The sequence below is a fragment of the Anarrhichthys ocellatus genome, unplaced genomic scaffold, assembly GCF_004355925.1.
Source record: "Anarrhichthys ocellatus isolate YVR2014 unplaced genomic scaffold, GSC_Weel_1.0 scaffold4, whole genome shotgun sequence".
In the NCBI taxonomy this organism is placed as follows: Eukaryota; Metazoa; Chordata; class Actinopteri; order Perciformes; family Anarhichadidae; genus Anarrhichthys; species Anarrhichthys ocellatus.
The window spans coordinates 8,886,588-8,958,211 of NW_022280034.1; the positions used below are offsets into that span (position 1 = coordinate 8,886,588).

A 71,624-nucleotide genomic window follows, 5' to 3' on the forward strand; every position below is an offset into this window, starting at 1 on the left:
ACAGCAGTTGTCTTGACATTTGTAAAAAATGGTTTAATGGAATTTCCTCTGCTGGTTAAAAATGATTGAAATGCCACTGCAGGCATGATCACAAATCAATAAACCATTCTCAAAGCTGCCATTTTATTTAGACATGTGTGTGCATTTTTTTCAGGCCACAACTGGTGAAATTTTCTTCTGCCATCTGCAGTTCCATTTTGTTTTTCATTTAATTTTGATCCCTTAAATGGCCCTAAACCGTGCTAATGAGATAAGATGCACTTTATTGATCTTCAGGGAAAAACTGCAGCGGCAAAGAAAAAAGCTCTAAAATCAAATGCATCGAGGTGTCTTCACTGGGTCTCTATAGTGGGTTTAGGGTATTCTTTGATGTGCCCTTTCTGTAAAGTTGGCTTTTTACAGATTTGCAAATGTACATACATAGTAGGACGATGCCATTCATATATTAAAGTAAGATATGTATTGACTTCCAAAGAAGCCTGAAAGCTCTAGCCTATAAAAACACCTGAATGTGCTCGCTTTAGCTACATTTCCACCAGAGTGCCAGCCATCATCTTGCCCAATTTTGTTGTTATCCATGTATTATTTTTAAAAGTAGTGGGCCCTGGTGTTATCATCGTCTAGAGACAAGATTAAATAAGTGTGAATTTGGGGATTTCAGAAAGATCTGTAATGATATGGTAGAAATGTGCTGAAGGATTAAGGTGTAATCTGATTCATTTAAGATAAATCCACACTGCCTAACTGCCTTTGCAATGGCTTTCTGGCTTAAATATTTGATCCTCTTAAGTTTCCACATGCTTAGTCCACTTTGCGGACTAAGTATTTCATTTTGGATTCTCCTCATTGTTATTCTCTGGCACAGAGAAAATCTAGTCCATGTCGATGTGCCCTCGGTCAAGACACTTCAACCCCAAATTGTTCCTGTGAACTGTGCCTACAGTGAGTGAATGTTATAGTCCCGCTGAGCAGGTGGCACCTTGCATGGTAGCCCCTGCATTTGTATGAATGGGTGCAATTGGGCGACTGACATGTAGTGTGAAAGCGCTTTGAGTGGTCGAGAGACTCAAAAAGCGCTATACAACAAGTCCATTTACCATTCAACTTCCTACTGGGAGAGTTCAGTGTGTCCCTGATCTCCAACAATCAACACCCTCATTTCCCAGAGAGAGAACTTTGTGTGCTCTCCTTTCTCTTTTTTGAGGCTCAGCTCATTTGATGTGCATGGTTTTGGAAAAAGGCTTGGGAGGGAATATGTGCCACATATCCAAACATTTTCTAGTTCCAGCTTTTTTTGACTGAAAGTTTTTAGGATTGGGACTGTTGGCTTGGGGAATATCAAAAACTAGATGGCTCAAGGGTCCATTTCAATAATTAATTCATTTATTGACGCATCTCATTGTCTATTTAAGGAATAGAATTATGTCCAATCTAGTATTCGATAGGGAAACAGCTTGCTAGCAATTTGATAGCATCCCCCGGGGAACTTCTGATGGGCATTTTCTGAAGTTTTTAGACCTCATCATTAATTGATTGAATGATTTTGTGTTTACTAGAGATGTGCTTATCACTTTCTTTTAAATAAGTCATTTAGCATGAAAAAAAAAAAAAAAGCATAAAAAGCAACAAAGAGGGGGCAGCCCTAGATAAAAACAAAAGCAAACTATTTATTGCGAGTAAAATGAGTTGAGCAGCAGTTTTCAGTACAAAATAGGAGAGTATAGCATATAAAGAGTGCAAATTTAAAATATCAGTAAAAAGGTTAAAGATAAAAGATTAATAGATAGTGTCAATAATTGCTAAAAAATATAGTTTCGGCTTTTTATATTACTTATTGTATGGCCTCAAATCAGAAATATTCTGGGTGGGTTTAGAAAAAAAACAAGTCGGACCAGCCTGTCCCTAAACTAGGTACTAAAGTGCTATTTTGCTTAATTCAGGAAATTATAACTCTACTTTCCAATCATTTAACATTAAGGGCACCAACATCAACAAACTGGAAAAAAATAATGATGCTCTTTACACCAGGTAGAGGGCACGGTAGCATACTGCATTATTTGGCACTGGGTAACACACTTCGCATACAGCAGCTACACAGCTGGCAGACACACCATGCAGAAAGACAATAAGCAGGCACTAAAAGGCACAACGCTTACTTGAAACAACAGCGTGGCACGGCGGCCAAATAACAACGCGCGCAACACATCCTTTCACCTGTCGCGTTAGGCTCATCCAACAAACAAAAGCCAAACTAATTTACACCATAAATTCAGCCTCATCCAAACCAAAGACGCCCAATAAACGAGCTTAAATTGCTTACCTTATTTCTTTCGTGGAAATATGTCCCGATAGTCCCATTATTGAGCCAGCTCTCTCTCAGGTGAATATTGACATGGTTCAGTCCAGACGTCAGGTAGTACACGTCCTCCACAGCCGGAGAAAGCTAGCGGCAGCAGCAGGTTGCTTTGCGGGTAATTAAGCAGCTGACGCTCCTGCGCGTGTTTCTACTTACTGGATGAAGGTGAAGTATTTGAGAATGGCGACTAAATTGACTGACGTTTTCTCTTTCTCCCATAGTTGTTTTGTGAAAACTTTGCAACGTTTTTTCCGTATTACAGCTAAACGTCAGCATCATTAGTTTACTCATCCGGGCACCATCACTGAGTGGCAGAAAAGGATCATCAGCACACCTGCTGACGGTAAGTATGGCCACTCTGAGTGAACCATCAGGTGATAAACAGGAAGGAAACCTTCTTAGGTACAGTCTATGGACGAAACACTACACATTTTTATTTAGTTGTCTCATTATTTTTGAGAAATTATAAGGGTGATTCATTTATGGCATTAATTCATCCATAAATTGGTCTGGTCTATAAAATGTCATGTGACAAAAAAAGAGCTAAATATTTGCAAAGTGTGGCTTTTTTTCTGGATAAATTACTGAAACTGTTAGTTTATTATTAACTGTTAACAATTACTGTTCTTTCAGTCAGACTAATCCATTTAGCTCTAATGTTTTTGTTTGTTAAAATGATTGACCATCTGTGACTCAAGATTCTCCAACATCTTTTTCAAATTGGTGCAGAATGGATAGTCTAGCTGTTTGTCAGGCTTTTTGATACTAAGAAACTGTTTTTTGTGAGAAATATGCATATTCTTTCTGAATGTGTTTTGCTAAACAGCTTTTGCTCCTTTTATCATTCAATTTAAATTCTTATTTTCTCTCTCTTTCCATTTTTCTTTCAGCCATTCCTCTCTGGACTCGGGGACAAATCTTCCCACATGCTTTGCAGCCAGGACCGGCTTTTCCTGTTCAGTTCATTTGTCATTACAGAGGGTCTGTTTCTTGGCATTTAATTAGACCTTTCATAGTCGGCATCCCCCCACTACATGTAACTCTGACACACGTTGCATATGGAGCTATCATCTGTGGAGCTGCAATTGCATCATTATACTGCGACTAGTTTTCTTCCTGCTAAAGAATAAATGTTGGTTGAATGTCAAAACTGCCACATCCATGCAGAATGGCTTGGGTGCACAGGTGATGTAACAGTAATGGGTTTTGGAACCTCTGCCAGCTAAATTAGGGAGAAATTAAGCCTTGGTTCCTTTGAGTCACTTCCGGAGTGTGGGGGATGTAATGTGTGAATCCAAAATATAACAACAGAATGGTCAAAATGTACTTTTTAAATGTGTGTATGTGTGGAAGTGGCTCTGTGAGTAAGATCTCTAGCGCAAGAGGGTCGAGGAGGAGAGGAAAGAGAATCAAACACTTGATGGAAAAAGGAGAGAAAGAATCAGCTCTGCCTGACCCCCTTTTCTGCATCAACAACTGAGTGATTCATGTATTCTACTGACACTTTCCCCACAGCAGTGCACGCTTTAACACACACACACAGCTCACCAACCCTATTTTACCCAGTGGTGGGAAAACCAATCATGTCCAACAACTATTCAAACTCGCCCTTTCGCCAGTACCACAAACGTTGCCCTGCTCCTCTCTTATGTTCAGCCATCTGTTGGAGGTCCCAGAGTCACCTCACTTCAGCGTCTTTTCAAAATACAGTTACATTTTCACAAGAAGTTAGGTTTAGTCAACAAAACCACTTAGTTATAGGTTGAGGAGAAGAGCATGTTTGATCTTAACCTGACTACGTACATGAATACCGCACGTGAGTCACGTGACTAACGACTCACGTGACTTATGACTGTGGTCCAATGTTTACTTATAGTTTTGCACGGGAAACGAACATCGGTCTCCTGGATGAAAGTCCTTTGCGTTACTTGACACCTTGGCATTAAGAACAGGTTGGTTTAAGATTACACTCAATCCATCATCAATAGTTTACATCATTTTGCTGCGTTAAAGCCAAAGGTGTTTCTTTATTCCCTTTTTGGCATCATCCTCACCTCTCTAAACACAAACATCTCAAACCTCATCAAGAGATTAACCTGCCTAATATCGAGTAATGTCCTCTCTGGCACAATGCGTGTAGATGTCTAAAGTGTTTTTTTGACTGCTACATCTGGTTAACGTTATTAGTGCAACATGCCTTGTTGAACCATCTGTCAATCAAACTCTTGTCTCAGCCTGTCGGGAGAAGAGCGAAAATGTCTTTTCCAGCGAGGAAAGCCTTCGGTGCCGTTCTTTGCTCTTCTTTCAATGAAGAAATATTCTCCAGTTTTGATATAACTGATGCTATTGCACGATCTACGCTAACCTCGTTAGGCGTCGCCACAGAACAAACAGTCTCGCACACCTAAGCCACACCTGTAGCCTGATAAGATGTATTTTGGTGTGACATTCCAGCCCACTCTCGCACAATCTCATGACATAGCGAGAATCCAGCTGCGAGAATCCAGCTGCAAGATACAGGGAGGCCAGTCTTCTAAGAGAATAGATTTCAGGTAGGAAACATTTGGTCGGAGCCAAACTCATCACCTCCACAGACCAGTGGAGAGGTTTAAAGAACCAGACACCGGAGATCCAACCATCTTTGCTGCAGGGCTTTGAATGCATGCAGACTAGCCCACTGGGAGCCCTCTGTGTCTCTGACCTGTCAGATCTCTGTCTGTGTGCTTGATGTGCCTTTCTCGGCCCTTGACATCCTTTGAGGTGTTTCCTGCGAATGTGCAACTTTTTCAACTGCATGCCCGACATAAGAAATCAAAAATGACGCTACACTTTTCCCCGATTGTGTTTATTGAATGAGCCAATGCACCAATAGCACGATAGTTTACTCAGTGTATGGTTGAGTTGCAAGTCATACAGTATGGGAAAAGCATTTTTCACTCAATAAATGCATTTAACTCTTGCAGATGCTTCATGACTCAGTTTGTGCTGACTGGGGCAAACTGCAACTTTCCTTTGACTTTATATGCAAAAGCTTTCCCCTAAAATTCATCTTGCATTCACTATGAAGAAACCTTCAGGCCTTAAGAAATCTTTCTGTGGCAATTCTTCCGAGTCTGGTCTGCATCTCCTGAGTCATGAGTGAAGCGGATTTAATGGGCAAAGCCAATTGGGGATTGTAGCTTTGGCCTGGATTAACAATTGTGAGTCTACTTCAACGGTGAGGAGGATGTACGACTTTGAAGAAGAAATAACTCTTGGTTTGAAGTCCCTGTACTGTGGTCTCAAGAGAGGATACTCTCAAAAATCCACATGCTGTAAACACATTTCTCTCTAACACGCTCTCTCATGCACAAGCACTGCACTGCCTCAATTAGCTGTGTGTGTGGTTGTTTGTGTGTTTTCCGCTTGCTAGTTGGACAGACGTGATACTGATTGAACAGTCGCTGACAAATTGCACTGTCAACCATTTCCATCTGTGGCTGTGCTTTCTGAAAACGCGAGTGCGTTTGTGAGCCTATTACGTGTTTAATATTGTCTGCCCACATATATTTGTGTATTCTCTATGTTCCAGTGGATGTCTCTGCATAGGTGTATGTGTGTATGGCTTACCGCATTGCATCCTGTTGTCCCTCTCCTCCTTGTAATGTTTGTGCTGAATGAATCTGCTGGTAATCTAAGAAGGAGCAAACCAAGAAATTCAAGGACCCTCTCTATTTTCAGTAAGAGGAAACTTTTATTACAGCACAATATCTATGCTCTGATAAACCCCTCTGAACCACCATTGTTCATGCTACTATACTTCAAGGTCTGTTAACCAGGTTATCCATGTCCCTAGAAACCATAAATCCAATTTAGCCTTTATCTGAATTTTTATTTTCGGCCGACTGTGGCTAAGTGGAGAGCAGGGCTTTCCTTCAATCAGAGGATCGGTGGTTCAAACCCCGGCTCCGCTAGTCGCATGTCGATGTCCTTGAGCAAGACACTTCACCCCAAAATTGCTCCCGTAACTGTGCCTATACGGTGTATAAAGTGATAGAATCTGAATTGTCGCTTTGGATAAAAGCGTCTGCTAAATGACTGTAATGTAATGTATTTTCACCAACTGCTACCTTAAAGAGGCAAATGCCAACAGTTAATTAATCCAGCCCGCAAATATTTTCACTATGAAATCATAGTGCAAATTATGATATTGCTTTCATTTTGTCAACGCAACATGGCGCATTACGTTTGCCTAATATTTCCACATTTTCACACACACACGTATGTATGTTTATAAATGGTAATGGAGAAAGGCCTTTCAGTAATGTACAGCATATTCATTTTATAGATAATTGATTCACAGCAGGTGGTCCTTCACTGTGCTGCAGAGGACTTCACAAATACTCAGCAGGAAATCTCTGGCGTTGAAACAGTTCAACCTGAATCACAGTAGGATGCGATTTTCCTCTCCCCCCTAAAATAATGGCCGGAAAACCACACTCCTATTGTTGCACCGACGGATTCGTTCAATCACCTTACTCCAATCCCATTGTCTCTGCCAGCCAGCCAACCAAGCGTTGCCAGTCTCTCTGTGGCAGTGTTGGCTCAGCATACAAGATGTACATGTGCATGTGCATGTACAGTCTGTGTGTGTATGTGTGTGTCCTGTATCTGTTCACATCCATATGTGTGCACGAGTGTAAGTGCGTGCCATCTCCTCCTGTTATTCTGAGCTTTCCCACCGAAGAGTACGACACTATGCCTGCTTTTCCTCCTCTTTTTAAAAGGGGTGGCAATATTGCTTGGTCAGTCAGCTAGTCTGTTTTACAGTCATTTTGTTCCAGAGGGAAATATCTCAACAACTGGATTGTCATAAAATGTGGCACAGAAACGAACGGGGGCAAATTTTGGATCCTAATGACCATTAGTGAAGTTTCATCTTCAGCTACCAGCAAGTCAAAATTCCCACTTGATCAACGCTTCGGGTCATAACAAGACACCCAAAACACAAATTCCCATTAAATTGTCTGGATATACCACGTTGAAGGTGGATGAGACTGCAGAACACCCCTTGACTTTCCATTAGCATGATATCAGGTTAAATTCCCAACTGTATATTCCCACCTCATAATATGTTAAGTATAAAGATGCATCCTTTTGTTTTTTAAACATGGACTCACTGTTGGAATTACGTCGATTGCGCAAATGGTTGAGGAGTTACGGTAATTTGAATTTTGCATGCCCCTTTCTGTCGCCGGCGACAGGGTTCGGTTTTAAAGAGTTTTAACGTTAGCTCGCTGATGGCTAACTTGCTCCATCATCATTTTAGTTATTAACTGCACCCCTGGTACACATAGGGTGCTAAAATAACCCCTTGACGTGCTGAAATCTAACGTTTTTAGCTAACTAAAGGCATTTTGTTTGTGGTTTTCAGAGTATGACACGTTGCCCTCTGTCTCTATGTGGTGGTTTGTGCCGCCCCTACACTGTAGCTCCAGCCCTCTCAGAACTCAAAAACCGGCTTCCTGCCAGTACCCCCGAGGTGCTTGAAGGTGCGAGGGCCCGATCATCGCTGCTTGCAGTTTTAATATATATCAGTTTTTTTCTGCCTCTTTCTCTTCTCTCCCCTCTCCCCCCCCCCCACTCTCTCTCTCTCTCCATTTCTATCCAAGGAGGGAACCTGAGCTGATGTCTCCTCACTCTTCGTCCGTCTGTCTGTCTTTGTGTGTGTTGCTACACATCTTTTACCAATGTCAAAAATAGACCCGTTCACTCCTCTTCCCTCCTCTCTTTTTTTTCATTTTTTTTGCCCCCTCTCGCCTCTTTCTACCTCTCTGTCTTTCATAGATGTCAGACAAACATTTGTGTGCTCTGAATATGAAGTAGAGGGGATGTTTGGATGTTTTGAAGCAGAACTGTCTGTCTAACCGTCTGAATGCAGACTGAGACCTATTGATTTCTGGTTTACGAAGGGATCAGAAGCTAATCTGTATGGCACGCACACACAGAAATGCACACACACACACGCACACACACACAAAAACCACACGCTCACACTCAGTAACAAATGTTTCCCCCCATTACAGTAAATACGTTTTCATGCGCAAATGAACAATAAAAACAGACTTTCATGGAGAATCATGAGTTCTACATTGAAGGAGAAGAATTTGGGCACACACACACATAACAGTGGTAAAAAGTGTAAGACTAAGGACATCTGTTAGAAACATCTCTTGAAACATCTATTGCTCAATGCAATTCATGACTTTACATTTAGGCATTCATACCCACACACACAATAAAAATGTCAAAACATGCGCCTTGTCCGTGCTTTACACACACACACACACACACACAAAACCAAGTGGATCCTATTAATTGTCTTGTCATTTTCCAAGCAAAGTAATTTGGGAAGCTCCCATGCTGAGTCCCTCGCAGACTGACACCCTCCATAACAACAGCTCCTCTGTTATTAATTTCTCCACTCAACTCCTCCTTTTCTTTGTTCAGTTCATCCGTCTATTCTGCCTTCTGTCATGTCAACTTGTGGTGAAATTCAGATGTACGAACGGAGTAATCTAAACTGGATCCAACCCACATCGTTATCTTGAACAAACTTGTACTGTATGTCTGACCTCAAGTTTTTCCAGAACACTGAGATCATGCCAAGTTGTTCAACTGAAATTAAAGGTTGATGTAATAACAGATTTTGGCAAGTAACGGATTGATGGGATTACAGTCAACTTTTGAAAGAAGAGGATTAATTGTGGTGATCTGTGGGATGATTTCTGAAACTAACACACAGAACATGGTAATAATAGAGAATAAGAGGAATTTCTTAAGCGTTGCATCTCCTGATTTGTGATGAAATAGTGTCCCAAATGGAGCCAAACTGTTTCCTGAACTAACAGATTGATCTGTCTGACGCTAAGGCTGCTGTCAGAGTGAAAATCGTTTTCCTTCAAGCCTCAACTTTTCTTCTTTAGCATTCCTCAAAAACTGGCTCAGCATCCTGAGTTAGGTCACTAGCTCATTTAAATGGGTTACAAAATTATTCTGGAGATATTGGTGTCAGACAAATTTATTTATAACATCCTTTTCATAAACAGGCTTGTCACAAATTTTTTTGTTTTCAGAGAACAAAGCATTATAAACGCAGGTTTGCATGAGCAGACAAGAAATAGAACAAAACCCATACAAACAAAGGGATGGCAGGATATTGTTGGCAGGTTTTAGTTTGCATAGTGATTGTATGAAGTAAGTGTTTGTTTTCGTATTCTTTCCAATTCCATCCCACATAAAGTACATCGCACACAATCAGCTTGGGAAAGTAATTATAGCCGACAGCCAATAAATGCTAGTAAATTTGACTGCGGTTGTTATGCTTTGTCTACTTCTTCTATACCTACATCAGCATATGGAGGTTGACTTAACGCACAAAATTAGTTTGGCTGCTGAAATAATGGAAGTGACTGATGAAGTTTGGGATGCACAAACCGCCATGGAAATAATCCAACAGAGGATTTGGTGTCTGCCTGGAAAACAATCGAGTAGGAGTTAATACCGTCGCATAAATAGACACAGCATATACATGCTAGTACAGTAACTTAGTCTCAACTCGCAGTTGACAAATGAAACACAATGAAAAAGGTTCAATGGAGTTTTTAACCCTGAAAACTAAGTGGTGACCCACACAAACTAATGGAAAGGTAAATCACTATCCATACTTCCAAAAAATGTGACAAGAATACTTCGACACTTGGGGAAATATTTAATTTCTTGTCAAGAGTCACATGAGAAGATCGATACCACTCTCATATCTGTTTTGTTGAATATGAAGCTATAGCTAGCAGCCGGTTAGCTTAGCTTAGCATCAAGACTGGAAACAATGGGGAAACAGCTAGCATTGCTCTGTCTAAAGGTAACACAATCTACATACCAGCACTTCATTAACACATTATGTCTTGTTTGTTTAATCCGCACACAACAACAAACTGGTTTTATAGCGGGTTATGTTCCGCGCTATCTCTTCCGGAGTCTCAACTGGTTTCCTGACAACCTCGCAGTGACAACAAGACCACAAGACAACGGTTCATAATCTGCTCAAATCGACTGGTAAGAGGATGAATATGTTTCACCTCTGGACAGAGCCAGACTGTCTCCCCTGTTTCCAGTCTTTATGCTAAGCTAAGCTAACCGGCTTCTGGCTGCGTCTTCATATTTACTTGACAGATATGAGATTGGTATCAATCTTCTCATCCAACTCTTCGCAAGAAAGCAAATAAGTGTATTTCCCCAAATACCAAACTATTCTAAAAGTAAAAATTAAAAAATTATGTTGAAATGAGATACACTCAAGAGTGACCTTGCAATAAGGAGACGAAAACAGCTTTGTGTTGATCTGCTGGAAGGATTATGAAAAATAAAATATGTCCAGCTTCTTAATTTTCAGACCCATCCCTGAGTGAGTGCTTTGAATTGTGCACTGCTTGCTTTTTTTTACTGAGGTCTGAAACTGACTGACTGAGCTGATATAAGGATTAACAGGAAAACAGCTGAAAATACATTTCAAACGGTGATTTGTAAATGTGTTTCAAGTGAAATGTGTACTTTGAATCGCAGCCAAATGTATATGTATGTACTGTACTTGTAAGTGATCAAATATTTAGGATGTTGCTAAGCTCAAAGGAATCTAGTTCCTGAGGTCTTCTTTTGTACTTGACAGGAGTTTGAATGCAAAAAAAAGTAAGCCACACATCACAGTAATCTACTGTAAAAACACAGTGGTGCACTCTTATTTTACTATGATTTATTGTGGCCTCATTCTTGGCAGCGGGTTTTTTTTTTACGAAAACGATACATGATTGTGTTTTGTAGCTGTCAGAGAGGCAGTACCAGAGGGTTTGAAGTTACGGGCCACGTACCCTGTAAGAGAATATGAACACTGAGCTCTTACATCAAGGCTCTGATTCAATGTGCCACAAGTTCCCCAGATGGATTCGATGAAATCCCCTGATGCCAAACAACTGGCCTGTCCCAGTTAAGTCCTCCTTATTTAGGCAGAAATCAGTCTTTGTTGTTCAGTGCCCATAGTTTATGCTTTACATTTGTATCATTGTGTTAAGCATACTTGTATCCTGTCGTGCGCCTTCTTCCCACAGGGTTGCCAGCTTTCTGACCTTGGTGTTTGTTTTGAATTGGCACTCTCATCAGGCAGTCGTCTTTCATCTCAATCATTTGATCACTCTATAGGTGAAATGTTACTTAGATCAAATAGGCATTAAAGCTCTGCCGTGTTTCCAATTATAATTTCCAAATCGGCTTATTTCCTGAATGTCATCATTGGCCCCTAACTGGATAATCTTTATTTTTATTTTATTCTATTTCATGTCAAATGCTAAAATGTGGAATTTACTTGATGCGCAAGAGGTTGACTATATTGAATACCCTGATATTCCATGAAATTGATGCCTTGAATACAAACAAGCCACTCATACTTAGAAAGGCAATGCATTCACTTATATCATCAATACATACTCAACCCAGACCCCAGCACAGTTAAGCCTAATCCTAAACAGTTGTTTATGATAATACTGTATGTGTTTATACCGCAACCTATTTTGGGGCCAAAACAACCCCTAAACTTTAAAAAAGAAGAAAAAGAAAACACTTTCACAACAAATTGTATACATTTAAATATGAAGCAAAACATTGTGTGTGTGTGTGTGTGTGTGTGTGTGTGTGTGTGTGTGTGTGTGTGCGTGTCGTTTTGGTTGGAAGAATCAGTTTTTAGAAGATGATTTGAGTGCATTTTTGAGTTTCATTTTGCAAGAGATTTCTGGAGTTTTGACTAAAAACAGTTTTAGTTTTGTGTTAGGAGTATTGAGAAATTGAGGTACGGTCTCAGGAAACAAGTTTAAACGATTGGAAGAAACTGTAAACGTGAACTTTGTCCATCTTTGTATACAGTCTATGGTTTAACGTTAAAAACGTGAAAATGCTCTATAGAGCCAGTGAGAGTTGAGGATTTTTTTATATTTTCAGCTGAGGTGAAATAAATTGTAAAAAGATGCAGCGCAGGCAGGTAAAGTGTGTCTGTGTCTTATTTTCGGTGTCATTCCTCTGCAGGAATAGATTAAGCAAGAGGATGAGAAGGAGGGGGATGTAGAAAAGAAAGGAAAGGTGAGATGGAGGTTATCCATGGTTGTAGATGTAATGGTCATTATTATAAAGTCAATGTTTCGATCTCCCACAACAGCAATTTTCTCCTGGAGTTATCCCCTGTGTCCTTGAATAAGACACTGAATCCTGCTCGCTCGCTGTTACTGTCACCGTAATGCCAGCTACATGCCTTAAATGTAAGATGGACAAAGATAGACGATAGACAGAAATGACAAGTTGCCAATAACACAGCTGGCCAGCTTCAATATTAAAAGCTAGACCTCTTCAACAACACAATCTGGCACGGAGAGAAAGTATTTAGCATGGAGCTCAAGGGGAATGCAAATACTGTCCTGTCCACTCATCATGGCCCGGCAACATGGCCAAGTAATATCAGAAAACAAGGTCCTGCAGTTGCATGATTTAGGAGGGAGGATCCGCCAATCAGGACAAAACCAAGCTTTTAATTTTCGGAGTTGTTGGCAACATCAAAGTAGCATCTTGGACTCTTTGATGAAAGGATTTTGATTAGGACCCAGAAAGCCAGGCCTGCAGTAATCCCACAGTCAGGAAAGAGATTGGTGCTGCCTTCTCCAATTTAACCAGACAGTTAGACTCTCAGCTCCGGTTTTATGGCTTATTTTGAAAAAGTTTTTCAACTTTCCAGGAGTTGATCCCAAAGGTTTGTTTCCTCGTAATGTTGCAACATGAAATTTGTTGGTGTCGAAACAACAAAAAGTAAAATGGTTGTATTATTTATCAATTTACATCTGTGTGTTCCCAGTCTGTTTGTTTTATCCTCACCCTTGGGGGGGAGGCAGTTAGCTCAGCCTTAGGCCAGACACCATTTTTATGGTAGACAGCCCATCAGGGTGAGTGACAGGTGTGTGAGGGGGAAGTGCGGGATGGGTTGTATAGTTCCTGCCCTGAGACAAGACTGTTTCCACAACCTATTCGACAAACAAGAACACCGATATTGGAGGATGCCAAATTACATTGAGTTATGGTACTCTTGAACATTCAATGCTAACATTTTTTATGGTTGGGGAATAAAAACAATTGATTAAAGACACTCCACCAAGTAGAATTTAACTGACAAAGAATCACTACCAATAATTAACTAAGAATTGATTGCTGAGTTCAATCAATTACTTGGAAAAACACCCAATGCCATCTGATTCTGTTTTAAAAGATGTTAGAATCACGTACCTAAACACAAAGTAGCTTTAAGGATAAAAAAGGTCATCGCTATAGTTTTTTTCAAAAGTCTGACACAGAAAAATACTCCCTATTTTTGACATCACCTGAAAGGAGATAAGGAGAGAGAGTAGTTGATTAATTTCCTGAACCTTTGGAGGAGCATGTTTACCTTCAATCTGAAAACCATATAAGTGGTTTTGCCCTTTATCTTTATGCTGTTAAAGTGGCAGTAAAAGAAACAACCAGAGGAAGAAAGAGATGAAACAAACAAACAAGACAACAGATCTTTAATGGCCTAATCATTCCTATGCACTGATTAGAAATATTTACTATATATATGGAGACCATGACATATTTTGACATTCACGGCTGTCAAGAAGAATCGAGTTGAGTTTAATGCACAAGTAAAAGAGAATGAGACAAGGACGCGACAACAGGCTGAAAGAGAAATCTGAGACACAGCGAGTCAGAGAAACTGAAAGACAAGAGTCAGCAGAGAGAAAGAGAGATGCAGAGATTGTTTCCCATTCATCCAATCTCGCAGACAACAGAGTTACAGACACCGCGACAGACGAGGGAGACGGGGAAAGAAGAAGAGAAAGCGAGGCAAAGCGAGGAGGATCTTGTTCGGCAGAGAGATCACAGCAATACAGATCTATTTACAGATTAGTAATGGTTCTGACTGTGTGTGTGTCTGTGTGTGTGTGTGTGTGTGTGTGTAATTGTGAGTGTGACTGTGTTCTGCTAGTTTCTCCCCCCCCCCCCACCACACACACACACACACACAGACACACACCTTTGCCTGGTTATCCTTACATCCCCTGAGCAGAAAGCAACATATTGCCACTTTGCAGTTTGTCACGGATTGGCTTTAATAGTGGTGTGTGTCATTATTGCAGGTGTTTTTGCACCATCTATAGGCCTGGGTATGAATATCTGGCATTCATTTTTATTGTAAGCATTTTAGGGATTAAGGCACACACAGTCATTGGAATCACAGAATAATCTGAAACAAGTAAATCTACAAAATGACATGCATGAATATGTTGCGGTAGTAAATAAAATGAAGCAATGAGTAACATTCTGTCTGTATGCCTCCTCTGCCTCTTCAATCTCAATCTGCTCCTCACACCGGGCAATTTAAAGTCCTTTTTTTCCCCTCAAGAATAAGGGAATCTCTGTGCATCAGCCAGCTTGGAGCACAAAAACAAAATCCCAAATAGCAATACAGGATCTTGAGGGATTAGTTCTGGAGAACACAACAAGGTACAGCTATAGAAAACGTCAGAGAAAACCATTAGAAAAAGCATAGAACACTTGATGGCTCCTTCATGTAATGTATACAGCCAGGAGCTTGTTCATAATGTCCTCTCTTCTTGGGGATGCGGATGTTTTCAATACCCGAAAAATTGCTGTAGTTTGAGCCATGATTTGCATAAAATAATGGTTTCGTGGTCTAAATAACTGTTGTATGTGCTGCTATTCTTGCAAACAAACACATGTCACCAAGCACGTGCTGATTTTGAACACTTCCATATATTATGATGTTTGATTAAGAAGTTCATTCACTCAGCCATATGTGTTTCCAGCTTGTATTTGTCTCCGACAAAGGACTCCAAGCTCTATGCTGGCGGTCATATGAAATGATGAAAAAAGTTCAAATAGACACACATAATAATAAGTATCAAATATCGAGAGTGATCACATTATGTTGACATATGTGTATTCCTGCATGTTTATGCTGCAAATCACAGTATTAATCAGTTTCTCTCGACATGACCAGATAGTAAATCTGCTGTCAGCGTGTGGAGCATGACAGTAATCGCCTCGGGTGGACTCAAATTATTAATACATTCAAAATGAATTCCTTACTCTCACGACAAAATTGATAAATAATTTCTCCACATGCAACAATAAAACTGAGTGACTCCTTCAGTGACTCGAGAGGGCTCAGCTATAAGAGGACATTTTGACGACCCTTGTGGGGGGGGGACATTGAGTCTTTTTCAGAAGGAAAGAGACACAGTAAAACAAAACAGAAATTAATGCTAAATATAGAGTTAGACACAAACACACAGGGTATCTGAGGCTGCATCATCTCACCAGAGACGTGTTGTGTGTTGTTCAGTTGGGGCTTTCATTAGCCTTCATCCTCTGCCTTGCTGGCTCCAGGGTGTGCCGCTGAGCCGGCTGCGTCCCCAGTTTGGTCGTCCTGCCTGCATGCGTCTCAAGGCGCGGCGCTTCCTCTCTATCGCAGTCAAGAAGAGCTGAAACACCTCAAGGGGGAACGAGCTCCTCAGCCCTTTTATTTCTTGTCAATCAGCACGCTATGAGCTTTCCTAGGTACTTATACCGCACAACTTCCACTCCTTCACCCTAAATGGTGACAGGTGTTTTTAGCATACTTCCCTATATTTGCATTTCAGTGGTAAGATAAGTGGAACCAGGAAGCAGAGACAGAAATAGCTCCAGGCTGCACTTTATAAATGAAAGAAAAATCTATTCTACATGTATATTACAGTTTAAAACACTTAGATCAAAGGAGATTGGAGCATTTATAGCACAATTGGTTGTACAGATTTATAATACATAAAGGGCTGAGCACTCGTGAGGATGCTGTAAAGATTGTAAAGCCCCTCAGGACAAATTTGTGATTTCTTATATTGGGCTTTGTAAATGACATGCTCCCCAGATGAATCCAAGCAGCATGCAATAGACTCAACAGGGACTGCAGTAAACCTCACCTGGGGTATATTTAGGAGAACGTACGTGATGCACAATACAAGGGATGAAGAAAGAGCTGCTTAATAAACAATTAATACAGCAGGCAAAAGCTCCGTGGCTGCTGATGGATCACAAAACTATTTGATATCTTTATTCATTTCTACAATAAATGTAATGTAGGAGTGATATAAAATCTGAATCTAGGATGAAAAGAAGTTAAAAGACAATGTCCTGCCTTCCCCAGAAAAAACATAACACTGAAAAAGTACAGTCTCTTTTAAATTCGACTTTGCTTCACTGGCATAACCACAAGTTAATATGTGATCCTGATTCCATTCAAATCTTCTTATCCTGCCTCAGTAATGAATAGAGCCTGGATATCTAGATATGTAAAGGATGTAACTACTTTTAGCCATATTGCATCTACAAAAGGAGCCAGTATGACCAGAAAGCTTGTTGAGTGAGATTTTCTCTGAGAATGAATTAAATGTGACCATTTATATGATTTCTACTTGATTGTATAGCTTTGTCACTGCAATGTATTTAACATTGAACAACAATTTGACAATACGCCTGTGGTCAAAGTCAGTGTAAACATACTGAGCATTATACTGAACACAGGCAAAGATTATCAAGTATATAAGAGATACAAAGTTCAGGACAAAGTGCTGACTTTTAAGTGGAAGACTGTATGGGAACTCTGCAATTAGACAATTTCAACCAATTAAATCTGCAGCCGGGATCAAGCTGCTAGAAGCTTTAATCTGCTGCAGTGCTCTATCCAGCAGCTGTCTGACATATGAAGACCGTGAGAAGTTTATTTAATTGTTAGTATTGTTATCTATCAACTGGGTGGGAGTGGGGTTGGGTGACTGAGGCGGTCGCTCTCCTCCCATCGCTGCTCGCCAAGATAAGAGCTGAAAAACCACAAATGTGTTAGAAAACACCCCGAATTCACCCTCAGCGTCAAGGACTCGCACTTGTTCACAATGACGGATTCAAACTTGCTGTAAGTACGACAGCGTTTTCAACTCTCTGTTTCTTCAGTTAGTAAAAATCCCCTTTACAATATACAAGAACATCAGCGTGTGAAAATGTCTTTTAGTGATAAGATGCTGACAGTGGAGGAGGGTCTAAAAGGGAGCAAAATGAAGCAGAAGAAGGAAGAGGCCTGGAAACCACAGGGACCCAGGGATCCATTTGCTATGGTTTGTGTCTTCCTGAGCGTGTGAGTGCATACATGCAGTGATGTATGTGTGCTGGTCTGTGTTTGTTGCAATGTGAATACTCATAAACTCGCCCGTGGATGTCCTGTATGCCCATCACACATGAAACAGGAAAATGTGTCTTTTGAAATCACCGATTTTGGCTGTAGGAATCAATTTGAGTTATGCTGCTGTGTGACGGTCAAACGTCAATCTTCTTGGGAGAGATGATAGTAACTTGTCCTTGCTGGTCTTGTTCTGCCCTAGCTGGACTCTCTTCCAGAAGCCAAGCAGCAGGAGATCCAGAGAGCCCTCCACCTCTTCTCCTTAGGCCCAAGTCTGCCGAAGACCCTGCAGCAGGCCAAATCACACACTTACCGTTTCTGGGACACACAGCCTGTCCCCAGACTGGGTAGGACGTGATATTCCTGTTCCAGCGAATATTTGTTGAAAAACAAAAGCATTTGCTCAAACTTATACTGAAGCAAAAGTTTGACATTTTTAGGATATACCCTTTTTGCTTTCTACAGGAGATTAGATGAGAAGACAGATACCATTCGTCCGTTAAATATAAGGCCATAGCCAGCAGACGGTTAGCTTAGCTTAGCATAAAGACTGGAAACGGGATAAACAGCTAGCCTGGCTCAGTCCAACGGTAAAAAACCCATCTACCAGCACCTCTAAAGCTCATTAATTAACACATTATGTCTTATTTGTTTAATCAGTACAAAACCATGTGAGGAGCCGGGAGTGAGATTGATTTTGTTGTTATGGGATATAATGTACAGGATTATTTCATAGCTCTGAGCAGTTTCCAGGTAGAGACTTCAGGAAGTTACTGTTGTCAGTCAAGAAATAGTTACCCTGGCAGACGTGGGCAGACGTGTGATCATATTCACCCTGGTTGTGCATGTGTGTACGGCACTTGAGGGTATTACACTAAAACATGACACAAAAAAATCATCAAAACATTGCTCGGGATACCTATAACTCCACTGGTGATTACAGCCTCTATGCCACTTAACTCATTTCATGGATTTTAAATAAATGAATAGTAAGAAGAAGAAAAAACCCTATAATCCTATTTAGTATTGTCGTTAAAGAAAACATAACCATAAGTCCATAAGTCATTGGCTATAATTACAACATTGAGAATTAAGTTACCTCATTTAATTCTTTATATTTGCATCCTCAGGTGACAGTTTTGTGACTCATGGCCCAATAGTAGAAGGTGAAGCCAGTGTCCGTGAGGAGCCCTACTCTCTACCTTCAGGTTTCTCCTGGGACACTCTGGACCTGAACAGTCCTACTGTGGTAAGTTACATTCTGTAAGTTACTCTATGTAGTTAGAAACATGCATCCCTTTCAGAGGTAAGGAACGGTGCTTTTATTAGTGTGAATCTAAGGAAATGTTGACTCACATTCTCCACGTTTTCATCTATCATTGCAGTTGAAAGAGCTTTGCACTCTGCTCAACGAGAACTACATGGAAGAGGATGACAACACCATCAGGTGTGAGTTCTCGCTGGAGTATCTGCAATGGTAAGCTTCAAGCATGCGCATTTAGTCACTTTTGGTTCCAGCAAAACTTGCTGAAAACATGTCCCCCTCCGTCTGGCATTAGCGCACTTTAAAACTGCTCTGTACGACTGCAACACATGAATTTGAGCTTCTGAGTTGCACGAAAGGAACGATGGTGTTGAGAGTCTGAAAAGGACGACATCATTTCTCCCAGTCGACTTTCCAGCCTGACCCGCCGACAAACCGTTATCAATTACAAGCCGGCTACTCTAATCGCTTCACTTCACTTTTGCTGCTTTCCTTTGTGATCTGCATAAACGGTATACTTCAGGGAACAAAACAAAAAGAAATGTACTTTGTTATGAATAATTAACATTAGCATTCCAGGAACTGGCACAGGTCTTTGGCCCTGAGGTTAAAGAAAGCTGCTGTATTTATTCAGCTGAGTCATCTCATGCTCAATACTTTTATTAAATTGTCCTTAATCAGAGTTTATTGAACTACCCCTGCATGTACTCACAGAGCCATATTGCAGACAATGTCTCTCTCTTCCTCTTAAGGGCTTTACAACCTCCTAACTGGCTGCCCCAGTGGAACTGTGGCGTGCGAGTACACACCAATAACAAGTTAGTCGGCTTCATTGCCGCTCTTCCTGCAGAGGTCCGCGTGTATGAGACGTGAGTAGCTCATAAATGTATGCAACGATGTGTGTTTGTGTGAACTCTGGTGAGCTGTATTAGCATTCAGAGCACTTGCCGACAAAACTGTAGCAATTTAACTTTCGAGTGTCTCGAAGCAAATGCTCAAAAGACGTGCTCGCCTGCAGGGACAAGCGGATGGCACAGGTCAAACTCCTGTGTGTTCATAAGAAGCTGCGCCTCAAGCGGATGACTCCAGTCCTGATCCGAGAGCTCACCAGACGGGTCAACCAGCAGGGCCTCCACCAGGCTGTCTACACAGCTGGCATAGTGCTGCCCACACCACTAAGTTCCTGCAGGTAGTAGACAGGGTTGATTCACATTTGTTTCAAAGGCAAAGTGAAGCCACAATTAGCACTGTTAAAGCCCCTGAAGAATGTCGATACTGTAATATGAGGGATGGGTTTTGACTTGGACACAAAATGTTCTGCCAAAGTCACGAGAATTCTGGTCATTTGACATGGCAGATTTCTGTTTTTGTCTTTGCTTTGTTTACTTGTTTGAAGCAGCAGATTGCATTTGGAGGAAGGGGAGAAAGGTGACAGGTCACAGTTAATCAAATCTGATCAAACCACACCCGCCCAGTCCTGGTGAAGCAGATGAGCTGAGTTTTTGAGTGTGAAACCCAAAATTGTACTTGGCATTAATGGCTTATTTAGTCAAGAATGTGTCATGTTATGGAGAAATACATTGTCAGGGTCTTTAACACCGTGAAGATTTACATAAAACATTTAACTCACTCTCGTTCCTCTAACTAGCAAACATGCAGTCTTTGTTTTTTAGTATAGGTCTAATGCTGTTTCTCCAAAACAAGTATGTTACAATGGGGAGTACATGTCATGTTTGGTATTTATCTTATGAAGCAACATTCCACCTTCAGTGTCCCTACCAGATAAATAAACTAAATATTTTAGGTACTGGCATCGCCCTCTGAATCCCCGAAAGCTGACAGACGTGAGCTACCCGGGTCTGAGACAGAACACGAATACGAATCTGCAGAGAGCTCTCAAATTCTACCGTCTGCCTGAGGTTAGTTTGTGCTGCCACCTAGAGACTACAACCCATTAGTGCCATTATAGTGTGACATTGACCTGCCATCACACAATCTCTTCAACTGACTGATCAAAAGGGTGCATGCAAAATGTTTAAAGATGCAGGCAATTAACTCTATGGCGCTTACTGAACATGTTTTTTCTTCCTGTCTCTCCCAGGTGACAAAGACTCCAGGTCTGCGCCCTCTGACTGAAGAAGATGTGGTGGGGTTACACTCACTACTGCAGGCAAACCTCCGCAAGTTTCACCTCAGCTCCAGGTTGTCTTTGCAGGAAGTAGAGCACTGGCTGCTACCCAGAGAGAACGTGATTGACACCTATGTAGTAGAGGTCTGGCCTGACAATTTGTGATGTTGATTTAGAGCGGTCCTCACCCTTTTGTGTGCACTTTAAAGCTCATTATGCTGCAGTATAGTTAAGAGTGTGTTCCTTCCCTCACATGCAGGGTGATGCTGGCACACTGACAGACGTGGTGAGTTTCTACGGCGTCTCCTCCAGGGTGCTGAATCACCCAGTCCACACTGGCCTGAGAGCAGCTCATCTCCTTTACGTTGCCGGCACCGCCGCAGACCCAGTCAACCTCATGGAGGACGCACTGGTCTTGGCTAAATCTGTGAGTGCCATTGAAAAAGTGCACAAGGCTTTCCCTCCAAACTACATACGTGCAGTTAAATGATCAATGTACTCAAAATTATCTATAGAATAAAATTTGAAGGGTAATATGTATCTTTTTTGATGAGTAGATTTGATAATAAAATAAATAAATGCTCCATTTCCTCACTGACAGAAAGGTTTTGACGTCTTCTCCGCTCTCGACGTGATGGATAACAAGAGCTTTCTGGATAACCTCAAGTTCAGTGTCATGGACAAGAGTCTTCATTACTACCTGTACAACTGGATTTGTCCTAATATGAGCCCAGACGAGGTAATGAATGCTGTAATACTCTTCCTTCCAAGACATGTCACTGTTATTCTGTGTATTCTAAGCCCAAAGTCGGGGCCTATAATATACATTGGAAAATTCTAATACACACATTGAATCATTGGTCATTCAAGCCGTTAGGGGGGGTAAACTAAAACACATATCTAGAATTACCTCGCCAAAACTTGTTTCGGCCAAAACTGTTTCTATGTGCCCAGATTCATGATATACGTTTCCTTTTTTTGCCACATAATAAAGCAGGTGGAAATTATGTCAATATAGCAGAAAAATCACTCTGACATGTTTGACAGCTGCCAGCAGTAATGGCTGTATGTTTCACAGGTGGGCTTGGTGTTCCCCAACTAACCCAAGAAGTGGTGGAGTGGTGAAGGTGGAGAGACCATAGTGGTTGGCAGCACAGTGGGCATCAAAAGTCATCACCACCAGCATGAATTAAGATTAAAAAAATATATATAAAAATGACAATTTGTAAAACAGCACACTCACAAATCAATGAAAGAAATAAAGACAAATTCCATTTGTAAATACATTCATCATCTGGATGTCAGTTCATTCATTCAGCGTTTCTGCTACAGGAAATGATTGTTTTTGGCATGATGGAGAACTGAGTAACCGTGTGTGTGTGTGTGTGTGTGTGTGTGTCTTTGGGTATTTCAACAGGCATTTTTAACCTCTGGTGACATTAGATGGATTATCGAGTGTATAGCGACATTGTTTTCACAGAAACAAGTTGCTGTTGAGTCCAATATTTATTCATGCAGCATAAAATAAATTAAAACAAAAAATCTCAGAGGTGGAAATCTGTAAACTTTCGGACTTAAAGGTTCATCAATCATATAAAGACAAGAGTCTACAAACCCCACTAGCAGCTCTGTGAGGCTGTACAGAGACACAGTGGTGCTGTGAGCCGCATGCTAACATCAGCAATGTTCAATTAGCAATATAATGGACCATAGTCACCATATTAGCATTAGCATGCTAACACTTGCTGATTATCAAAAAGTACAGCTGAGGGTGATAAATGCTGCCATATGGTGGACTTGTGGGTAAAGATGGTGATTACTTTCGGGCTCCATATCAATCCCAGTTGTTTCGCCAGTATTGGCAGACCCAAACCAAAAAATCGAATGCTCATGTCCACCCTGAACCCTTTCTTTTTGCAAACTAACTCCAAATTACTTATGACGGACAGCACAGCACATTCAAAAAAAGGTATAGGTTACCATGACCAAGGTATTGTGTGAGGATTTATATTTTATTTTATAAGATTACGTGTTTGTTCCTTATCTGGATGTCAGAAATCAGAAATCAGAACGGGTTTATTGACAAGTACATGAAACAATATTTGTAATCAATTATCAAGAGGGGTGGAAGAAGTGTTAGAAGTAGCAGGAGCAGGAGGATCCTCCCAGCATAAGGCCCCAATGTCCCTAAATCCAAGTTTTAGACCATGCAACATCCCCTGATAACTATCTATAACCACGAGGTGCACACAATGTCTAATTATGAACAGCAGGGTGCACTGCAACATTAACATTACAGTGAGCCTTTTATTGCGAGCAACTATTTGGGAATGCAGAGGCAGACATCATCTACTTCGCATTTTATTGTTGAATGCGTAAGAAAAACAGGGTTTTTTTTCTCATCGATGCATTTTGTTTGAGAAATATTGGATAGTTTTTTCTTTTTGGGCCCCTCCCAATGAAGCAAATGAAATAATCTGGCAAATTGAGAAGAGAATAAATCTTAAATCACTTTTATATGGGCTGCAAGCTAATCAAGTACACACTGCATCAATTTTAGGGTCACAAACCAAAAGTTCTGCTTTTTTAATCTTTTTCAACTAATTATATTTTAAAGCATATTTTTGTTTTAGGTTTAAAGTAGCTGAAGCAATAAATACTTATTGTAAAAATGTGTCTTGGGTGAAGGCAATTTGTCAGTGGTCACCTTCCACTTAAAAACACGTACAAACGTTGCAAACAAGTCATAATTTGGAGCCTGCATTTACCAGGGGTACGTGAACGCATCACGGTGATGAGTTTGGGCCAATCAGAGGCGAGAAGGCATTTTGAGTTTGAAGTAAGTTGACCGGACCTGACAGCGACCTTCACTGCCGCCTCTGCACCCTGCCCGGGCAGGACAGAGCCACGTCTCCCCTTAGCTTCGGTGCAGGATGAGCAGAGGAAGCCAAACTGTTTCATAAAGAAGAAAAGTTTTTTTCCTCTACTTTTTCCTTTCATCTGCGTCGAGGACTCGCTCTTGTCGGCTGAACGTCAGTGCAGTAACGTGCTGAACTGTTTAACATTAGCATTGTAGCGTCAACGTGCAGCAGTGTGGTGTTTTGATTGAACAGCTGTCTTTTTCGAGGGTCCCACAGACATATCTCCGTGGATGTCGCGTGTGTTGACGCCCGAGCAGACCCCCGTAAAGGACCGCAGGTATGTTACTCACAGCATAAAGTGGCAGTTTGTGTTGTAACATTGTAACGAGTGTGTTGCTTGCTACCGAGGCACTACCACAGCTTCCTCTAACCGATGTTAAGTCATTTACAGCTGTTTCAGGAAATACACGGATGTCACATATTACGTTACGAAATGCTACATTCAAGGATATGATGCGTTATGTTGTCACACTCACACTCCCAACAGCTGCCATTGCGTTTGTCAGTGTAGGTTCCTTCCTTCATCGACAAATAGACGCTGGAGGGAATGCTTTTTTTTAAACGCATTGCTTTTTAATATTGCACTTGAAATACCCATACTTTCTATTTCTATACCGTTATGTTAAGGCGTGTGCATTACTGCATCTAAGAGAACAACGCCTCATATCAGTCCATTGAATTGCCTTTAGGGTTGAGTTCTGCAAAACCACCTGTGAAGACCACGCGATAAGAGAGCGTGAGAGCTGAAACTGTCTGAACTCTTCTGTGGTGACCAGGCTGACAGTATACTGTCACTACGAACTAGATTATGTAACTTGGGACAACATGGTTTGGAATCAAAGTTTGTTTTGTTCCTTGAATGGTGAATAGAAGGAAACCAATTGAAGCTTCGTATCGATGGCTATGGTGTTTGAAGCTTGCCAGGTTGTAATTTTCCCTCTGTGTGGCATCTCAGTGGCTTGTGTCACAACAGGTTTACCGAGACCTTCCTCAGCCAGCTGGTGTTGAGCAAGAGCAAGAAAGAAAATGAATGCATGCCTCGATAAGAGACAGTGAGGCACAGAGCAAGACTGCACATGCTTGCTGTACTTTTTTTTTTTTTTTAAACTAATTAATAGCATGCTGCTTAGTGTTACTGATGCTGTGTTGAGAGAAAAAAAAAAAGCAAGTTGATAACCAGCCTGTGCATACTTTTAACGCCTGGTGCAAAAACTTGTCCGAGCAGGGAGTGGCCCTTGTCGTGCTTGCATCATTCTGCTGCTCTTTACCTGCCTCCTCAGTGGACCGTGTAAAGACCCCAAACAAAGAGACAGATCCTCCATTGTTGTTCAGCAGAAGTGTGTGTGTGTTATGTGGTTGTGGTTTAGTTTTAGCATTCACCTGAACGCCTCGTGTCAGGCGTTGCATTGCCCCTTGCAGGGATCTTGTTGCTCAATGGAAAGAGGGCTTTTGGAGGGGTGGATGAGGGTTCCTGCTGCAGCGACTTGTCTTGTTCTACGCTGAAACATGAACTTGTTATTCTTTAGTTTTTTTCTTTAGAACAAGTCTTCAAGAGTGAAACTATCCACGTTCAATTCCCGAATAATAAGATGATAATAAGAGCTATAGCGGGGAATGCATGGGTTTGAATGATCGTGTTGTTGGTTTTTTTTTGGCTTCTCTTGAAGCTTCAGATCAGTTAATGGCCTCTCACTGGGCTTTTATTTTGTAGGTTCCTGCTGCTGTTTTGCCAACCTTCAGTCATGAAGGTGCGCGTTCCAGATTTCTGTCCGGTGCACTGAGTGAGTGTGCCTCCCACAGAGGGTTGCTTAGCTGAAAAGTAATTGAAGGAATGTAAACAACCCTCTTGTTAAATTAGGTTTGTGAATTAGATTTAAATGGCTAATTAAGGTTTTTTAACAAGGATTGAAGAGGGGAAAGACACAAAATAGTACACTTGTGCGCCCAGATCGCCTCAGTTTAGTACAAAATGAGCAAGGTTTTACTTTTATATCTATTTTGGACCGGCAGTGTGATGCTTTGATTGCTGTCCTATACGTATAAAAGAATGTTTTGTTAGTTTATTAAAACTTCTCATATCATACATTTCTGCACATGCAACTGTTGCTACAGAACCAAAACAACCAGACACGAGAGCTGTTATCTTCCAACAGACACTTAACATTAGTCATTCTCACCTCGTCACTGTCAACAACCATTGAACACCAAGTGTCCACAGCTGTCATTACAGATTATAATTTTACAGTTTTTAATATACATATCATCTGTCACCGTCAATATAAATCCTACACACTAGTGTCTATACAGTATAGAGGCATCATAACATGTGCATACTGTACATAATCGTCCATTCAGTGTTTTTTTTTACAACTTACAGAACACTTGAGACATTACATTTTTTTTAAATTTTATTGTTGTTCATTGGTGCTTTTTTGTATATACTATATAAATTCTTGTCACTACTTGTTCATAGCAATCCTGTCTATTCTTTACCTTTTATCAGTCCAACATTGTTGTCCTTGTCCCTGGCTGTTCATTCTATTTCTGTTTAAATACAATGACAGAGATGCAAAAACACAGAGTCAAATTCAAACAGAGAAGCGAAGGAGCACAAGGCTTCTCCGTGTTTTATTTTGCATTTACGTTTGTGGTCCTACGTTTTTTGTTTTCATAATAAAACCACTCGGGAACAGTGGGCCTTATTTAAAAGCTCTCCATAAATAACGAAGATGAACTTTTTGAAGTAGCTCTTGTTTCACATGGTCAGTAAGATAGTATTTGAACTGAGCATTTTGAGTCTTATGCCTCCCCTACATGTGCTACTCAACAGTTAAATAACAGGCAGCAGATGAAGTGCAAAACTTGGCTGAAACAAGGCCAGGATCCACTCAACCCCGTCTCTCCCCCTCTCTCCGGTCTGACCAACGCTCTCTCCTCAGAAGGGTTTGATGTCGGCTGCACAGCCAAGAGATTCTGCAGCACAAATATTTATATAATGCAGAAAGGGTTGTGACAAAGTGAGCAATAGGAACTCCACAGGAGAGAGTGCTCGAGGGTTACCCCCGGGCTAATCTCCACTAAGACATATTTATAAACCTAGCTAGCAGTTAGCGTGGACCGCTTCCAGCTTCGTCACCAAGACGCTAACTGTATTTGTTCAGCGACTGCACAGCCGAGGCCCACTTCAATGACGTCGTTAACCAGTGTAATATTTGCATGGCACATAAACATATGGTTATACTTCAGACTTTCATTTGATTTGCGCTCGCATAATAGTTTCCATGTGTAGGGGCAGCGGCATGCGTCTCTCTGTGCTACATTTCACTTTTGTTTTAGCTCCGTGCCAGAGCTCAGAATTTCATCTGACACCGCCGTCAACTGAAAATAAAGCCGTGGAATAAAAAACACCAGAGAGTGTTTTTTGAATCTATGTTTTCTGTGCACGTCAACCAGGGTTGTGTTGCCTTTTGTGTTCGAGAGTGACAGAAGTTGCCATGTAACATCCATTAATAAAACGTACACAAGCAAATGTATCTGTTTATCTGTTATCAGTAGTATACTGTAATCTACAACAACAGTGTAATACTGTAAACATTATTACAGTACTGTGCTGTATAGAAAAGCCATTAAACTGTTATTTTAGTGTTCCTACTGTAATCTACAACAACAGTTTAATGCGGTAAAATGTATTAAAGTACTGTAGAATGTGATATGTTCAGTATAACACTGCTAGAAGCTAATCATTTAGGACTCCAATGGCCACCTTTTCACTTAAAAGGCTTCAGCTGGCATTACATGGTTTACACCACTAATGTTTAATACTCCATCTCCCAGCCATGGAGACCCATCCCCCCCCCCTGCAAGGACCCCTTTAACCCCTCCACCCCCTGCTCAGTGGCATTCCAGCTTGCCAGATGGTGTCTGCTCTGGAGAGAGAGAGAGAGAGAGAGAGAGAGAGAGAGAGAGAGAGAACCCCACCAGCAGGATTCACCGGATGAGACATTCCACTCACCCTGCCTCACCCCGCCCCTAATGTCGCCCTCTCTGTTCAGTGTTGTCTGTAGCCCACAGGCGGGCCACTCCGGGGATGAAGTCCATGTTGATAAGTTGTTGACAAGCGGGAAAATCGCATTAGATGGTTTCTATGGACAGACGGCTCTGTAGTTTCACTGTAGAGAGTCACAGAAGAAATCCCTCGTTTCTGTGTTCAGGCCGGAACTCAAAGCACCGTCACAACATCTATGTAAATACGTTATCATGAGTGGAATGATTGTTGTCGTGCATTGTTATTCAGGAACTAGTAAAAGAAATGCTGGCCGTACACAGAGAAGAGGAAACGTGCATTGAACAAAACATCAGTTCTACTCAAAGTAACTGGCCTCCAATAGTTGAAACGGCTTTGATTGAGTGCAGCGACGATTGTCTCGGTCAGTTTGCACATTTTTTCACACCTTCATTCAAAAATCGGCAAATGTAATGCCCTCGTAGTGTTGCTTGAGTGAGGCAATGCTTTCTGTATGTGAGAGTGCAACAAAGGGTAGCAAGCGGTGTGGGGGTAGGTGCTTTAACTTTAGCTACTACAGTACCGGTACATCTGCCCCATTTAAAAAGAAAACTGCGCGGGTGTTAGTTGCTGGCCCACATTAACTCCAACGTAGCACACTGTGTTGTGTATGTGCGAGTATGCGTGCATACATGATCCCCTAGCAAGATAAAGCCCCATAAACCCCACCCTTCCCTTCCCTTCCCTCTCCACACTCCAGCTTCCATGATTGCAGCCTTGTTGTGTGTGTGTGTCTGTCTGTATTTCTGTCAGCCTGTTATTGTGATCCTCCGGTTGCGTGTCGGTGTGCACTGCGGTGTGTGTGTGTGTGTGTGTGTGTGTGTGTTTCTGTGCGAGTTTGCTTGTTTGCCTTCCCATACGTCACATTTTAATGGCTCCTTTGAATGTGGTCAACAGAAAGCCGGAAGGCTTGGACAAAGAGCTAGCCTGTAAAAAAAAAAAAATGCAAAATAGAGGAAAACACAGATGCTCCTCTCTGTTGAATGTCATTGCTTTACTGCGTTTGATTGACGTGCGCTGCCGTTGTACCCCCATGACAAAGATCTCGAGGAGGAGAAAGCAGCACACTTTCTTTGCCCGGTGACAATGGTAGCTCCACCTCGAGCAGGTCAGTACAGTTTTTATAGTGTCGGTTACTTAGGCAGAGCAGAGCGCAGGCATGAGTACCCAGGGGGTTGTTATGTCAACTGCCTCTCGGGTGACTGGCTACAGTCAGCAGGACTTCTGGTAAAAGGGATTTGAGGGAGTTTGTGTCTGTGTGAGACAGAGAGCGGAGGGAGGGGAGGGAGAGGGAGAGATGGATTAGTCTCAGGCCCAGGCATTTGCCCCATCCTCCTCCTCCTCCTCCTCAGCAGATCTTGTCCTCCCTCCACCCCCGTACCACCAGACTGGGGCCCCTTGGCACCCCGGAGACACTTGCCCCACAAAGCGATCACATCCGCCCCCACTGAAGCCCATTCTCTCCTCAATCCTTTCCATCTTCTTTCCTCCTCTGATCTCTGCAGTTCTCTTCATTATCTTTGTTGTACCCACCCTCCTTCCTTTTTTTTGTCCTCCATCCTTCTCCACCCTGCATCCTTTATCAAAGTGCTTCCAAAACTTTTTATCCAGGGACCCGCTTTTTAGAAATGACAAATTATCACGACACAATTATCTCTGTATCCCGAGAAGAGCGAATTTGTGCTTTTTATTCTTGACCATTTTTGAACAGACATGTGTTTGATAAATCACAACTTTGTATTTTGCATGTGTTATTGAAAACATACACGTAAATTTGATAAAATTAGTCCAAATAAATGCATATAGGCAGAGCTAACATGCTCTTGTTGTCACTAAAACAAAGAGAAAGTACGCTAGCCTTTCATATTAGATTAAATGTTATCAGAACGCTACAATTATCAGAACAATACAAACATTCAGGCTCCCTCATGTGGCCAAAGGTGTACTGCAGATATAAAGCTACACAAAAAACAATGGAAGACATTCTGCTAGTTTATTTGGTGACCCTAATAAAATATCCTGCGACCCACATGTGGGTCCCATCACCAAATCCCCCTTTCTCCCCCTTTTCCTATTTCCTTACAGCTCACAGTCAGGGAAGAGTTGAGTCATGTGAATGAGGGGCTTTAGCCATGTTAGACAAACCCCCCCCCCCCCCTTTTTCAGAATCACCCTTTTGAAGCTCTCTGTTAGTGGAGGCCCGTTTCAGCCGGATGAAGAGCCTCTACAATTGCAATTAAAACTTCACTCCGCCAGTGGTTTTCAGGCAAAGCACTTAAACCGCCTTGTGCTGAATGATTGCTTTTTAATGAGAAACACACTGGCCACTCAGTATGTGGTTGATTGTTGTATGAGGGTGGCTTCAAAAACGCGTGACACACCCTGGACCCCCGCGCCCCTCCCCAGCCGGTTTCTGGTGCATTTGTTTGGTTGGATGGATCGGCTAGAAGCCGACACGTAATTTACAAGATGGAGTTATTGGATTTGGGGACTGAGGACCCGTACTCGGGCCTATCTGCTGTCAATGATTGGTCACATGACCTGGTTGCAGTCAAACACTACCAATGCACACAAACATGCAACATTTTTACAGTGGCCAACATTGGTACTAAGATTTGGAATAGTTAGTGAAGCATATTACGTGAGCAAACATCAAAGCAAGGTAAACAATACTTTTGAAAGTCACTCCTATTTCTTCGCCATTGAAGAAACTTCCATCTTTTGTTTTTGCTCCTTTTATGAGCCCTGGCCTTGGCTGAAACCTCTCCAGAGCTGCACCGGTTGACAAACGTTTCTTAAAAATGCACCGCCGGTCTGTCTTTGCAATCCAAGCACTGGCACCTGGTTTTCTCAGTGGAGTAAAGTTTCTACTCTCCACCCTCTTCCCTTTCCAATGACCGTGTGTTTTTTTAATTTGGAGCCGCATTGTGTCTTTAACCGCCTCCTCTCTTTTTTTTTTTTTTTTGTTTGTACAGCGAAGGAAAGTCTCGCTGATGTTTGCAGTGACTTTATGTGGATTCCTGAAGGTCTACGGTGGCAACGTGTCTTTACACAAAGCGTTGCCGCTGAACAGATACCTTGTGTGGTGTGAGCGCAACTCTACAGAGGCGTACATTTTAAACATAGCTGTCGAGATGCAAGCAGCTCCAGGTGTAAATCTCTGTGGGGATTACTCAAGAGTTACAGTACTTCAGAGTTTCAAGATACTAGAAACATTGGGTAATTCTGTAGTGTTCAACTGACATACTATTGAAACATTTGGCCAAAGAGGTGAACAGGTCGTCTCTTTGTCTATTCAAGCTTCTCTTGAAGAGGAAGTCCGTGAGTTTTTTATACAGTCAAAATCCCCTACTTTCAATTCAAATCCACTGTTTATGCATCGGGTGTAGCCTCCATTCCTGCTCTGTTCTCTTGTGTGGACATGTGAATTGTGAAAAGATACACAGGCCGGTGAGCTACAGGTCAGCGTTTGCCTCTGAGGCGAGCTTTCTGTCTGACTCTTGGAATAAATCAGTGAGCTCATGCGTGACAGGTATTGTTTTCCCATAACGAGCCTGCTTTCTCATCGCTTCACCCGTGTAGATAATGACAAACAGTGGGCTGTGAGTAACGATGACATAATGACATCTGATGTTTTTCGCTGACTCACCTTTTGAAATGTTCTTATAAATTAAAACACCAGACAGTAACACACCGCAGACGACGTTAAACTACAGTGAGCAGTTCCCAACCAGGATTGCAGAGAGGTCTAAACCCTGAACTAAAAGTAAACAGTTGAAATAAAAGTAATAGATACATAGTTTGTTGGCTAAATGGTTGCACTAGTTAGCTGAAAATAATGGATAAACATTTGAAATGTCCAGCTTGTTTTAGTGGTAGAAGTAAAAATGCAAACTTAACCAAATTGACCTAAACATTGAATGTTCAAGTGTATGAATACACTAGTATAATTAATACTGTTAAATAACCTTCAACCCGTCTTGGCTTTTGCAACTTCTGCCTTTGTGGTCGATTGCATTCGTCATGTAGAACAGGCCTGTTATGTAATCCAAAGTAACCGCTTATAATCACTGGAGGTCTTTGCAGAGCAGTAAATATTTAAAAAACGGGGCCATCATGGAGCACTTAGACTTATTCGAGGAAATGGTGACACTAAATCTGATACTGTTTTGAAAGCGAATGGGATGTCTGGCTGTTGAACCCATTCAAAGTTTTCTCACTGCCCTCACCCATCCCGTCCCTCGAGAGTTTTGGGACATTTGCCAGGTTCATGAGTAACATTTCCTGATTAGTCGAGTATTCATGAAGAAAGGATATGGGTCAGGAAGTGACACGTTTGGCCTTTGTTTGCGACAGATCTTCCTCTCGTCGTCAGGAACAACTCCCAACGGGCAACAAAAGGTCAGAGAACAACTTCAGTGGTTGGAAACGGACTGTTTGTTTACATGCCCTAGAGGAGCAGAAATCATATTGCCATGATTTAGCAGGCAGGACTGGTATAACCGCATACTGAGCAAGACAGACGCACTGTCGTCAGAGAAACAAAGCATTGTGGTAAGTCTGACACTGAGTGCAGTAAGTGGTTTTCCCCCTCCACCTTCATTACCACTCACTGAATCAATACAAGCACATTAGAGCGCATTCAGAGCCGTCCTGCTGTGGTCTGGTCCTCCTGCACGTCTCTGCTTGCTCCACTTGTCTGTTCTGAGGAAATACCCATAAATAGGTAAAGACACCTTGGGGTGTTCTTGCAGTGTAAAAAAACAAATTCCCGAGTGAGTTCACATTTCACTGATAGGGATGATAATTGTTCTTGTATGACGAACAACTGTGTTTTCAGTCCCCCTTGTTGCTTAAAATAACACCAGCAGCTTCCAAACAAAGCAGCCTCGATGTTCCGGGTCTCCACGGACCGAGCTTTAGCGCACTGTGTAGCACTCCTTTTATAGGTAGTGACCTAGGTGAGTTATGTAAGCGTGTGCACAGCGCTGAAATCAACATCCGAACTCAGGATCGTTCTGCCTTCATAAGGCAATTCACCGGCTTCGGAGTGACATTCAGTTTAAACCCCCAAAAACAAGTCAAGTTAAACATATCTGCTTTAGGTTTTGATGAGGAAAACGGCTGCTGCTTCAATTTGAGATAATATTTGATGTTTTTACCATTTTATATTTCATGGAATACACAACCAAAGCAAACCTTATCTTGAAACGCTATGCTTTTTAACCCCGATGACATCATTTTGTTATTGGGCTGCGGAGCTCTTGAAGGCTTGAGACTGGCTAGAAGGGGATTTATCGCTACCAATTGATTATGCCTGCGTATTTGATAGGCCGTTGGGTTTTTATATTATACACTGACTTCCTTTCTCAAAGCTTTAGCAGCTGATCCTGGTTTCATTCCTAAAATATGTTTAAGCGTGTTTTCTGGCTAAGTTTAATTGGCTATGGGTACTTGTCGCTGCACTATACCTGGAATAGTACGTGCTTGGCGCTGCTTTGTTAATTTAACGAACAGATGGTGAATTTAGTTTTGCGTGGCGCAGAGCATACATTTCCCAGCGTGAAGGTGTGTTGGACATCTCCGGTGCTCAATACACGGCGTCCTGCAGAGTTACATTTTATGGTTAGACTAAATTTAAATCTACACAAGGGAGGCACTGTTTAGCCAAGCACTGTTATGTTAGGTGGAGGCGGGATAGTTGAGGTCAAGGTGAAGACATGTACACACACACACACACACACATCCCCCGACATATACACTTATTTCCTGTGTAATATTTCAAAGCCATATTTGTTTTAAGGGGACCTTAAAGAGTCCTGATTCCGGGTTAGTTTTATGGCCCAGCAGGTGGTCGGGGGTGCACTTGACATTGGTTCAAATTTGTCATCGTTACAGAGAAGGCAGCTCATTTATTCCACCTTATGACCAGAATCACTCTTCTATTCCCTCTTGCCTCGACCCATTCTTCACCCTCCCTATTTTGTCTCTCATTGCTAACATTGTCCAGACACACAGCACTTTTCATTTATATATTTCTCCCCTACCCCTGTTCCTGGATCATAAATGTGAGAACCAATGTTCTGAATGCCCTGTAATTTGAGGGATGCCAGGGGCTACCTCAAACCTCTGCCCCTCTCTTAATACAAATATACAGTACCTCCTCTTTATCATTTCTCTTGTCCTTGGCCGTCCTCGGACAGAAGCCCCCGAAGCATCGTAAGTGAGAGAAATGTCTGTGGAAAAGCCCCCGTGTTTGGTTTGGTGCGATCAGAAGCGGCGCACGCATATTTTTATCATCACCCGTTGACAGCTGGCGATGCATTTATGCGAGTGCAGTTTTCAAAACCTCCGCGTCCCGAGCCATATGTGTGGTTTTTATTCTGCTCTGCGTTAATACTTAATGGAACGAAATGAGCTCAACTCAGCTTCCTGAATTAAATTTGAAAAGTTATTTAAAAGTTCACTTTGTTTATTGGGCTGGATGTGGACAGGGAAGCTGAAGCCTGTGGCCTGTCCCAGCATGCATTTGGTTGGGAATAGACTGGTATACTCAGTCTCTCAGTGGGCTAAAAACACATCCACACTCGGCGGCAATTTAAAGTTCCTCCTGCTTTTGTTTGTAGTAAATACAGAACCATCATGAGGTGGGATAATGTGGAAGAGGTGATTGGCGCTGGCACAAAGCCTCTGCTAAGTGAGGAATGAAATGGGATGAAGATGTTATTTGATGTGTGTTTTTCACTTTTTCTCCTCCCTCTTTCCAACTGGCTCCAAGTGAGTCGATGGAACAGAGGTTATATGAGAGTCTCGCTGCGGTGGTCGGCTGTCTTTGAGCAGAGCTGGCTGACATCATTCTCACAGTGGGGGTGGTGTGTGTGTGTGTGTGTGTGGGGGTGGTGTTAGCTGGGGCAGGGCTTGGCTCGCAGCTCTACAGCTGAGCCAGTTTCCTATGAAAGCTGGAGACACAGCTTTACACAGGTTTAGAGTGCCCGTCATCTGAAATTGTACTCTAGGATCATGACGCTTTAATGATGTCTTCCTCTCTGCCTCTCTTGTTTGCAGCACTGGGATGACTTAAATGGAGTGAGACACCGCTGTCAAGGGAGATCTACAAGAAAGCCGATCCACATATCTGGTTCAGGACAAACTGAAGTAGCACCTTGGAAACTTCCCACCTGCGTTGGAACCCTTGAACTTCAAAAATGGATGGAATAGGCACCTTGCAGAGTTCGGCCCCAGAGACCAAGGCAGAGCGAATTGCTAGATACAAGGCAGAAAGGAGGAGGGAGCTCGCCAAGCGCTATGGCAACACGGATGAAGTCACCTCCAAATATGTCCGCAGGGACAGGAAAATTGGCGATGCATCCGAAACGGTGTCGTCAGAAACCAAGGAGAAGGAAAAATACGAGGATAATGGATCGGAGCAAACGTATACCAGGAGGGGCTTCAGGACCAAAGCAGCAGAACCTGTGGAGGAGCAGACTGACGACGAGCCCACGCACTTCAAAACGGACACAATTTCATCCTCTAAATCAGAAGCTGTCTCCTCCATGAAGGAGTCCTCTCATTCGAGGTGAGTTAATACACATTGTCACAAGATAATAGCGCACTTCTGTTGTTTGTACAAGACCAGCCACAGAGTTGTTCTCAATGGGACATAAACTTGGCCATGAGACATGAAACACAAAGCGGTCCAGGCATAGAGACTCAGAAGGCCGCTAGAAGTATAAACCCAGGCTATAGATTGCAATTAATCATCATTTTCAGTGTAGCTAGTAAAGACGAGGAGGCAACAAGTCGGCTCATTCGGAGAACACTTTATATCTTCCGTTTGAAGGAAACATGGTCGCTAACATTTCCAAAATTGGCCATGTGTGCAAAGTGGAGGAATCCTACATTTATTTTTGCTGTGATGACATGCAAGCTGCTTTGTTTTGGGTTCACTTAACAGTCATTTTTGGGGATTCACACATGTTCAGCTCGTGTCAGAGTAACAAACCGGTATTGTCAGGCTGACCTGACAGACGTTTGTGGAGTTGTTCTCATTGGTTGCCAGGAATTTTCTTCTAAAATGTTTGCGCATAGATGGAGCAAAAACATGTTTGAGCTGTAATCAAGCCGGGGATTGTGCCGCGCACAGGCAGACATGTCTGTGCTTGAAAAACAGCCTTGGGGATTGATGATAAAGAGAGAAGAAGTGAGATGGACAGAGTGCTGAGATAATGTCACAGATTGGGGCTTGCAGGGAGGGGGGGGGATTAGGATCTGCCAAGTTTTCATCCCCTGTGCTTAATGAAGCAAGACAACTCAATAGCTGTGTGAGTGATGGCTTGTTAGGTATTATGGACCAATTATTTTATAAGATTGGGAAAGGCGATGGACGTGCAGCGGCATGTTTCAGCAAATCTCAGCCATCAAGTACTTGATCGTCTCCTGATGGCAAAGCTTTTTATGTGCATGTTTTTTTTTTTTTTAATGACCCTGCTTATGACAAATTTAGTGTTGAAATTTATTCAGTATAAAACATGTTCAAGCATCAGTTTTGTCTAATTGTGGATATGAAGGATTTTAATTTATTTTTTTGCACATCATGCAGTGTGAAAGGAATTGTTTTTGGCTTAGCACAGCGGAAAAAAATACTTGGCAAAATACAGTCGCACACAAAGTTCTGGACAACATTTTTAATTACAGAGACGGGGTTGACGTGTTTGTCTCGCGTGCCTGTCACGTTGGCTACTAATCTTGTCAGCTTTGTTATGACGTTGGCTGCGTGGTGACATCCAGCTGTGCCGTCTCGCGTGCAGGCGTTCTTATGCCACATACAGAGTTGAACAGAGAAGGCTCTATAGAAACTGTTATTATGAGCCAATAACTTGGCATCCCCAGATATTAGTGTGTTTATTATGTTTCACCTTCAATCCTAGGGGGGGAATTGGAGTTGTTTGTGTTTCATTAAGCATCCGTACAGGCAATCATGAATTGTATATCAAACAATATATTAAAGATTCCTGGTTGACTTGCAAGTGCTTTATGACTGGAGCAGATATTCACCACAATGTTGGTGTGTGTCTGTTACAGGGATAGCACAAAGGAAACTGGAACTCAGCTGTTCCAGCGACAATAAAAACTGTCAACTGTCACAGACAAGATTCCTGTCCTAGTGAGGTTACAGTTGAAGGGTGACATTCCAAAACATTGAACATTTACAATGATCTGTTACTGAAAAATCCCTCGTAGTAATTTAAGAAAATACAAATGTTGTCCTGTCAAAGTACCTAACTTGTTACCTGTTAATGTACATGAATCTCATCTTTTTGGCCACCTTGATCTCATTTCTGGAGACAACACAGTGACATCAGGTTCCTTGATTTGGTAGCAAAAAGTTCCGTGCACCGTTTGCACAGTGAGATTGTTGGATAGGGAACATTTTAACTCTTCATGAAACTGTTTTTACATCAATGCATGTTACATACACAGTACAAAAATGCAGTTGATTCTTAGGTATTCACCTGCAGTGTGAAGTGTATGTTGTATTATTTGGGGTTTGATGCTCTGCGTGTCATCAAGCATGTGTAGTAAATGCCAGTAAATTGGGCTAGTGGCACTTTAGGGTTCGCCAAACACCTTGGATTATACACAGGACTGAATGGGATTTGGACTAATTATTGTTTACCTGGCTGAACCATTACATCGTTCCAGTACGTGCCATTTGAAGAACTGAGCTTCCCAACATTCAAGTGCACAAATTAGAAGCATTAAAATTAAATCTTTTAACTACGATTATATCCCTTCTATTCTCTTACTTCATCCTCTTCTCTTCCTGTTTCACTTAATGTGTTGTGTGGATGATATTATCACTGTGTTTGATGAATGACTCCCCTGCCTTGATTTGAATGTGTTTATCATTCTGTGCTTTTCACTATTGCTGCTCTCGTCGCCTCTCTGCACTGCACTTTACTCTTCTACTGTGGTTAGTTTTTAATGGTGGCTTAGGACCGACGCGTGCAGCTCCTCCCCTTCAGCCGGCACTTAAAGTACGGGTGGGGTTGATTCGGCGTCACTGAGCCCATGAATGAGAATGTAGTGACTCCAGTATTCCCTAGAACGTGCAATAATGACAAATGACGGTTCAGCCGCTTTGCATGAAATGTAATTGGTTTAAAACCGGAACGGACCGGTAAAATCGTAAATTGACCAAACTCTAGTTCTCAACCCCAAACCCCTCCCAAACGCCCACCAGAAGTCTCCATTGTGTTAAAAGCAGTCCTCTCCCCTCCTCCTGGTACATCATCGCTGCCCCCCCCCCCCCCACAGGCAGCTGCTGTCCCCATCCATATTTAACACCCATTACTTCGAGATCAGTGGCCATCTCTGCAGGCGACACAGGCACCGCTGTTATATCATCGGCAACATGGGAGTGGAAGAGCGGCAAGGGTAATTGTTGTAAGATGCGTATCATACGCAGCACAGTAAGGGGGTGCAGCTCTGTTGCTAGTTTGGTTTATATTACACCTTTTTAGGTGGCTTGAGAGTACAATTTTTGGATTATTGTTGTGTAGGTAAGACTTAATATTCTCATTTTTCTGTCAAACCTCAATTTTGCCAGACACAATTTATGTCGTCACATCAGTGTGTTAGAGGCTGACCTCATTTCTCTCTCTCTCTCTCTCTCTCTCTCTCTCTCTCTCTCTCTCTCTTTCTCCCCCTCCCTCCCCTAGTCTGCTGGAAGCCGATGACACAGAGGAGCCAAAGGGTAAGACGAACTCTTCACTCTCACTGCACTCAGATCCTCTTTCGTTCCACGGACCGCTTTCTCCCTGTTTGGTGCACTTTATAATATAAAGAGAACGTTTTGCCCAAAGCAGTGGTTTTCTTTTTCCTAAAATAAGGGAGATAATGTTCGAGACAATGGTTAAGGCTGCTTTTCCCACTCTCATTCAGCCACCTGAGCCCACATCCGGAGTCTTGTCAGTCAGTCTGTCCGTCGCCCGTCTTTCTGTCAGTGGCCTCCTGCCTTTTCACCAAGTTGGTCTGTGTGTGTTTCTCCGCTCACGGCTGTGCGTGTGAACGCTCGACTGCACAAGAGATGGAAAGAAAGTGAAAGAGAGAGGTGATAGGAAGGTCCCAGGCGTCAGTATCTCAAGACGTGTGAAGCAGTGTTGTGTAAACAATGTAAACTCGACCTACTCAGTTAATCAGGAAGTGTGGCAGACCAAGTCTAAGTGATCCTCACATTAAATCAAAAACATATTATTTAATCATGCAAGAGGGACATGAAAGTGAAACCAAGGTGAAGCCCGTCTGCCGTCCAGTCTCTTGTATTTGCTAGTTTTTCAATCCAATCATTGATTAAAATGTTGCATTTTAACAGAGGCTTTCTCCACCTACATGTGCACGGTAGGCATTAATAGTCGATGGCAGAGCTAAATCATGATTAGTGTATTTCACGAAAGTGCTGACTCACCTACTGGCTGAGGTAGAGCCTTTTTTCATTGTAGCAGCACAGGTTCTACCCTCTTCTCAGTAAACCGGGTCTGATCTATGATGAGAGAATATGAAATATAAAACGCAACACGAGCACAGAAACAGTCAGTGGCTACTAATTATCTGCTCACTGCTGCATTTTCGTCAAACAGCCTTTCTGGTCTGTTGACAGAAATTATATTTGATAAAGTATTTAAAATGACATCGTAAAAAGTTAAACCCATTTTAACCTCCATTGAGTTTAATGGTTTTCTACTGTTTTATTTGGGAGAAGTAGAATGTCCTCAAGTAGAAGATATGTAATGACTTAACTTATTTGGAAACATAACACAGAATACTGAGGATCTCTTTTGCTTTGAATATCTCTCGACATGGCCCGTGTGTTTCTCTGGTTGGAAGACGGGATTAGAAATTGTACTAGAAAGAACCAAAGATGCAGAAAGAGGAACAAAGACCAGTCAGTGTTCATCTGTAATCGAGGTGTGTGTGTGTGTGTGTGTGTGTGTGTGTGAGTGAGAGTGTGTGAGTGTGAAAGCAAGAGAGTGTGACAGCCTCGGCGGTGCATTCGCACGGCTGATGAGTCAGCGTTCCCTCAGCCAGCAATACAAACATATATGTAAGAAGCCCTCAGTTAGATGCGTGTTATCACAGTACAGAGTGCATTCAGAATGAGTTCAGCACACTATGACTTAAATACTCTCCATTAGATTTTCCCTGCTGGGGGAGTTAATTCTGCTGTAAAACATTATGCAGATTTAATGAACTCCTCAGACTCCATTGGCCATTACGAGGTCAAAAGCCCATCAAATAAGCTCTCAGCAGCTCTGACTGAGCAGTCTAATGAGATGGATGAAAACACTTCTGGAAGTCAGTGAAGTCTTAAGTGGAGTCTTTCTTTCCCCTCCGTCTCTCTCTTGGATGTTGGATGGATGCTGATGTGAAAAAGATTGGACCGGATTCAAAACTAAGAGAGTTCGGTCTGCGGGGAATCACCGGTCTGCAATGTGTCATCATCTGAACTAGATCAGGGTCAATTCTGGACAGCAGAAGGAGCTTGGGAACATAAATTTATTAAAGTATTAGCTTTTTTCTTTTTTTCTATTTGAAATGGGGGAGTTTGCCAGGCACACTTTTTCAGATTTGTTTGTTCATTTGTTTTCTTCGGAGGTGGAACGATTTTAGTGAGCAATGTCTCATTGTCAAAGCAATAAAAAACGGATTTAGAGTGGGAGAATGGATTTGAGTGTGCTGACTTAAGAAATTTGTGTTGTTTTGGAGTATCATTAAATTTAATGGTTTCCTTTTGTGCGGATTAGAAGAGTATATTCTCAGGGCTGCTTTTGATTCGACCACTCGCATAAAAAATATAATTTAGTTCTTGCAATTTATGCACCACATGGTAATGGCTTTTCCTTTCTCTGAAAAAAACTATTTTTTTTACTACCTTTAACTCTTGACAGACTGAATGTCTGAATGCAGTCATCGTGAGGCGAGAGAAATATCATTAGTGCATTCTGATCCAGAGACACCTTAGGAGCACCGGTAAAGCCTCCGAAATTAAAAACTTTCACTCGACCTGTAAAGACTCTGATGTGTGCATGTGTGGCGTTTTGTGGATGTGTTTGTAATGCACAGGCCTGCATCGAATTACCTGTTAAATCTCCCTCTATGTCTCTGTGCTCGGCTCGGCCTTTGCGTGCAACTGTTACCGTATTTACAAAAACAGCCAGCGCGCCTCCTCCTCACCGTCTCCCAGACCATCAACAACGGATTACGTTGTGGATACCAAACCCACGCCGTGTCCGCCTTAAACCCTCATTCTAAGGCGACACCCTGACCGATCATGTGATACTACACTGGCAGGAAGCAATTCAAAATGTCCTCTCACTGTTGTATTCATTGTCAACCATACATGTGTTTGTGTGCGTGTTCTTTCTAGATGACGAGAAGCCTATGGACTCAGCCAAGAGGACTTCCACCATGTCTCTTTTTAAGGTACGCTATTTTAAGTTTGTCTTCTAATTCCCTTCATTCAAATGTCTCATATAGTTGATTGATTTTGTGTGTGTGTGATAAACTTATGAGTGATATTTATCTACAGTCTCTGTTCAGTGTCCTCGCTGATTTACTCCCAGCCCTTTCCAACACAGCTGGTGTTCGCTTCAACCTCCCCCCCCTGGATCTTTGCTCCATTAATAACAAATTGAGCCGTTCCATACAGCACTGAGCTGCCCCGCACCTGGATGCACATTTAGCCAAAGTCATGACTTCACACACATAGTTTGTGGACGTCTTAAAGCGACGGTTGGAAGAAGAAGTCTAGAGATCTAAAAGATCCATTCGGGAACAAAAGCTTGATAATGCCCCCAATCCTATGGGAGATATATGCACGTGTGCTTAAACATGAATGTGTCTTTCCCAGGCTGCTTAAGTTTCAGAAGTGGTTAGGTTTCCTGATATTTGATGTAAATAGCTGTTCTGACTTGGCCTTCTCAGGCCAGCAGCAGTGCCAAGGTTGGCCAAGTGAACCCAGATGGCAGCAAAACCTGCTGGCAAAACAAGTTTCCACAAAGAGACTATCTCACAATCACACTGCTTTCTTTTTTCCCCTGGTCTCCCCGTCCTTTGTTTTGACCCAGATCTTTGTTATTTCTACGCGTCTCACTTGAAAGTCATCAGCGGTGACAGATTAGCCCCTTCGCTGTCTTCACTTTTCCCTTATCGCTGAACTCTCCACCGCGAATCCCTGCTGAGAGCCGATGAGTCAGTGTCTCCAGCAGCAGAGACAGAGCAGGAGTGAGGTTACAGTACGTCTGCTCTCCAGCACGGATGGAGGCAATAAAATGTGTGCATGTGGACTTCTGGAGAAAGATACAGCTCATTTATGTCTTAAATTTCCTCCCCAGGATATAAAAACATGAAGGCAATGCATTTCTGCTGGAGTGGAAAATAAGTTCCTTCTTTATAATCGGAGAGCATCAGTCCGTTTGAAAGAGGCCTCTAATATTATAAGCTTTGCTGTGTCATTTTTGTGAGTAAGGAGCACTTGATTTCTGTTGCTTGGCTAACAGCTGGAGATCCACTTCTCTTCAGGTCGCACCAGGGCCTCAGTTAAGTGTTTTGTGACACACGTCTCACACAGCTGGATAGTTTGCGCTGTACATGTTTGAAAAAGTGCAATATGCAACTTACACAAGTGTGACGTTGAAAGCCTCCAGCACACATATGCTGACAATGAACTTTTCAGTGAAGTAGGATACCTTTAAACTTTTGAAAGGATGCTCTGGAAGGGATTTTCAACCTTTTAAAGATGGTGAAAAAAAAAAAAAAAAGTAAGAACAAACCATGATGGCTCCCTTGAGTGGACTTTGATGTAGAGAATGCAGTACTCGTCTCTCTCTGTTTTAGTTTTTACTTTATGTACTCTGGGTGGGTAGTTTTGCTTCACAATCACTCACAAACTACAGCATTGGCATGAGCAACTCAACTGAGCATTTGAAGGGTTAACTACTTGCTTTGCTTAAGTGTGTGGGTGGAGCCTCGTTCATTCATTCACTCCCCTTATCACGGTTAGTTTTTTACAGCTAGTGTCGGACATAAGCAGAATTTCTCGCAAACACAATCCCAACCTTTAGGCCACGGCCGTCATTCTGTCTGCCTGTAGGACCAGGAGGGATCGGAGGATGGAAGCAGTGGCCGACGCCCCGACGACGGGGTCAAGGGTCAGCGAATGAGCAGTGATGAAGAGGAGTCCTCCACCAGGTAGGATTTGAACTTTGAATGGGCTCTTCCTTTTTCACAAGTTTTGAGTAATAGATGCAGTGGTCTGCGGCACAATACGTATGTCACAACACGGCGCAGACAGAACAAACAGATTCAAATCAACTTACACTCTCACACACTCTCACACACACAGACAGAGCGGAGCACAGAGGTAATTACAGACCAACTGAAAGGCTGTCAAATGATGTGAACAGCTGGAGCGATAAACCAGATAAACCTGCAGAGCTTGCCTTTAATAGCACACACTCTCTATCTCTCGCACACAGACATACACACACACACACACACACACACTCGCACACAACGGGGCTGTGAGGTAGCCATGGTGATGCAAACCAAACCAGGCTGTAGTTAATAGCTGCAGCAGTGAGAGCAACACTGTACTTAGCACTGTAACCACAGGAGACTGGACTGAGCTGGAGAGTGTGTGTATCTGTATTATCATCTATGAGAAATGCCCCCCATGTTTGCATATGTGTGTGTGTGTGTGGGGGGGGGGGGGGGGGGGGGGGGGGGGATTTAAGTACCATATGTTCATTCCTGTCCCTTTTTGTCCACATGGAGTTTGAACTGACACATAAACTGCTTTCAGTTTCCTCCCAAGTCAGAAGTGATATCGGTACATTTGACTATTTGCAACTGAATCTTTTCGATGTAGAGATGTAGACGACCTTTTCAGCAAAGCTCCATTGCCCTGCATGCAACAAACCAAACATTTCCATATAGATTTTCTGCAACAAAACAGAAAATGATTGCATAACAAAGACGTTGCTCAGGAGATGACAAGCAGGCTCGAAGCAAAAGTGAATGTGTCCGAGCATCGCCGCCTGTCAAGGGTCAGAAAGCACTCGCAAGATGAGATGATTATGAGCTCAGTGGTGTCTGAAGTTCAGTGTCTTTACCATTATGCTGGCCCCGTCCCTACATGAATTACAAAGTGACATGTTTCTTAATTTTGGCAAAAACAAAATCTTCTGCAGTTTGTGTAGAAGTCAACTTTGGCTCAAGCTTCACCAGATAGGTTTCTCACCATTCAGTTCAGCGTGGTTATCTACTCTTAGTACATTTAGTGTACAACCTCGTAAATACAAATGGTACTCTATTATGTCCCTATCCACTAGTGATGTATTCATAACAGAAACAAGATGTGGTGGCACAGCAGACTAATGAGTGTTTCATACGTCTGTGTTTTGAATTCACCTTGCAGCCAGCTCTTTCCTGCAAATTCCATTATGTAATGGCTGAATCGTTTTTTTACATCAAATTTATGAAGAAAAATATTGTTTTTTCTCTCTTTCTGTCTGCTTCCATCATCGTCATCTTTTTTTCCTCTCATATTTCAGCCTTCCCAAAACTGAAAGCAAGTTAATGGACGAGAAAGACACCACAGATGAACCTTCATGGAAGGAGCCGCATGAAAATGCTTCCACCGTTGAAGAAAAGGTCAGTATTTTTGTTTCCATTTTATACTTTTGTTTTTTTTAAATGCCACATGGTTTCCATAACTCAACAGGCTGAAATATAAAAGTCATCCCTCTGGATTGTATTTTGGAAAGATCTTATTTTTGAACACTGCTTTTTTTTTGCACTGCATGCGAGCCAATTCCAAAACGCTTACTCACCTTAACGTTGGCTCTCTTACCTCTGGGTCTGGTTTAGATTACATTATCTTTTAAATTTATTTTTTAAAGTTGACTTATAGATTGTATTTCATGTCGCTGATATACAGTTGCAACACACACACACACACACACACACACATTCTTACTTTTTCTCAGATCCTAGATCTTCTCAGAAGGTAATGAAAGTATGTAAACGTACTTTATACCACACACTAATGACCCCGTGCATTACATACTCCAGTGTTTTTAATTTAAGAAGACCGCCTGGTTGCGTTGCACTTTCACACCCAGCTGGCTCAACGGACGGCTTCTTCCGTCATCTCCTCCTAAATCAGCACTCCCTCGTAACCTTTGACCTGTTGTTGCTCCAGCTGCTGCTGCATCTTCTGAGCAGCATATTACACGCACAAAAGGGTGTGTTTGGACGTGTCATTTCATGTTCATGTTTATATGCGTCTTTATTGTAAATTGTTACTCTTTAAAACGCTTAACGGTACTTAATGCTTTTTAAACGCATGGTCACATCCTTGCGTTTGGTAGCTCAGATTACAAAAAGCTTGTGTCTCAAAATTACAACTTCACACAGCATGTGTTTCTTTTTAACGTTTTTTTCTTTTCTTAGAAAAGCAACAAACATGAGTGACATCCCAAACAAGTCTTGCAAAGCCTTCACTTCATCCCTTTTTCTAATCACAGTCATTTCATTTTTCTCAAGCTCTTAAGCCTTCTTCTTCTCTTCTTACTTATGTCCAGGAGTATGTGTTTGTGTGTGTCAAAAAAAGACAGAAAAAAAGGGGGTTTTGCTGCTTGTGCGGAAACTGCAAAGGAGCTGACATTGGAAAAAGTTGGTCTGGTCAGAGCGAGTTACACGCCATAATCAAGGACCATAGAATACACTGACAGTAGTCTCCCAACTTTAATCCGCTTTTCCAGCTCTTATAAATATTATGGCTGGTAGTAATAAAAGCTTTCTCTCTCTTTCTCCCTCTCTACATCAGCCTTCCAGTCTCCTCTCCGACAGGGCTCTCCCCCTCAGCAAGAACCGAGACGCCTCCCCCCCTCCCTCTCCTCCCTGCCAACTCGCCGCCTCGCTGCAGCGCCAAGACTCCGGGTCTCGGGGCATCAGGGGAATCCTAAAGAAAAGCCGTTCCACCAGCATGGAGTCGGACTACAGCGAGGGCTCGGCGCCGGATTGCGCGCCAGCCCGACAAACCGGTGTCACCCTCAGCCACCCTGAGAGCGAGGAGGAGATGGAGGAGATGGAGGAGATGGAGGAGATGGAGGAGATGGAGGAGGAGGAGGAGGAAGAGGAGGAGGAGCAGGAAGAGGAAGAGGTGGAAGAGGAAGAGGTGGAAGAGGAGGAAGAGGAGGTGGATGAGGAGGAAGAGGAGGAAGAGGAGGAAGAGGGGGAGGAGATCGAGGAAGAGGTCAATGGGGAAAATGACGGAGATGAGTCATTAACTGATGATATCGCAGACGGCGGGCGCGTCAGCATCGACGGACGACAGAGAGAGGGAAGCAGCAGCGGCAGTGGAGGGAGCTTTGAGGAGATGCGGAGCTTTGAGGAGATGCGGAGTCCCTCGTCTGACGAGAGCGCGGAGAAGACGTCCACGGTGTCGGAGGACGTGGAGGAACTGGAGAGCAGTTTGGATGGAAGCCAGGGCTCCTCGCTCAAACAGAGGTCATTGGATGTACACAAACACAGCAGGCACTAGGATGAATTATGAGGCCGAAATGTGCATATTTGTTTCTATGCAAAGAAAAGACAATTTACAAAATATTAAATGGACAAGAACCCGACTTTAAATGTATTTAATAGCCAGACTAAAGGCTCCATTTAGGTCTTTCTGAAATGCATCACAAAAGTAGGTTCGACAGTTTATTTAATTGGGAAAGAACTAATGTGTCTTTTACCTTTTTTCAGACTGGCAGAGTTCACTAGTGAAGGTGAGAAGAAGGATAGACCGAAGAAGCCCAAAACATCCGAGTTGACCCACACATCACTGGCCGATCGCTTCGGCAAACTCCAACATGCTGAAAATGCCTGGATGAAAAAGGTAGATTTTTGCTTATTGAGCAGACTCTTTCCTTCTTGTTGTGGGGTTTAGTAGTTGGTTAGTTAGTATGAATAACAGGTTTACCAGACTGGAGTTGGAGTGCATTGTTTTTACTGCCACAGGTTGAAGCTTGCCCTCAGCTTTGTGTGCAGGGAAAGAAGGATTTGGCTGCTGGACACATTTCTTGCTCTGCTGAATCAGCTTATTTCCCCCCGACTTGTTGCCATAAGGATGTGAGGTTAGAAGGGCTTGTGGGGTGCAGCAGATTTGGGAGTGGTGACGCCAAAGCCCAGAGATCCAGGGCTTAGCTGGGCTCCCAAAGAGAAAGAGAGACACGCCCCTTACAATCCTACACCATGACCAAACACCTGCAAACCTTCCAAGCTAATGCCCCTGTCCGCAAAGTACAAAAAAACAAACAATTCCCTCCATAAGCAAGCTTTTTGTTCTTTTATAGACTTCCATGTATATAAACATCCATGTCATACAGTTAAACACGGGTCAGCGTCGAGGGGGTTTAATGTTTAACACATGCTAAGATAACTGACGTATTTTTGAAGTGGCAAGAGAAGTGCATGCAGGTTTCTGCATGCTCCTCTCCTGTTCAAACATGACCACCCTTGCTGAGTTTTAAAGTGGAAAAACAGCATGATAACCATTCCATGGATAGTGCAAGTAAAGAATTGGACAGCAGTGGGGGGGGGAGGGAGACAGACAGACAATGAGTGCCAGACGGATATCCCCCAAAAACAGTCAATACTGGACAGTGAGTTTGTAATGATGTCATGTTTATTCATACGGAGCATCTGTTGGTTTCATGTCTGTCCAGATCAATGATCCTCTTGAGGGATTTCTGGTTTTGGGCTCATCCTTCTTCCAAGGATGAGCTAACCTTCGAATAAATCCACTCTTAGTCTGGGAAAAGCCACTTAATAAGTAAGTACAGACAGCCAGCAATTTGAGCAAATCCCCACTCAATTAAATACTGGAAACTGATGTCATGTGGTCTGTCTTCGTTATGATAAGTCAACACAAAGTCCAAACTGCATCCTCAACTCCCACTTTAATTGTATCCGAGGTTTTTGCCTGTGAATTGGTCTGTAACCTGCTGGCCTCGTTGGCTTCGACCGTAAGAACTCTGTGAAACCAACTCACCTCAGAGATGTAGATAATACACGGTTTGGATAAATTATTGGCATTGATGCCATGTCAATATTAGCTATGGGGCATTTCCTTTCATGCGTCTATTCTTGTTACATTTCTCTCTCTCTCTCTCTCTCTCTCTCTCTCTCTCTCTCTCTCTCTCTCTCTCTCTCTCTCTCTCTCTCTCTCTCTCTCTCTCTCGAGGAAAGGCTGTTGGTTTGTCATTTTTATCTCATACGCTGCCAATCTGGAGCAGCAGATGTTGCTGTTTGGTTGATATGTGGGGGCCCAGGGAATGTGACATGCATGGTACACACCATGGTCACCAGCACCAGATGTTTCCTGTTAAGCCTGCTAAGCTGTTCTCTGCATCACAGCTGTGTTGTAAATTCCTTTTACAGAAGGTCTGTCTTAAATAAGTATTGTTAATCATAATAATCATGCTTTGTTAATCTAAATTCAGACCATCCACTGAAGATGAGTGTATTCGAGGATGTCCTTGAAATAGCTCATTTAAAAACACAAGTTAATACGTTGTAAGAAATCAAACTTTTTGCGTTAAATACGCCAACAGAGTGAGAGATCTTCACTTGATTACAACTAAACCGTGAGGCTAGTTTCACACCCTGCGTTGCTTTCTATCTCCCTTTTCTTTTCTCTCCCATCCTCCCAAACTTTGTGCCAGGCTTTAAATGACCCACATCTCATCTCTAGTCTTCCACGCTGAAACCCGCTCTCTCCAGCTGTTGCAGTCTAATGTTGCCATGCTTTGCTCTTTTCTCCTCCATTCTCCTCTGCTAATTTTCCTTTCCTTATCTCCTTTTTGCGACTCCTCCTCCTCCTTTAACCCTTCTTTCCAGTTATCTTCTGTCCTCACCTGCGGACTCTACCCCCTTTCTTTGACTTTGCCACCCACTTGTCAACCTTTCCCAGCCCCTTCAGGTGAGTCTGCGTGTGCCTCTTTGCATGGACTTTATCTCAATGTTATTGTAGTCTTTATTTCTCCACATGTGCTCTGGACAGCGTCTCACACACCCTCCGAGAATTACTGCTGATAACACACTTGCTGTTGGTACATGGATGCTGGTTTGCCGGCCCTCGGTTGGTCGATATCTGTGTCAGAGGTTTGGCTGAGGTGCTGCCTGCACTGTACAGTAAGACAGGGCTGAGAAAAATTGCTTCCTGTGGGGGTTTGAGGCCCAGCCCCCCCCCCCTTCTCTCGAGGGTCCTGTCAGACCAAGGTATTTCCCCTCTCTGATTGACTCCAGAGATGAGCTGCTAGCTGGAGGAGCTGTGTCCGTCTGTAAGTGTGTGAGAATGCGATTGTAGTTTGCAAGCGCTAGCATTATTATACTAAGGGACTAATGTGATTAGCATGTTTCTGAGTATTAATAGTTTAAAGTAATAAAAGACGAATGTCTCAGTCCCCGTTTGTCTTATTCGGTTTAAGACGTACAGAAGCTGTATCATATTCTAATGTTGTGAAATCTGCAAGAGTTCACTTTGATGTTCAGACCCAGTGTGTCGTCTCTGTGTGCGCGCCAGTGTGATTAAATGCATTTCTTTGAACTTTTGTCTCTTGTCAGGCTAACATTTGACCCCTCTGTGTAACCTGTTTAACATTAAAGTACAAACAAACTGTGTGTGCAGTGAGTGAGAGATGGAGAGAGAGGGTGTTGCGTGTTATATGAGTGGAAGATGGTTTGAGGGAAACTGGTGTTTCTCCATTTTGTTAGTACATTGCTGCTTGTGTATTGTAGCGTGTGTCACATTAATTCAGGACAAATAGCACATAGGATTCCTCAGGCTTGTTTTTTAAAGTTCTCAACCTTTTTGCAACCTACGGCCTTCTTCTGATTGTTAACAAATATCAATAAAATGAGAAAAAACAGAAATACAAAAACGGAGAAAAATCAAGTGGGCTGTAAATATGCACGATGTTATTGTCAGTTGTAAAGACCAAATGAGGTCCTCTGATTTCCCTGGCATAGAATATAACACCATGTCATGTATATTTATGGAATATACATGTATGTCTGACAGATTCTGATCATTGAATGGTTCATTTTAAGATGTGATGGCTCATAAAGAATTTGTAGAAGTTGTGAAAACAAGGCAATTTTACTGAGAAACAACTCAACGAGCCACAAGTAAGTAGTTGACAATTGTACTTAATCTTTTGCCTGAATGTGCCAAAACAAATTCAAATATGTTGTGAACAACGTACTAATTGTTTGGAGGAAATAATTCTCATTCAAGAATTGAGCTAAAGCAAGAAAGACAAAGATACTATGTAGACTCATTTATAGAAAATAAAGTTGGAATGTTTTGTACAATAACTTTTCTTCATGCTGTTATCTGCTCTGCATTTTTCTTCCGTGCAGTCATACTGTGGACTGGAGATAGGTCTCCCTTAGCGAGACTCTCTCCCATGTCTTCCGTCTCATTACACGCAGTGAATTGCTCATTGTTAGCCAAGGAATAAGGGGTGGCAGCCAGTAAAAGCTCTGGCAGGGCCGTAAAACGCTTCAAATATTTAGGAGTGGAATATCATTAATTACTTTAATACAGCTCCCGGGGTCCAGTGGGACCAGGGGGGGCAGTAAACCTCTGCTAATTCATTTTTAATGGTGGCGTTCAGGTGCAAAAATGGCAGCAGGAATAAATCACGTAAGGAAAGCTTCAATGAATGGCTGGTGATAGATGGCCTCAGTACAGTTTTGGTTTTTTATTGTCGGGACTCTACATTCTTCATGTTTTTTGTGGAGGTTGTTGTTTTTGGGATAATTCACTCTCTCCCAGAAATAATAAGAAAGTAATGATATCATTCATAATTCCATTTTAAATGTATTCCTCGTTGCTTATCTTCCTTCACCATCACTTGTAGTCTCTCCTGTTCTCGCTCTGTGCTCACCCATGATTACTTCACTGTGTCCTCGTAACTCTCTGTTCCCCGTGTGACATGAATAGACAGTGGAGTGCATGGCCAGCTTTCCTTTTTATAATGAAAGTCCTAATGTTCCAACAGAAATCCAGTGTAGATTTGGGGCCCAAGATGTCCCTGGCAGACAGGATGAAGGTCCTTAAAGACAAGGAGGAGCAGTGGAAGAGCAGAGGCAAAGGAGCCGCCAACGACTCTGTCCAGTTCACTGTGGCTGGACGCATGGCCAAGAAAGGTGAAGCTTGACACAAGCTGTTGTGCTGTGACAGTCAGACTTGCAGACTCTCCGTGCTGCTACATGACGCAATTTTTCTGCATTGCATTTGGTCCTATCAAGGATATCATCACTGTACTTGGATACGTTCCTTGTGTGACCCGTGAAGATGGGACTTAAAAACAATTCTCTTTAGAGCTGCGTTCATGTTAATTAATTGATTAATTGATGAACAGAAAATGAGTTGGCACAAATTTGATTCTCTGATAGTTTCAGTTATTTTTTTCTGGCAAAACACCTTTTTCATCTAATGTGAGAATTTGATGCTTGTCTTTCTCATACTTGAAAGTAAAAATATGTTTTCATTTGGACTGTTGTTCTGATAAAACAAGACTTTTTAATACGCTACCATGGACGTTTTCCACTGCTTTTAGACAAAACAATTAATCGGCAGATTCATTGTTGAGGAAAATGACTGTTAGTTGCAGCCTTACATTTTCCCCCTTGTCTTCCTCCAGGTGTGGTGTCAGACACCGGAAAGGAAGAGTCTACTCTCATCTCCCGCAAGAAGTCGAATGCCACGCCCGTGAAGCCACTGGAAGGTAGGAGACATTTCCCTTCAACTTCTATTACATACGTATCAGTGTGTGAATCATTCAGTTAATCCATAAAGTGATTAACCCGATACATCTGTTGTTACAGCAGATGTTGTGAATATTGAAAGTATATTTGTACTTGAACTAAACTGACTTTTGGCCATTTGTGTCATAACATGCTGCTTAGTCCAGATGACAGATTTCAATTTAATCTTTCTGGTCATTTTAAAAGCATTTGATACCTTTTTTTAAAACAATATTAATGCCAATGCTTTGTATTGTAGCACTGAGTGTTCTTAGCTATGAGTAATCCTGTGTTTGTTATTGCTGGACAGAAATCTCCAGTAGAACTGATGTCAAAGTGGAAGGAGATAAAAGGCTTGACAAGCTCGAGTCGTTCCTCGACAAGCTCCACAGTAAAGGTACCGTACCCTCGCATGTTGTTGTTTTCCACACAAGATAATATGTATTAGTTATTAAGGAGGATCTAGTATATATATATATATATCTATATATATATATATAGATATATATATATATGTATGTCTACAAATTTTTTAATCCACATTCGTTAAATTTCAATCTTAACTCTCTTTTACTGACACATAGACATAGTGTATATTGAACATTATGGACATGACACACACATGAGCCCGTAAGCTCACAGGACAGGATATCCAAAACATTTGGCTCATATCTGACTCACCTTTTCCTCTTCAATCCTTCCTACTTCCTGCCATGGCGGGTCGGTCAGGCGTGAGCAAAAGCAGGACTTCCACCGTCGAGGTGACGGCAGAGACGGAGAAAGAAGTGATGACCCTGGATGACGAGGAGACGTTCGGCAACTTCTACAAAACTGTGTCCCCGTCGAGACTCCACGACTCCGGTGTGGTTTTGACGGAGGAGGATCTCAGCCAGATTCAGGACAATTCACCAAAGTTAGTTTCTATAAATCATAACAATAATGAACGGCATTCATTATTCTCGAGAGTCATTGTTTGCTTTGATGGAAAATGACCACTGTGTTGTGTACATGTACGTCTTTAGACTCACCTCAGCTGTAACCGAGCACAAGCGAGCAGTACGACCAAACAGAAGGAACCAGGGCTCCAGGAACCCTCTGCGGGCTCTGGCTGCCCGCAACGACATCCGCCAGGTCTATACTGAGCAGAGGCTTAACGTGGCCTCATTGGAGACCAAGAGGATCCAAGTGGAGAGGAGTAAGACTGCTCATACTGACTCTGGCACTATGAATGTTCTCTCCATAGCAAGGCTTAAGACTCTTACTTTCATGCGTCACCAAAGGTTTAATCCATAACCATGTGTAGCGACTATACCAAGGTTTGTTGTGTTGTTCCTGATAAACCTACCACGTTCCACTGGCTTTTCGTGGTTTCTGAAGGTTGCACTGAGCTCTGCTGGTTCTGAAACTTCAACAACAACATAAAAACAACAGCAAAAGTATGAGATTGTTTTCAGTTTAGTCTGCTACTTATTTCCTATATTTAGTTCCTCTCCATCGATACTTTTCACAGACTAGTCTGGCCTCAGTGACCTTTTCACAGGTTACCTGAAAATTAAGAGGAAGCAGTCTAAGCACTGCTCGCATGAAAGAAGAAATAAGAAAACAAGTTCTATCGCTTAAGATCTCTGCTTTACATCTGGTCTCTATTTGTTATAATTAGCAAGATGGCAGATTAGATTAAAGAATAGTAATGATCAGTGTCTCAATTCCACTGTGTTCCTTTCTTAATGTCCCCGGTCCCTCTTCTTTTTCTCTCCCTCAAAGTGGCAAAACACTCCAAAAGCAACCTGGCTGATGTGGCCTTAGCGGGCCTCGCAAGCAAGGAGAACTTCCGCAAGGTGAACCTGCGCAGCGTGAAGTCCACCGATGTTGTGACTAACAACAGCACACTGCCTTTCAACAAGCTCATGCTCATTCGCATTAAAGGTCAGCAACACATGCAAATCAACTGTGTGTGTTTGTTTTCTATCTATACTTGTTGAATGGAGGTATGGTGTATGCTCTATCACCCATAACCAAAGCAAAGACTTAAAAGTGCTGTTAAAGGGAAACACTCAGGTGTGCTTCCTGTGCTATTCCTTAAGAATGTAAAGTTAATAAACCTCAAATAAATGACAGTCAATTACATATCTATGTCGGTGATTAATGCTTCAGATTAAGGCTGCTGGAGTCTGGAGGTATAAGCTGCTTTGTCATTGTCTCTAGGTCGGAGGCACATCCAGGTGCGCCTGGTGGAGCCAACAGCCCACTCTTTAAACAGCGGCGACTGCTTCCTGCTCATAACACCGAAGCACTGCTATATGTGGAGCGGAGAGTTTGCCAACGTGATTGAGAAAGCTAAGGTAGAGAACCTCGCGTACGGGATCCACAACCAGTTGTTGGATTTGAATGTTTAGACAGGGGGACGACGCAGAACGTCAAATTCTCCACTTGAATACAGATGTTGACATGTGCGATGTGCTTTTTGTGTGGCCAGGCGTCGGAGATGGCAGCGTTTGTTCAGGCAAAGAGGGACCTCGGGTGTAAGGCGTCCCAGGTGACGGTGCTGGAGGAGGGCATCAACACCGACACCAGATGGGCCAAAGAGTTCTGGAGCCTGCTGGGCGGACAAACCCAATACAGAGGTTCATACTCGTTAATGATATCTGTCTCTCCAACACCATTACAAGCAGTTTGTATTTAACTCAGGCACAAACAGCCCTTGTCTCATAACCTTGTCTTTTTGTGCTGTGTGTGTGTGTGTTTTAGGGGCAGGGGAGCCAGAGGAGGACGAGCTGTATGAGAATGGGGTGTTGGACTCTAACGGGGTGTACAGACTCCAGGGAGAGAAACTGGTGCCTCACGAAGAAGCCTGGGCTTCCATTCCAAGTGTCACCTTGCTCGACTCTAAAGAGGTAACACCCCTACTCCCAAGTCTGGGACCTGCTTAGAAAGTGTGAAAAGAGATGGTAGAAATATTCATAAAGCACCCGTGATAGTCCTGACAGACATTTGAATACACATTGTATCTGTTTTTTAACTGCGATCCATCTCTCTCTCTCCCCCCACTGCTGCCAACGCCCCACACCAGGTCTTAGTGTTTGATTTTGGCAGCGAAGTGTACGTGTGGCATGGGAAAGACGTGCCCCTGGGTGACAGAAAAGTTGCTGTGAAACTGGGCAAACAGCTTTACAGCGGCAGCTATGACTACAGCACCTACAGAGTCAACCCTTTAGATGCCTCCTTCACAGATTCGGATGTGCCTCAGTGAGTATCACATGTTGATCCCTTTTAATAGCTTTTAACATAACTGTATTATCTGTATCTATCTATCTAGCTTTGTACTTAATAAATGCAGTTTTATCTGATACAAAGTGAGCGTTATTGGTTGTGTTGTTGTAGCCCCTAGTGGTTTTATCTTGCCAGTACAGCTGCTGAGAGGAGACGTTTTTGTGTGATTTCCAGGCAGGGGGAGGGTCGTCCGAGCTGGACTCTGTTTGGCCGGTTGTCGGAGCACAATGAGACGTCCCTGTTCAGAGAGAAGTTCCTGGACTGGGCCGAGAGGAAGAAGGAGGAGGCAGCTCAAGCAGATGAAGTCAAGGTAGAAGAGATTAGGCTACGGGTGTTTGGATTTTTAATTTAGCAGTGACTCTGCCTTCATGTAATGTGTGAATCAGTGTTTTTTTTCTCGTTGCCTGTTAAATCTGCAGATATCTGACAATTTGTTTTTGAGGAATTAAGAAGTAGCTGTTAAATTCATGAATATCCCGACTAATGCAACACATTTGAAACTAACTGAGAATGTTCTTTGTCTGCTCAGAGCCCCGTCCACTGCATTGAACGGCCCTCCTTTGACTTGGAGCTGCAGCCATGTGACGCCAAGGCCCTGCTGGACAACGAGCCGGGGCCGGTGAAGACGGTTCTGGAGGGGGTGAACGTCCAGCGGGGCCATGGCCTGGTGAGGGCCGATGACGGACGACAGGCAGAGTTGGCTACAGTCGCTGTAGACGCCTGGCACATCAAAGAGCACGGAGAGGAGGAACTGCCAAAAGAGAGCCTGGGCCAACTGCACGAGGCCGATGCCTACATCATCCGCTGGAAGTACTCCATCACCACAATCGGTGAGTCGTGCGTTTGGCACAGAGGTAGCCTAAAGAACAAACAGCGGACGTGTTAAATAGGAGGTTTTAATATGGCGACAATGTAGTAAGACCGGGGGGAAGATTAATGGCATCGATCTGCCTGACTTCGCTTTTTAATCATGATGGAGTGCAACTGAAGAATGGCATTTGTGCTTAGAGGGAAGAAGCACAGTTAAGTGTGGTTAACAAGGTGTAGAAAGAAGAAATTCTTAAGTTTTACATTTTAGTCCAAAATGGAAGCAGAAATCCTGATTTTACCCGCTGGGTTTGCTCATGTTTTGTTCTGTCAGTGGGCAAGCGGCAGAAACCCGGGGAGCTGAGTGCCGGTGCTCCAGGTAGAGAGAGGACCGCTTGTTTTTTCTGGCAAGGCAGTCACTCCAGCATCAGCGAGAAAGGAACATCTGCTCTGATGACAGTGGAGCTGGGCAGCCACAGGGGGTCACAAGTGGGTATCAGTCCGTCACAGCCACACACAATCAATAAAATGTCATTTTTAAAGGTAAAGTTTCCTGATTAGGACTCATAGTTAGTTTGTGTTTCTTCCATTCATCTGTTAACTTGATATGAACAGATGAATGGCTGTGTTCAAGTAGGATTTAATGAAAGTGTGTCTGTGTTCATCCGTTGTATCTGATTGGCTCTCCAGGTGTTGGTGACTGAGGGAAAAGAGCCTCCGTGCTTCCTGCAGCTCTTCCAGGGAGGTTTGATCATCCACAAGGGCAGTAGAGAAGATTATGCCCAAAACACAGGTACAAAACACCAAAAACATTGTTTATTGTTTTCAGTGATGTGCTGTATTACTGCGGATTCATGTAGAGACTTCGGCTCATTTTATAAAATACTGTATCGAACAGTTGAACAAAAATTCTGATTCACTTCTCCAGTTGGCTGGCGGTTGTTCTGTGTCCGGGGTGAGGCAGAGGTGGAGGCCTCACTGGTGGAGGTAGATCGCCAGCATGCCAGTCTGCGCTCTCGTGCCAGCCTGGTGCTTCTCAATGCTCAGAAAGGCCTTCTCTTCTTGTGGCACGGCTGTAAAGCACATGCGAGTGCCAGGCAGGTGGCCAAAAGAGCCGCAGACAAACTAACCCAGAGGTAAGGAAAGGGCAGATGGACAAATAGATGACCTGTGGATGGACATAACGTGGTCGACCGACGGTGTTTCTGTGTTTGGGTCTTCAAGGTGTTCCTCGGAGTTGAGTTTGAGCAGCACAAGCGGCGTGAAAGTTGAGGAGGTGGAGGAAGGATCTGAACCTGCGGAGTTCAAGAAGGCTCTGGGCCCGCAGGACAAGAAGGCCTACGACTGTATGCTGCAAGGTGCATCCTCACATTCACACACTTAAAACCAATTCCTAGTTATCAGCAATAAATAGAGAGAAAAATATGTATCGCTAATGTGTGACCAGATGTGTGTGTGTGTGTGTGCGTGTGTGTGCGTGTGTGTGTGTGTGTGTGTGTGTGTGTGTGTGTGTGTGTGTGTGTGTTGTCTCCAGATCCAGGGAAGTACAACTTCACACCGCGGCTGTTCCGGCTGAGCGCCAGCTCCGGGTTGTTCGAGGGGGAGGAGCGGCTGTATCCAGCCAGGGTGACGGAGGGAGTCATGGCCATGCCCTTCCTGCAGGAGAACCTCTACTCCGCACACCAGCCAGGTACCACACACACCTGTAGACATGTCAGGTGCTGGTGTGTTTAAAAGACTCTTTCACAGGCTGCTCTGTCGGTGGATATGTTTTATTGTTGCTGTCTGCCTAACATTACCTGGACTACATTACCTCTCGGTGCTACTGGATGTACACGTAAGTGCTCTGCTGTCTTTGCTTCTCCAGCCCTGTTCCTGCTGGATAACCGTATGGAGGTGTACCTGTGGCAGGGCTGGCAGCCCGAAGACACGCAGTGCACCGGCTCTGCAAAGATGCGCTGGAACAACGAGAGGAAGTGTGCCATGGAGACTGTGCTGCAGTACTGCAAAGGTCAGAGTTCAGACGACCACTGGAGACAAATAGTCTGCGTATACAATAACTGATCCGGACATTTTTAGGAGCCAAACACTTCCCCAAATAGTCTTTAAAGAAATACTGCTATTACTCGTCCCGATAGAGTGGATATCTGAATTTGGAACTGAACTCAAACGCATGTTTTTCATATCTTCTTCACTGTGGTGTGATTTATAGAGAAGAACCCTCGGCGCCCCCCTCTGGCGTATCTGGTCCTAGCAGGCTGTGAACCTCTCACCTTCACCAACATCTTCCCATACTGGGAGAAGGACACCAGTATCACAAAGGTGGGAGACTTCTTTTTTTTTTTTTTTTTTTTTTTTTTTTTTTGTTATTGTGATGTCTCAGTTGGGGTTAAGAGAGCTGTCCCAGTATATCACAACTAAGACAGGAGACTGCTGTTCTCCATGTACAGTATGTTGACACTAGAAGGAATCCAAATCATCTCATTCAACCAGATCTGTTCAGATAAGGTGTCATGCCCCAGACATGTCTATTTAAAGCTGGCATGCAGAATTATGTTCAGTGTAAAGTAAGTGAAGAAAATAAAAAGTGCAGAGTATAAATTCTACAGACAGAAGTGAAACGGAGAACAATAGAGAGTTTAAATGCCTAATTCATTGTCTCTGTAGCAAGCGGAGCATAACTTCACCATCTTGGATTGAAACCAGTGTCATTTCAGCCTCAGTAAACTCCAGAGCGCCGCATTATTTCCTGCAGGAATGATCCATTTACCCATATTTTAATATAATTTAAAATCTGTTATGATTCATGTATAATTCAGTCCTACACAAATAGAGCCGTGGAGACTGCAAAAGTTCTGTTTTGCATTTGTTTTTACGTGCTGTGAATGACACGTGTACGCAGGCGGAAAGCTCCAAGAACAAGGTGATGTTAGTAAAGGAGGCGCTATCTCAGCTCAGTAAGCTGCAGTACTCCATCGAGGAGCTGACCAGGAAACCGCTACCAGAGGGAGTGGACCCTCTACGGCTGGAGGTCTACCTGTCTGACCAGGACTTCAAGGTAGGGAACTTGGCTGCAGTCACATTGTCATACAGCAAATATACATGTACACACAGTCCAAAATTGATCAACATTTTTTTTTTTTTTTCTCCTCTTACTTTCATGTTTTTCAGACACTTCTTGAGATGAGTCGAGTTGAGTTCAACGCTCTGCCAAACTGGAAGCAAAATAATCTAAAGAAAAGCAAAGGTCTGTTTTAAAACACCGCTTTTTGTACACAAATCTTGTTTTTTTTATGTTTTCAGCAGCTTTTTTAACATTTGAGAGAAAATCATGTCCTCATTTTGTAATGTATAAGAACAGCAAATATACAATTTTGTTGAAATATTGCTCTATTTTGAATAACTTCCATTTGTTTTATGTTTCCCTGTATCACTGAAATATTTTAGCCAATCATTATGTGCAATTGTTAATCTTTCTGATGGCAAGATGTTTTCCTTGTATGGTAAAAAATAGTTACTGTCACATTATAAATATGTAATATACTTAAAATGAATGTGTTTTTATGTCTGACACCAGACTGTGTCAATTTTCATGTGAGATTGTGTTTGTATGAGAATTGCCTGTGGTATTAAAACTGAGGGAGTTATTCATTGATTTTTATATTTCATGGAAAAATGTGATTAAATCCTTTCAGCAAAAATATTGACAAAGTAAAGAAGCAAAACAAGTCAAAGTTCAGAGAACAATCCCTATAATTTGTGGACATTTGAAAGAAACGCGGTGGTCTTAAACCAAGATTGTACTTGATTGTACTACGTCTGACTTGTATAGTTATAACAGAAAATATATATTCAGCTTTTATTCTAACTGTAGATGTATTTGTATGTGGGTGTGGAAAAGTAAACTCTGAAATCCCAGAGAAAACTGAAACATGAAAAGTTAACTGTGACTTTGCAACCATCACATTGATGAGACTGACTGTTGTCAGCATCATTGAAACTGGCCCATACATTTTTTTTTTTCTCAAGTTTGGTACTGAATACTTCCTGGTTCTCACGAATAACTACGTGTGTGTGCCAGTGATGGCAGCCCTCTGATCAACTGGACCAAATCAAGTCTTTTTGTCTTGTTGTACATGTTTTTGTGTATCTGTGTGTGTGCGCAAGAGTGTGTAAATGTACATCTTTAAAAGTATTAAGTGTGTGTGGGTATGTAAGAGAGAGTAACTGTAGAGTATGAACTGCCTTTATAGCTGGAGCTGACACCACAAGTGCGTACTGCAAATGTGATGCAATGGTATGTTATGCATAAACAATGCTGTTGATATGACTGCCTGTGATGTCTGAATTAGGAAATTCTCTGCATGATGTTCACAAAAAAATATTTTGCTTAACAATCGTGTTTTAATTTGTTGCAACATGCATCTTTTTTTTTTTTTGTGATACATAAAATCGGCGTTGTGTGTGGAGACAGCTTCCAGGCCAGCTTGTATTTCATGGCACATAACGGTCGACATTGGTGGTAGGGAAATGAGATATTAATGCTCAAGAGTCCCTTTTAAATAAAGTATTTTAAAAAAACACGTTTGGTTCTGATCGTCTTTTTTAACAGCATGTTGGCCTTTCTTAGTAGTAACAACTGTGTTAGTAATAGAATGCTTTCTGCATGAACGATTGATTGGGATCAATATTATAACAGCCGCTAGAAGTTGTTGCAGTAGACATACAACATGATACTTCTTTGGTATGACTAGAAATGTACATTTATTTCGTTGTGTTTTTTTCTGTTGTACTCTTCCAGTGGGCCAGTAAAACATAACATTACAGAGGCACTACTTTTCTAAACTCCTTTCAAGGTTTTTTTTTTTTTAATGGCAGGCATGTACAGAAAAAGCACAGATGCTGAGTAACAATGGCTCCATGTCAGTTAGGGCTCTTGGGAAGCATTCTGATGATCAGTGAGCACAATACCAGAGCCCTGGAACTACTTTATCTGAACTGAACACAGCCAGTATTTATGTTATCAGTAACATCTGTGTCAGACAAGTCAAAATGTCCACTGTGAGAACGTTTCTGCGGATGTTGCATCTATAATTTTGTTTCTTTAGAAGCTTTGAAATCTTTATGTTAGAAACCCATTTCATTAAAAAAGACTCAAGCAGCCAAATCTGCCTGTATTGATTTAGTTAGCTCAGTAAGCTCCTTGTTACACATGATATTGTGCTCAGGAGTTTAGAAATACTAGGGTTTGACGCTACTATAGTGGCATTAATTAAAACCTGCAATACACTTTTCTTGGTCACTTTTGCTAGCAGCAGAAACATGCTGACAAAGTCGCTTGTTAGCTAACTTGTGTATTTACACACCCAGCAGATGCGGAGCAACATTAGCAGTCATTTGGAGGCATCATTTATGTCCACTTTATGAAATGTCAGTAATTAAGTCTCCTATTAGCTCAGCTCTCGGTTTCCAAAAAACAAAACCTTCGGTGAAAAGATGCTGAAAGTAAAAATTCGGGGAAGTAATGAATCCTTTGTTCAATTGTTGCCCCTAAAAAATCAATTGTCAAATTGATATAAAAATATGCATCAAACTCTGATTGTGCTGCTGTGTGTTTATGCGTATTTAACCACCAGGGGGCGTTGTCCGTCCAACCTCTACCTTCTGTGAAGCTCTCCCTTAATAAAACGTGTGCAGCCTTTTGGGGCCATACATAATCAATAAGTGATGAGTGGAACAGCAAACATAGAAAACAAACAAGAACTAATTGAGCTTCTTGAAATAGTTTTTGTAGGTCTCGAACAATTGTGTCAAAAACAGCCATGAATTTCCATCAGGTTCTTCATGACTCAAAGCTGTGATGCAGCACATCTGTGCATCACACACCCCGGGGTCACTGACATACTGTTAATACACAGAGAGAGATGTATATGAAGTGTGTATTATTAATAAAGGAAACACATATTCAAACATTAACAGGTCTCTTATACTGTAGATTCTCCTGTCACCTTAACGCAGACGAAAATGCAGCAGCAGAGTTATTTCCACGACAGATGGCAGGAGGCAGCCGCCGCTTCCTCGAACAGCGAATGGGCGGCTTGTTTGTTTATTTATTATCTGCCCTCTGTCCTGTGAGCATTAATCACCTGCATCGCTCTGCCTTCTGGCTCAGGTGCAACAGTGGCCCACAATGCAACTGACATGCAGGCAAACAATGACGCTGCCAATACAAGGCAGAATATTGAGTAATAAGCCTCTCTGGATATGAGATGATGGATGCGAACGGGCAGCCCTGGAAGGGAAGACTAGTTTAGGCTTTGATCAGGATTCTAAATTTTGACTGAGCCTGAATTCATGCTTAAGTCATATTTTATGAAGTAAACCCAATTAAAATTTTTAGTTTTCTGTTGTTTCTCGCCTTCTACCGAACTAATTCCCTGGTGACTAGGAGCGCTTCTTTGTGCTGATTTCAAAACGTTTAAGAAGACAAAAATAGATAATACCATTCGACATTAATATCAGTGTATGTTTTATTTTGTGTGTGTATTTACTTTTTATCCTTAAAGATGTGACGAGGTCATAATTGCTGAGTAGAGTACATCAACAAAAGAAAAGTACCTCATAAACACCACATCCAATTGAGATATTTTAGGGGAATTGATTAGCTCAGAGAGAGCCAATCAATTCTTCTTCTTCTTCTTCTTCTTCTTCTTCTTTATGAGCTTTCTTTCACTGCGAGATGTTTATTAGCCGGAGCAGCAGAGATTAAAATGACTTTGAGGAAGACAAGTGAGTCCTTTAGATTCTCAAAACTCACAAAGTAATAGCGCCTGGCTCGCTCGGAGAGGAAAATAAAAACTTGTTTTTATGTGAGAAATCCAAGGCCTTGAACAATTAATTGTAGGCTCTGAGTGAGGCAGCCAATATTGAGCCGAAACAGACCTGCAATAACCTTGGATGCCTGTGTGTTTGTGTGCACTGAATCGGTAGGAATAAAGGTGATAATGCTGCTAATCAAATGATGCTCTCTGGTGTTCCTCCCAGCAGCGCTCTGGAGTCCTGCTGCTGAGATGAACTCGCCCAACATTTCCCAGACTGCTTACGAGCTACAGCGCGATCACCTCTCGGAGCTTTTGCAATATGTGCAGTTGAGGATATATACTGATCCATCAGGTATTAATCACATCAGGGAACCCTAGTTTACCGTCTGATGGTTTATGAGAAGCCAGATATTGTTTTTCTTTTATTGCTTTTGACACCACTTAATTTGCCAATTCCTGTATCGAGGCTGGTGCTGTTTCTGATCATTGTCCCATGAACCATCTTCACAAAGTATTTTATCTTTGCATCATAAGTGTCACTTATAGTTCCCACATAATAGTTTTCTTTTGTGTGACAAAATAACCTCAACTCAAAGGTCCATGTACATGCTTACAACTGCAACTCATCTCCATAACCGTGTCCCAAATCTAATACTACGTGCTACTTCTACACAGTATGTACTACATAAATACTAATTGTCATAGTTCTAGCAATTAGTTTACTGACATTTCAACATACCTCGTAATTTTATGCTAACATGAAATGGCGCAAAGTTTTAATTTCAATCAAACTGCAACTTTTGAAAAATGTTTTTCCGAAGATTTAATAGTTTTTGTTTTCCATAAAACACGACCACCCGCAATTCATTTTCTCCTCCATTTCCTTAGTGTATTGCATTGTGGGAGAATAGTATGCATCAACAGCAGATACAGTATATTTATACTGTATATCTGACTCTTTTCTAACACACTACACACTCCAAACCTGCTTAACATAGGTACTGTATGTAATATGGATTTTGGAAATGGCACATCAGTGCTGGCTCAGGTGTCCTGTGGTCACATAATAACAAATATCTCTGACAAAGACTGTGAGAAGCGGTTGACAGCTCTGACAAAGCTAGTACGTGGACCTTTGAGTTGGGTTTATTTTTTTCACTCATGCTGTTTTCAACTCAGCACTCTTCCATGTGTATCTTCCAGCTGACTGAAAACTGACTGCAACTCATCCCCAAAGGAGATGGAGGATTTCCCAAAACGTTCAGGCCGTCCTTGTGAGGTGAGTGCAGACTAGTTCTTCAACATGACCGATATTCTTACAGATGTAGGTGCAGCTTTTAGTGTTAGGAGTTATTTCATTTATTCTTAAACGCAACAGGTGACAACTTCAAGAAGTCAGACAGTGACTGTGAGTCTGTGTGTGTGTGTGTGTGTGTGTGTGTGTGTGTGTGTGTGTGTGTGTGATCATGGTAAAATATGTCTGGAGACACCTACTGTAGCAGGAACTACCACAGAGGTGGTTTTGAGTTCTTGTGGACAGATTTTGTCGCCACGATAGCATATTAATCGTGCTAGAAGGAGTTACAAAACTTTACAGGTGTGTAGTTGAGATGGAAATGAAGGACGAGTTTGATGATGGGTGTGCTCCGCCTCTGAGCAGAAGTAAGGCAGTAGGAAGAGGGGAAGGAGCCATTGGCTGATTTGGGTGTGATCCCATCGCAAAGATGGTCTCTAGTTACAACTATAGTGGACAAATATGTAAATAGAAGTATTTTACAGCAGACATTTTGACTTGTCGCAGTAGGAAAAGCAACGCTGTCACTAATGACATTAACTATGGCTCATGGCAATACAATACAATACAATACAACACAATACCAGGACCTTGAAACCGAGGCAGCTAAATAGAATTCAGCCATCATTAATTGTATTATGTGCACCTGTGCTGTTCCTACTGTGACATGTCAAAATATCTTCTGTTAAAAAGGACAAATAATAAAAAAAAAACTTTCAAAGTGTTGTTTTTTGCCTTTATTAGAATCTTAAAGAGTCTTTTGTAAGGTGATGTTGTAGTGAGAAAATGAGATCAAACAAGCAAGCACTTGCATGGCACACATGTTTTGGATTAGGAAAGCGGCTCCCACTGAGCCCACTGCTGAAGTGACCATTTATATTGTCTGATGCGTAATGTCAGCGGGGTGTTTCCAGGCAGCAGATGGTGACAGTTTGTCCACTTAACGTCAGCGCAACACATTCGAACACACACATGCGCACTTACACACCCCGACCGCAATCAACAAACAAACAAACCAGAACTAACAAATTCATAACCTTCCCATCTGACACCACCCTCTGACAAAAGCAGGTACTGTACACCGCATGCATGCATAAACACACACACACACACATACACATCTCACAGTGACAAAAAGCCTGCCTGTATCGACCATGACATCAGTCCTGCTTCCTGCGGATGAGAGAGGAACTACGGATGACAGATTGATTGAAAGATCTTCCTCCCTCACGCATCCATCACTTCAGCCTGTTTATCATCTTCTTGCTGTTCAATCCATCTGGAAAGAGAGAGAGATCCATTTACACCAGCCCTGACCATCAAGTCGCCCAGAGGGGTTTTAGACAAAACATTGCACTGGCATAACTACTGTCACAAGCGGACAAGAGGACCACATCTAGTTTGGTTTTAATTAATACAACGTAACATGTACTTGACCTCGTCTTTCTGAATACCCAGGTGGCAGTTAAGCTGCTTGATAAACTAATGTGTGAACGTGAGTGTGATTGGTTGTCTGTCTCTATGTGTCAGTCCTGTGATAGCCCGGGGACATGTCCATGGTGTACCTTCGCTCCAATCCCACCTGCAACCCTGAATAGGATAAGAGGTAACAGTTAAAGGATGGATGGTTGGACTTAAATCCTTGACTGTTTTTGTACTTCATTTGACTTGAGTGTTTGCATTTAATATACCTTTATACTTCTAGTCCACTACATTTCAGAGGGAAATATTGTACTTTTAACGTCACTACATTTATTTGACAATATTAGTTACTTGTTAGGCTACATTGCAGATTTAGATTCTTAACAGAAGCGCCTGGATGTCTGCAGACTGAGCTGAACATTTTTGGATGTAGATGGCACTTATCCAGAGAAACTCACGTTGAGCACAACAGCAAAATAAACGGAGACCTCAAGTTCACAGACACAGAAAACCGTTAGAAAGAAATGCCCGGGCCACAGCTGCAGAGCACTCTGACGGCAGATGTAAATGCATGTGCCTTCATCCTTGGGGATAAAGACAAAGGACTGTGTCAGTCATGAAAAAGCCTTAAAAAAGGAAAGTTCAGTTAGAGCTTCGAGCAAAATAGGTATAAAGCAAAAAATACTGCACAAAAGTTTTAAACATTGCCATACACTGATTGCTAAGAAATCCACGTCAATGTGGCCTCCGAAAGAAAATCTAACTTTTTATAGACGGAGCTGCCAAAAAGTCTTTTATGCTTTTGGAAAAAAAACATTTAAAAAAAAGAAAGAAACATGACTCATTTCTAAAGGCAGACATTTTCAAAAAACATTAAATGTAGAAGTCAACGTTTGGTTTACAGTATTAAAGTAGAGAGAGAACAGATGAGACAGAAGATTTTAAAAGAGTGAATAGAGTCAATTCTTTTCAGAGATGAGTTTTTGTATCGTCAGGCTTTTCATATTCTCTCATATATACAATCACAACATGCTGGTATCTTCCAACTGCTGGGACCTCAGGTGCTTTTCCCCAAGTCAAAACAATCATCGCCCACCATTGGTAATGTTTTTATATTGAGCTTATTTAATAATGAGTCAGGCAGAACATAAGACGTCTAATGTTGTGGGTCTTTCAGACAACACAGTCATAGATAACGTCTCTGTGCTTTGAAACCTGCTTTTTTGCTCCATGCGTATTGGAGATTTTAGCAGGAGGAGAAGGCTTTTGTACTTATATCATTTTATAATTTCAGTATGATGATGAGACACAGCTAACCTTGTTCTGGCTGTACTTACTGTATTACAGCCAGTGAGCTTGTTTTGTGCTTGCCGTCTAATCCTCGCTAAGCCCATCGGGTTCTTTGGCACCAGCTAAATAGGGTTGTCCACTGTTTGATACGGACTGACCTTCTCTGTAGCAAGGGAAACAGAATCAGGTCTGCGAGGGCTCGGTCTCTGTCCTGCCATTGTTATACTGCTTTCTTCTTCACCTCCAATCTCCATACAATACCTCCTCTCCTGCCTCTTATATAAACTGATTTGCTCCAAAATTGCACTTCCACCATTGTCTGACTGACCAACTGAGTAGGAAGTAGTAAATGTCTCCAAATGACTAAATTGTGGCAATTTTAAATGGAAGTTCTTAGTGCTTCAGCATTTACTTGCCCTTCCCCTACTGCCAATTTTGTCTCTTTTATCTCAATTCTTTCAGCCTCAAATGATTCCTTCTTCACTGTGGAAGTAGTGGATTATTTATCAAACGTCTGCAAGAAATGTTGCAATTTATTCTTTTAATGATTTGTTTGTAAATGACAAAAAAAAAGAAGGGGTTAAAGTGCAATTCACTTTACATATTATGTTGTAAACAGCAGCATTTTACTTGGCGAAAAAAACAACCAATAGTTCTCTTCATGTTGAATTACTGATGTATTTTATTAGGGTTGTGATTTTGCTCAAGGTGCGGTTTCACACATGCGCACCGGTGTTTAGATGTGTTTTTGGTCACATGTGTGGTTTAGGGTGTTGATAGGTGATTCTTTGTTTTTTAACCTTTGGACAGTGCCAAGGTAGCGGTTTCCACCTGTTTCCAGTTTTTGTGACATCAATTGATTAACTTTCTGCAAGAAAACTTATTTGTGTATTTCCCAAAATGTTGAACTACTCCTTTGAGTTCACTATTGTAAGTATCACAATATTTGTGATAAATATTTTACTCTATATTCATTACAATCTTTTGCCCATATCTATTTATTTGTACAGACATTTTGTCTGCCGCACATCTCATTTGAATTGAAACCCCTTCAAATCAAATTCCTCTGAAGCTCTCTAAAAACCATTCTGCAGCTGAGGGTTTTTTGAGGGGCCTAGATCTCATCAAGGTCAGTGGCACACAGTAACATGGAGTGTGGGAAGAGGGTACTGAGTGTAGTAAAGCTGGGGATACGGCCTTCAGTCATCTCCTACGCTGTGATATATTTCCCTAGATCAGGTATTTACCCCAGAGTATCTGGCCAGCTTCTTTTTTTATGCCTCTGCACCAGCAATAGCTGTGGCTGGGAGCATTATGTTTTCGGGTGGTGCATCCGTCCTGTCCAATGCTCGTGAACGAGATATCTCAGGAACGTCTGGAGGAAATGTATTTAGATGTGCCACTAAAGTCCTCTTGACCTTAAGAAGAAACTGATTGGATTTGTTGTGGTTAAAGATCAAAGGTAAAGGTCTCTGTGAGCTAACGTCTGTCCCGTTCTTGTGAAAGCGATATCTCAGGAACGCCTCACTTCAAATTTGGCGCAAACTTTCCCGTGCACTCAGTGAACTGAGTCGAATTTGTTGGTCAAAGGTCACTGTGACCCCCGCAAAACACGTTTTTGGTCGTGACTCAAGAATTAATTTGCTAATTATGACAATTTCAAGCCAATAGGATGAAATGCTGAAGTGATGACATTTTAGACAGACATGGATGTAAACCACTACATGACTGCAAGGCAGTATTTCTAGTTTATCCCTTCTAAGGCAATCTTCAAAATAATATATCTCTACAGTCAGCTATGTGCGCCTCATGTTTTATACAAACTCATTCTCCTACGCAGATGCTGTGAAATTGCTTTTATAGGTGTGTTTACCTTTGCCTGTAATGCTTCCTGCACACACACACACACACACACACACACACACACACACACACATTAACATACATATATATTTTTCAATCAGTATCTTTGCAGATGGCTTTCAGTGTCACTTCAGGTGTTTTGCAGTGCAGCAGGTCTCATTTTCAAAACAGCTTTTTACTTTTTTCTCCGTCATTTTCCCTCCGTTGTCTCTCTCCCCCTCCATTTATTCCCTCCGTGTCTATCTTTTCTTCCATTCTCCCTCTCCCTCCCTCCTCTCCATACTGCTCCTCTTCTCATCTCTTTTAAATCTGCAACAATCAGCAGCATCGGAAAGGCTATTTTACAGATGTTTGCCAACGCCGACATCAGATGGTAACTCTAATTCTCTCAAATGATTTCCCTCAACAGGCTTTTCTTATTTGTGAAACGCATTTTGCAGCGTCACAGACCATAAACGTGAAAAGTATTGCAATTTAATTGGAGGCATCTTTTGCACGCTGGATAACAGCAAAGCAGCGCTGTGAAAAATGATGGTGACTGTGTAATTGTGATGAATGTTGTGTGTCAGTGTGACTATTACTGATTAGCCTTTGTGCAAACTGACCAGCTAACCCTCCTCAATGGGAGGAAGTAATGCACTCAAGCAGCTGACTCAATTCCCCAGCATGTGTCAGCACGCACACGTAGCAGCATGCACTGTCACAAGGGATTTATATATATATGACATATATATAATGATCACTGTGCAGCCCCACATCGCGTAGGCACTCTTTTTGCTGTTTCCCCTGCGATTAACATGTACAGAGACAAGAAAAAAATGAAACCCTTCATCTTCACATGTCTGCAGAGTGGAGAGACGGTTCAGCGTTTTCCTGGCCACAGACAACCCAAAGTTTAATTTCACGACATCAAAGGGCGTCTCTTCCTCTCAGTCCCAAACCGTCTATTTATTTCTTCCGCTGAACTCCAATTCTCTTCAGGAGCGCAATTTTCTGCGAGCAGCACGACGCCTTGTCTTTCATGTCTGAGCTAATGTTGTTTGTAAACCCAATATGTGTGTTTAAGTACAAAATGTGACCGTGAAATGTCCAGAAGGTGATTTAGATTTTTCATTATTCGCTTTCTTCTTAATATCTACAAATGTTCAGGGAGATTTGTTTTGGCCGGATCCTCTGTTGTTTTATTTTTCAGAGTGATGTACTAAATCTGATGCAACATCAGCAATTTTCTCTGTGCTGCTCCCTATAGCTGCAATTTCTTCTCACCTCGGTACAGTCCATTATCAGCATTTGCTATCAAGAGAGTTTATTACGGCAGAACAAATCCCCATGATCTCTCCATTTCCACCCGCTAGCACGTGTTACCCTTAATAGCACCTGTGCGCTTTGACATGCTTGTAAAATAATTTCTATCTTGACCCCTACTGACAAGGGGTTATGAGCAAAACCATTTTCCTGCTGTGTTACAGCCTCCCCGATGATTTGCGCTCCTGCTGGCTGGGTGCATTTGCTGTGTTCCCCCAATCCGTCTCAGCGTGACCCCGAGGTCATCTTCTAATGCAACGGCAGCGTTTTCATCCACATAAAGAAGCCCAATAGGTGTGTTTGTTGTGCTCAGTTAGGGTTACTTTGATGGATGGGCTGCAGGGCTTTGAAACAAGATGTCAGTCCTGTAAACCAGCGTTGTGCAATTCATCACCAGTACTTGCATGTGAACATATATACACGCATGCATTTGAATTCAGAGATTAATTAAGTAAAAATAGTCTCTCTTTAGCAATTTATTTATTATTCCTGTGGTGCTCTGTAGCCAAAAGTGCCCTTATCATACACATCGCATAACTCTTAAACTAAACTTTACAATTAGCAAAGGTCCACCTTTTGAGCTGAACCTTGAAATTGTTGAATTGAAATGTCAATTTCTTTCATAAAACCTTGATTTGCAAGATATTGAATGGGGCATTGAAAGGTGTTCTTAAATGGGAACTATGATGTTCCAGTTGCTGTACAGAAATGTGAAAGTGCTTATAAGCGCATGCCATCCATTCATAACGCCATACAAGACAGTCAACATCAAATTAGGAGCAAGCTTTTCTGCACAAGCCACATATTTTATGCACATTTTGCTGACCTAAGATCATTTCATTTGAATTACCGGTGGCGCTCGGAACACTCATGGCTTTGTCGAGCGATTGCCCCACAAAACCTCTGCCGCCAATCTCGATTGGCGCACACTTTGCCCTCCAGCCCTGCTGGCAGTAGTCAGTGATCAGCTCTTCGTGCTTTGGCTTCTTCCCCAAGTGGACCTCCTCCAGACGGTCCTCCCACGGCACCGTCAGTTCCAACATGCCGATGGTTTTAGTCGCCTCTGAGACCAGGAGGATGTCTGGCTTCAGGGTGGTCGTGACGATGTGCAGATCTGTCTGTTTGACCTTTCGTTACATGACCCCGTTCAGGCCCCCTGCTGCGACCGTTCTGCTGGACCTCCCCTCCTCCACTGCTAGCTTCACTTGCTCTTGGAGCAGCCTGCGCCCCTCTTTCCCCTTTGCCTTGTCTACTGGGGACCACTCTGTCCAGGAAATCTGCAGTAGACCAAATGCGCCTTAAAGGGAGATTTAATCATTTACACAACAGCAGTGTCTCTCTCTTTAACTAATACTCATATTTTCCATCTGTGTAAACTGAGCCGATCCATTAAATGTCACCTGCTCATGCATAAAATGCGGTCACGCTGGATTTTACTGACAGCTCTCATGGACACCTCATCCTCTGTGGTTAGCCACTGATCCAGCCATGGGAGGTTCAGTCCTCCCACAGCACACGTAACACACACACACACACACACACATACACACTACGAAATACACGAAACACACTTCACTGAACACTTCACCTCCTGTGTGATTCTCCACTGAGGCTTCTT

At 42.3% G+C, this 71,624-nt stretch overlaps 4 protein-coding genes across 5 annotated transcripts in view; 2 read left to right on the top strand and 2 right to left on the bottom strand.

Moving 5' to 3' along the window:
• The window catches only part of LOC116381146 (protocadherin-15-like), a 231,534-nt gene extending 228,881 nt beyond the window's left edge, over positions 1-2,653 (bottom strand). The window contains exon 1 of the mRNA XM_031843009.1: positions 2,321-2,653. The gene's annotated coding sequence lies outside the window, so the exon portion shown is untranslated. The remainder of the gene's footprint in view (positions 1-2,320) is intronic.
• Positions 2,654-17,373: 14,720 nt separating this feature from the next.
• LOC116381688 (glycylpeptide N-tetradecanoyltransferase 1-like) lies at positions 17,374-22,318 on the top strand. Of its 2 annotated transcripts, XM_031844027.1 has the most exons (12): positions 17,374-17,429; positions 17,526-17,628; positions 17,893-18,037; positions 18,821-18,939; positions 19,076-19,167; positions 19,707-19,823; positions 19,973-20,143; positions 20,759-20,873; positions 21,056-21,226; positions 21,342-21,509; positions 21,684-21,821; positions 22,161-22,318. In XM_031844027.1, exons 1-12 carry the CDS (start codon positions 17,410-17,412, stop codon positions 22,182-22,184), a joined length of 1,383 nt encoding a protein of 460 aa, XP_031699887.1. In that variant the 5' UTR covers positions 17,374-17,409; the 3' UTR covers positions 22,185-22,318. The 2 variants fall into 2 exon arrangements, with proteins under 2 accessions (XP_031699887.1, XP_031699888.1); XM_031844028.1 differs by lacking the exon at positions 17,374-17,429 and having other exon boundaries at positions 17,515-17,628.
• A 1,624-nt stretch (positions 22,319-23,942) lies between these two features.
• Positions 23,943-60,002, top strand: svild (supervillin d). The gene is made up of 30 exons (XM_031843113.1): positions 23,943-24,280; positions 35,132-35,642; positions 38,788-38,822; positions 41,493-41,548; positions 43,218-43,315; positions 44,680-44,779; positions 45,957-46,292; positions 46,386-46,639; positions 46,883-47,015; positions 51,187-51,334; positions 51,832-51,915; positions 52,245-52,331; positions 52,664-52,847; positions 52,957-53,129; positions 53,699-53,860; positions 54,140-54,276; positions 54,411-54,558; positions 54,683-54,828; positions 55,005-55,180; positions 55,379-55,514; positions 55,734-56,034; positions 56,346-56,500; positions 56,702-56,804; positions 56,940-57,147; positions 57,236-57,369; positions 57,546-57,701; positions 57,879-58,022; positions 58,224-58,333; positions 58,914-59,069; positions 59,183-60,002. Exons 2-30 carry the CDS (start codon positions 35,272-35,274, stop codon positions 59,267-59,269), a joined length of 4,518 nt encoding a protein of 1,505 aa, XP_031698973.1. The 5' UTR covers positions 23,943-24,280; positions 35,132-35,271; the 3' UTR covers positions 59,270-60,002.
• Positions 60,003-65,345: 5,343 nt separating this feature from the next.
• The window catches only part of LOC116381554 (G protein-activated inward rectifier potassium channel 1-like), a 39,423-nt gene continuing 33,144 nt past the window's right edge, over positions 65,346-71,624 (bottom strand). Inside the window, exon 2 of the mRNA XM_031843803.1 lies at positions 65,346-65,405. Coding sequence (XP_031699663.1) covers positions 65,397-65,405 — 9 coding nt within the window. The 3' untranslated portion in view covers positions 65,346-65,396. The remainder of the gene's footprint in view (positions 65,406-71,624) is intronic.

Coding starts and splice junctions, on each gene's coding strand:
- LOC116381688 (XM_031844027.1), top strand. CDS start 17,410: ATGACGGATTCAAACTTGCT. Junction 17,430..17,525: donor ATGACGGATTCAAACTTGCT/GTAAGTACGACA, acceptor AATGTCTTTTAG/TGATAAGATGCTGACAGTGG. Junction 17,629..17,892: donor CCAGGGATCCATTTGCTATG/GTTTGTGTCTTC, acceptor GTTCTGCCCTAG/CTGGACTCTCTTCCAGAAGC.
- svild (XM_031843113.1), top strand. CDS start 35,272: ATGGATGGAATAGGCACCTTGCAGAGTTCGGCCCCAGAGACCAAGGCA. Junction 46,293..46,385: donor AGGAGCAGGAAGAGGAAGAG/GTGGAAGAGGAA, acceptor ATCGAGGAAGAG/GTCAATGGGGAAAATGACGG. Junction 57,148..57,235: donor GCAGACAAACTAACCCAGAG/GTAAGGAAAGGG, acceptor TGGGTCTTCAAG/GTGTTCCTCGGAGTTGAGTT.